At 55.8% G+C, this 69,019-nt stretch overlaps 2 protein-coding genes across 4 annotated transcripts in view; both read left to right on the top strand.

The window, feature by feature from the left end:
- Positions 1-3,666, top strand: part of UBL7 (ubiquitin like 7) — a 12,619-nt gene extending 8,953 nt beyond the window's left edge. For all 3 annotated transcript variants that reach the window (XM_064480705.1, XM_064480706.1, XM_064480704.1), the window contains exons 9-11: positions 1-157; positions 751-873; positions 3,416-3,666. The exon at positions 1-157 is cut by the window's left edge and continues 11 nt beyond it. In XM_064480705.1, the coding sequence (XP_064336775.1) occupies positions 1-157; positions 751-873; positions 3,416-3,553 (418 nt within the window). In that variant the 3' untranslated portion in view covers positions 3,554-3,666. The remainder of the gene's footprint in view (positions 158-750; positions 874-3,415) is intronic.
- Positions 3,667-14,512: 10,846 nt separating this feature from the next.
- On the top strand, positions 14,513-40,322 carry SEMA7A (semaphorin 7A (JohnMiltonHagen blood group)). The gene is made up of 14 exons (XM_031440840.2): positions 14,513-14,723; positions 30,432-30,583; positions 31,094-31,135; positions 31,492-31,584; positions 31,800-31,884; positions 32,013-32,123; positions 32,754-32,893; positions 33,458-33,642; positions 34,531-34,639; positions 34,724-34,922; positions 37,595-37,722; positions 37,895-38,049; positions 38,250-38,311; positions 38,644-40,322. The coding sequence occupies exons 1-14, from the start codon at positions 14,552-14,554 to the stop codon at positions 39,003-39,005; spliced, it is 1,995 nt and encodes a 664-aa protein (XP_031296700.1). The 5' UTR covers positions 14,513-14,551; the 3' UTR covers positions 39,006-40,322.
- Positions 40,323-69,019: the final 28,697 nt, after the last annotated feature.

Raw genomic sequence — 69,019 nt, forward strand, 5'->3', positions numbered from 1 at the left:
CACGCCCTCGAGCAGCACACCCAGCTCCCGCCCAGCTTCCCTGGGGTACAGTGGAGCTGCCGGACCCCGGCCCATCACCCAGAGTGAGCTGGCCACCGCCCTGGCCCTGGCCAGCACTCCGGAGAGCAGCTCTCACACACCAACTCCTGGCACCCAGGTATGGGAAGAGGGCTGGAGGGTGGCGGCTGGGCCCCAAGGGAGAAGGTCCCCGGGGTAGACTGGGTTCCCTTTGCTGACCCTGGTGCCGGGTCTGCTTTGGGCTGAACTCTGCCTGGAGCCCCGGTGGGGTTCCCAGTGCAGCTCAGGTGACCTCCCCCTCCCTGCCTTTAAGGCTCGGGAGTCTCTGGAGTTCAGCACAGCCCTAGTGGAGCCCTCCTCCCAGCAGCTGGGAAGAACCTCCCCTCACATAAGGTACCCTTACTTTTTCCTGAAAGCGGCCAAACGACACGGGCTTATGCATTCCTGGCGGCAGTCGCTCCAGCGTCCGAGGCCGTCTTCCAAGGCCTTCCCAGTGCTGGGTCCTGGACTGGGGCGGGGGCCCAGTTCCATCTCTCTGGACAGAAGAGGATGGAGCCTCTCCTGCCCACGTAGAGAACTTTTAGGCACCTCTGTGGGGCTGTCTCGTGCAGGCCCCTGCTGGGAGGCAGTTGCTGGGCCTTCGGGGCACTGACGGGTGATGCGACAGCAGTGGGTGTGTGCTGGAGACTGAGACGGCTGTGAGGATGGCACTGACCACTGGTTTGTGTCTAGGGCCATTCCTCTGGGACCTCCCCGATGTCCTCCAGCGTCCAGTCAGGGACGCCCATCACCAACGATCTCTTCAGCCAAGCCCTCCAGCACGCCCTGCAGGCCTCCGGGCAGCCCAGCCTGCAGGTCAGTCTTCCCCACTCCTGGTGCCCACGCGGCTTCTTAGTTACTTTCGACCCTGAGCTTTTTTCTGCCCTCCGGAGGGCCTTCCCACTTGGCCTGCTTTGCTCTAGGAGGAGCTGGGACGTGGCAGTGTGACAGGGGAGGCTGCTCCCAGCAAGGCCAGTGGTCCCTGTGGCTTCCACTGCTGCCCCCAGTGACCGTGGCCTGACTCCAGTGACCGCCTGGCTTGGGTACCTGTGGCAGTTTTGGTGAAGAAGTCACTCATTCATTCTGTGAGCGTTGACTGAGCGTTGAGCACACATGTATGAGGCCTGGGTCCAGCTGCGGGGGTGGAGACGAGCCAGTCCTCACCCCTGCCGTGGAGGTCACCAGGCAGTTCCTGAGCGGGAGCGACAGGGTGAGAAGCCCAGCCCAGGCTTGAGGTGAGGGCCCAGGTCAGGGAGCGCTTCTCTGAGGAAGCGGCGTTTGGGCTGACTGTCAGAGACTTGGTTAGGTTAGCCAGGCAGAGGAAGGGGTGTGTGTTTGTGGGAGGGGTGTTCAGGCAGAGGCAGCCACCTGTTTGAGGGGATGTGGAGGTACACGTGACAGCCTGAAGTCGGCAAGACCAGAAGGCAGCGTCCTGGTGGCAGATCCTCAGGTGGAGCTGGAGACAAGGAGGGCGGGAGCCTGAGAGTGAGCGCCCTGAGTGCCTGAGTGAGGTCAGACTTGTCCTGCAGTGACCAAGGAGCCACGGCAGGTTTTCAGCGGGGAGTGACAGCATCTCCCCGGCTCCCCATCATGGAAAGTGGAAGCTTAGCTAGCAGCTCAGTGGGTGGCCCAAGGGATTCGCGTTTACCACGTGCCTCGTGCACCAGCTGTTTGCTTCACTCCCTTTCCTTTGCTCCTCACGGTCAGCCTGGGGCGTGAATGTCATTTCTGGGACTCATTCATGGTCCTAAAGCCGTTAAGTGGTAGAGATGGGGTCAAGCCTGTGTGGTTTCCCTGCCCCACGTGGCCGTGGTGGACAGGGAGGGGAGCGGGGGCAGGACCCATGGACAGCTGGGCTCTTTGGTCCCTTCATCTTCCCAGCCTGATGCCTGTCCCCTCTGCTCTGCATCCCAGGAGCGTTCACAGCTCCACCTGGCCTGTGAAATGAATTTGAGTTGCTTTGTGTGGTTTTTAAAAGCCTTCCACATCCTCACCCGTCCTGCCTGCCTCTCCGAATTTACATGTCATCCCCACTACCTTCTTCCCGTAGTGTGAACACATCATTTCTCCTAAGCTGTGTACTTCCTCCTTCATGAGACAGAGATATCGATGAAGCTTTGAATATTCTAAATTATTTTAAACGCTTATAGTAGAGAAGACCTTTCATAGCTGAAAGTCAAAATCCAGGAACCATCATATAAATAATAATATATCTTGAGTTCATAAAATTGAAAATCTCTGCATAGCAAATCAAACCAATCCAACAAAGAAAAAAAAAAAACAAGCAAAATCTAAAACCTAATAATAAATTGAGAAAAAAAATCTGTAACCACGTATAAGACAAGGGTCAAAACCTTCCTGAATGGTAGAAATTCTAGTAATTTAGGACCAACAACTATATAGAAAAATGGGCAAAGGACATGAGTAGACTATGCATGAGAAAGGAAGTCCTGATGGCCCTTAAAGCTGCTTAGCTCCTTGCAGTCCCGTTTCTCGGAATTTCCCTGGAGCTGTATGTGCCTGTAGAAAATGACGTCTGTATAGAGCCGGTCACTGCAGTGCTGTTTGCACCGGCAAAGGTTGGAAACAGCTCAGCTGTAGTATGTTTCAGGGCATCCAAAAATTGGAATATTATATACTTATTAAAACGTTCTTCATGTGTTGGCATAGAGAGATCTCCAGGACACATTAATTATGTTAGGAAAAAAAGGAGAGGTCTAAGAAGATGGTAAATATAGGAATATATGTTCATATGTTCTTAAAGAAAATAAAATAGGTTATTGGGGGTGGAAATGGGAGTAGAGAAGAGTATGACTTTTTACGAGGTATCATGCTAAAAAACAGTGAATTTTATTTTATTTTTTGTTTTCTTTTATTTATTTAATGGAGGTGTTGGGGATTGAACCCTGGACCTTGTGCATCCTAAGCAGGCACTCTACCACTGAGCTGTCCCCTCCCTGCCAAAGTGAATTTTGAATTTACCCTCCCCTTGCCGTGTGTGTGTGTGTGTGTGTGTGTGTGTGTCTGTCTGTCTGTCTGTCTGTCTGTCTGTTTCTATACATAAAGCAGGAGAAAGAAAGTAATTTAATCTTTTGAAATTTCAACATTGAGTACTTTGTGCTTTCTCTTTTGACCCTTATGTTACGTTTTCCCCTTTTCTATTGGTAAACTTTTAATTTGTTCTCTAAACCCTCAGGCCTCTCTCGTAGTCTTCCTAGAAGCCCTGTGCTGTAGGGAACTTCACATCAGCAGCTTTGCTGGAGGAACCCACCTTCCTCTCTCCCCCCAAAAGGACAAAGATAAGCCGGTCTCTGTAGGATCCTAACTGACCCCTTCCCCCGGTCCTGTCTTTCTGCAGAGCCAGTGGCAGCCCCAGCTGCAGCAGCTGCGCGACATGGGCATCCAGGACGACGAGCTGAGCCTGCGGGCCCTGCAGGCCACCGGGGGGGACATCCAGGCGGCCCTGGAGCTCATTTTTGCTGGAGGAGCCCCATGAACTCCCTGTTCCTCCTGAGCCCCCAGCAAACTGCCAAAGCAGCTGCCCATGGGGAGCACCCCTGAAGGTGCCCCATCTCCCCTCTCCCCAATACACCTGATGGTTGACTTCTGCTTTGTCCAGTGCTTGGCTTTTCTGGCTGATCTGAGATGGTGGAGGCAGTGGGGCAAGCATGACGTGTGGGTCCTGGTGCCGTGGCATCCGGGAGCACGAATGGCCCTGCTTCTAGGCCCTGGGTGGAGCGTTTTAGACCCATGTCATAGGGTGCTGTGTGATGCCCATACTCTTGTTTGGGGGGATGTTTCCAGTGAGAGCCCCTAGAGCCTTTGGTGCACTGGGGTGTGGCATCCTCAGGATGTGCCCGAGGCTGGAGCAAGGCTGCTGCCCAGTCTCCTGGGTGGCTGCTGTGTTACCAGCTGTGGCCAGACGAGGCTTGTGCGTCTGAGATGACCAGTCTGAGGAGTGGCCATGCGGACTTCCAGGGGGAGCAGGTCGGGGCATTGCGTCATTCCCTCTCCCTAAAGCTTCCAAAAGATTCCTTGTCCCTCCCCTGGCCGAATCTCACCAGGCACTCTTTGGCACCTGTTTTGTAATAATGCCAGAATCCAGGCCTCAGAGCTGTGCCAGGAAGCAAGGCCCTCTTCTCTGTCCTGAAGGCGTAAATACAAGAGCAGTTAAATAACAATACTAAACAACAACACCAACACGAACAGGGCTCAGCTTTCATATTGAAGAGAGGGCACCAACCCCCAAGCTGCTACTCCATCTGTCCGAGCTCTCGTTCCCCTTGGCACGGCGTTCCCTGCTGCGTCACAGACATGTCCAAGTTGAGCGAGTGGGTTTCATGTGCTTTGAATACTTTGTCAGGAGAAAATCCTTCCCTTCAGCTGGTGTTTCAGGGGGAAGTTGCTCAGAGGTCTGCTCCTGCCCTGTGCCTTTGGCAAAGTTTCCATCCGCAGCATCCACCATCGTGGTCGTTTGGCTCCTGCTCATCACCTCCTGAGACAAGCTTTACCACTTATAAGAAGAACGGTCTACTCTTCTCTGTTCCCCAGAGCTTTTACCCCTCAGCCCCCTTTCTGCCTCGAGGGACCACACAGAGCAAGCCTGCTCCCTCTGCTCCACGAGCAGGGTTTCAGTTCAGGAGAATAGTCAGTGTTTCACTTTCTTTGTGATCTGTCGTCCTGGTTTCAGTCCCCAGCACATCCTGTTCCTCTCTCCCTGGGTGACCTCCAGTTTATCACTGATGCTCCCAAAGGGAGGTCCTTGGGAGGCCTTACTATTCCAGATGTGGCCTGGGCGGCTTGTTTCCTTCCAGAAGATGTGTGGTCTCCACATTTCCCTCTCAATCCTAGAGCTAATGCTGAGGGGTGTTTGCATTGGCTGAGAAGACTCAGAACTTACCAGGCTTCTTGGTGCCAGGTCTATTCGTGCCTCAGTGGTCTGCCTGGAACCCAGCTGCCTCTCTGTGGTCAGGAGCAAAGACCAGGCAGCTCTGTCTTTGAACCTGATGTCTCTGGCTTGTTTGTGATGGAAACAAAGGCCAGTTCCATCCTCACGGGCCTGCCTTGGTCAAATGGGGCTGACACAGCCCTTCCCGTCCCCCGATACAGCCCGCCTGGAGCTGGTTTCCATTCTGTGGCAACTTGCACTCCGCCCCCAGGGACGGTGCTGGGGCTTCTTAACTCCCCCGGCCCATTAGGCTACAGAACTTTCTGAACTGACTCCCAAATGCCAGTTACACTGCTTCCCAGAATTGAACCGTCTGCACGATTTCCCTTTCCCTTCTTTGTCAGCTCTTTCCTCCAGGGTCTTGGCAAGTTGGCTTTGCTTCCTGTAGCCATGTTTTAAATAATATATGTTGAGTCTGATAAGTGCCCTGACAGAGCCTGGGGCTTTCCATGGGCCGAGGACTCCTTCCTCGCCATTGTCCCCTTCACCCTTTCAGCATTCATTCAGTCTCTGCTCTGTGCCAGGTAAACATGACGAGGGCTTTGCTCTCACAGAGCCCTGCCCTTGGTAAGACAGACAAACACGTTTACACTAAAGCCAAGTTGCGGGCCTGGGGCTCATAGGAAGCGGAGCTCAGTTGGGTTGGGGGAGGTGAGGGAGAGCTTCTTGGAGAGGGTGGCATCTGACCTGAGACCTGCAGCAGGTGACGGGGAATTGGGCAGGGAGGTGTACGTGGGACCCAGGAGTGGGCTGGCAGCAGGAAAAACATGGCTCTTGGACCCCTCTGTGCCAGGGTGGACTTTGAGGCAGGCGGAAGCTAGATCACTTCCAGCCATGAAAGGAGTCTGGACTTACCCTGAGGGCAGTGGGAAGTCACAGGAGAATTTGAACCAGGGGAGAGAGTCAGGTAGACATTTCAGAAGGGCCACTGGCTGATATGTGTGAACAGATGGGGAGTGGGGTGAGCTCAATGGAGGGAGAACAGTGAGGAAGCGGTGATCCACTTAGAACTGATAGTGTGTGACCAGGCAGTGTGGCAGTTAGGGAGGGGAGGAGGGAGTGAGCGGAAAGAGACTTTAGGAATTAGTGTTGATAGCACATCTTGAGAAAGGCGTGTGTATTATGATTAGCTCCATTTATCAGATGGGGATGCTCAAGATTGAGAGGTGAACTCATCTGTCCACAACCTCATGGTGGGGCAGTGGGCAAGTCAGCCTTAGAAACTGAGGTCTGTCTTACTCCAAAGCTGGCACCCTTCCCGCTGCTGCCTGTGGCTTCTGAATGTGGGGGAGTCGTGTGGGGTCGCATCGGGCTGAGGAGCTCAGGCTTCATCCTGAAGGCAAAGAGCACTCTTTGGATAGCTTTAGGCAGGGCAGTGGGGGGCCAGACTCGTGTGTGTGAGAGAATTTGACAGCTGCGTGGAGGCTGGATTTGTGGGAAGTGAGACTCAGAGTGGGAGACCAGCTAGGAGGCTCGCTGCCTGCAGATGGGACACAGTGGGGGCCTCAACTAGAGCAGCAGCCCAGGAGCCGGGAGGAGGAGAGGGATGTGAGATGTGAAAGACGAGATCTGAGGGGCGAGGGAGAGAGGAGGCAGGCAGGATGTGAGTGGGTAGAGGGTGGTGCAGCAAGAATGAGGGATTGGAGTTGGGATTTGGAAGCAAGACCAGTTTTGGACATACTGAGTTGGAGATGCCACAGGCCAGCCAGGAGGGGATGTCTTACAGGCAGCAGGATGTTTCTAGGCTGAAGATAATGATCAGGAAGTTTTAAGTTGAAGACGGCCTGGGTCATATGGGAGGGGAATTCAACCTTTCTGGGAAAGGTAGAGGAAAAGGGACACCCACTAAGGAGTTAGACTTTATAGGAAATAGTGACTGATGGACATGAGACATGGAAAGGGGTGGGATGTGCTGCTTCTGGGAAGGTGAGAGCAGGAGTCATCAAAGCTGATGGAGTGGAAGGAACTGGACAAAGAGGGCATGGTCAGTGGAGTGAGATGCCACAGAGAAACGTGGTAACCCAAGGGCTGACCTTGGACTTGACAACTTGAGCTATGGTGACCTTGAGGAGATGTTGCAGAGCCCGGTTGAGAGGTTGAGGCTGAATAGGTAGGGGCAGTTGAGGCAGAGAGGGGCAGATAACTGGAGAACCTTGCGAGTGAGAGGGCAGTTGGAGGGGAGATGGGATTGAGAGACAGCTTTTGCAGTTCAGCAGAGGTGAAGTTGGAATTGATCACGAGAACTTTTCTAGGAAGCGAAGGGTAAAAAAGGAAGAGACCTGAAAATAGAACATGCAAATACGCAGAGATGGGTGAGTTTTTCTGAACAGATCCCTTCTCCTGATATAACTCAAATTTGGCTGGGCTGGCTGGGCTGGGCTGGCACAGCTTGCTGGGCACATGGGCCCCGGTTCTGCTCCTTGCCTCAGCCCCATCTGGCCTGGGCCCCAGACCAAGCTCCTGAGTCCTACCCTGAGGTGGCCTCTTGTTGCTTCTGCCACGGGCTTTGGCAGTGAATGCTTGGTGAGGATGTGGCTGGGGGGTGGGTGGGGTCGGGGGCGGTGTTTAGGCCTCCCTCTATCTGCTTATCCAGCCTCTCCAAATCCCCTCTGACCTTGGGCTGGGGTTAGATCAGCTTGGCTGTGTCCCTGCTTTCCCTGGGCCTGGCCATGTCTAGCTCCTGTTGACTGCAGTTGTTGGTAACAAAATTCAGCTTTCTCTCTGCTTGAAATGCCTTTTGCAGAGACCCAAGCAGTGCCCTACTGTACCTTGGCAAAAGCGGCCTGCAGCAATGCAGTACAATAGTGCTCAGTTATCAAGCTCCCTCTCTGTGCCAGTCACTGAGCCAGGCCCTCACATGTGCATCTCAACTGATCCTCATAACAACCCTGAAAAGTAGATGTTATTATCCCCATTTACAGATGAGTGCCTCCCATTAACTGGACGTGACTGTGCTGGGAAACTGGCCTTTCCAGGACTTGGTGGCATTATATCAGCACGATTTCATCAATGCACCCACCTGGGGCCTCGTGCCTGGCTGGCAGGCCCGGAAGCCACTCAGAGGGGCTGAAGGGTCTGCTCATCACTCATCTTCCTGGAAGTGGCAGCTTGAGTCTTGGAGGAATCAGGTTTCAAAGTCAGACTGACCGAGGTTTAGGTCCCTTTTACACAGAAAACCTAACCTCTTGGAGACTCAGTTGTGCCCTGTTTGATGTTTCCCCTCAATTTATATAAGTGGATGTTGACAACATGTGTATCAGAGATGCCAGGGCACAGAGCAGGACTGGTGAATGTTCTAGATGACTGAAGGAGTCGTTGTCTCCTGGCGAAGAGGCAACCCTAACAGAGGGACAGGAACAGGGACATCTGAGATCCTGTGGTGGGAGCTAGAAAACCAATGACTCTCCTGCAGGAGGGGGTCTCAATTCCTCCCCTCCTGGGCCCAGATTCAGACTTACAATCTTTCTCAACCAGTGTCCCAGAAAGCCACGGCTGATGGGTGGGAATTGGCGCAGGGATGACCCTAGGCTAGGGTCAACAGGATTTAACAGCCTGGTGTTTCTACCCAACAAGGCAGTGCCTTTGGAGGGGGCAGTAACAGAAGATGTCAGTCTTTCCATCCCTTTACTCCTCCACCTCTCCTTTAGATGCTGTCTTCTGACCTGACATCCAATCTTTGAAGGAGATGGACACGAACCAGACTGCCTAGCACTTAAGACAGTCTCAGTAGAAGTTTGTTAAATGACTGGCTGATGATGTCCTAAGAACCAACCAGGATTAGACCAAGAAAAGTCCCACGAGGGACCTCGTTGGAACTGGGGTTATTTACCCAGAAAAAAGTAGATTCAGAAGGGCATGACTTGTGTGTTAAAATCCCTGAAGGGCTCTGTTCTGGGAAGAGGGATTAGACGAGGTCTGTGTGGCCTCATAGGACAGGTTTAGGACCACTGGGTGGGACTCTCCCACTGGGGAAGAAGGGTTTGTGTCCTAGCCAAACAAGATGAGTGAGGCTGCCTTGGGGGTGAACTCGTCCTCCTGGAGCTGTGTAAGCAGAAGCCACATGACTGCCAAAAGGGCTGTTGTGAGGGGCTCCCAGGTTGGTTGAATGACCTTTGAGAGTTACCTCTAATTCCACGAATTTGGATTCTTGGATCACTGTGTCCATGAAAGAAAGTGAACTGCGTGTGGGAAACCACACATCTGCAGAGTTTCTTTTCCTCACTCAGGAGGCCTCAGCAGGCCCAAGGATCACATCAGAGCTGGGAGGGTCCTGGGATGTCTCCTATCCTATGAAGATTTAAAAGCATGTTTATTTCAGCCTACAAACAAGAAGGAAATGCAGACATAGAATGAGAGGGGCTTTGTTTATCTCTGGTCCAGAAGAACTGCTGGTTTAGTAAGCAAAAAAATGGAGGCCTGACCTGGAGCAGGGTCTTGCTTAACTTGGGTCAGTGGCGGAGCTGGGACTTGAGCTTTGCCTCCCCACCACGTCAGTCAGGAGACTTTGTTAGTGTAGAAGGCTGCCACATGACTTCCACAAGATCCTGCCTTGCCGCAGGCCATGTGCACTGAGAATGGAGGCTCAGAGATGGATTTTAGAGGGACTGGGAGGAGTTTATCTCCAGAAAGCCTTGGGAGTGTATACAGTTGACCCTTGAACAAACTTGGGGTTACTGGTGCAGACTTTCCGTGCAAAAATCCACGTATAATGTCCAGTCAGCCCTCTGTATATGCTGTTCCACATCCGGATTTGACTAACTGGGGATCGGACTAGGTAGTACTGTAACATTTACTATCGTAAAAAGTCCATGTGTAAGTGGGCCCATGCAGATCAAACCCAACTGTGTATCTAGTCTCTGCTAAGACTCTGTTCCGGAGTGGCCACCAGGTGGCACTCCTGCCACAAACCCAAGGCCATATGGGCAGAATTGTGGGACTAAGGCGGCTGGGTTGCCCCTGGACCATGTTTTTAGGTGAGCTGAGTGCCCTGATAGAAGGAGAAAAGTTCTCTCTTCTCTGCCAATGTCCTGTCCATCACTGAATATCCCCCTGTGGATTTTTACTTTTTGTTTCTCCATGTGCCTGACCAGACTCCCATCTTAGCAATTTAGGGTAGGGCCAGTCAAATAAAAATGCATCTGTCAGTGGTGAAGCTCATGCTTAGCATACACAAGGTCCTGGGTTCAATCCCAGTACCTCCATTAATAAACAAACAAACACCACCCCCCACAATAAAATTAGTATATTAAAAAAAAAATCTGGACTTTCTGTGCTAGCACTGTTGTGATGCCACCAGGCCCACGCTTAACAAGCAGAATGATGCTGGCGAGTTTATGGACCTGTAACATGCCCTGGAAATGCTCCACCAACAACTGCATCAGGACCATGCATCCATCCAGATGAATGTGGGCAAGGTTGACAAGATGATAGGCAGGTTCAATGGCCAGTTTAAAACCAATGCTATCTGCGGGGTCATTCGCAGGATGGGCGAGTCAGATGACTCCATTCTCAGCTGGCCAAGGCAACAGCAAAGATCTTCTGAGACTGGAGAGGATCATGGATGTGGAATATCTTTCATAAATAAATAGTGACACCCCCCCCCCCCCCAGTGCATCTGGAATGACTAAGGCAGAGAACAGAGATGAAAGAACTGGATGCTGCTGGGAAGTGTTGACCCTCTGTGCTGAGGAGAGTGGTGGCTCCGAGCTGGCCCAGAAGGGAGAGGCTGGCTTAGGTAGGAGGGGAGGGGGGAGGGGCAGGGGAGGGGAACATCCTGGCAGAGGTTTAGGGATGAGCACCGAGGGGAGGGCGAGGTACGGTGTCAGGGTCTGCATGGGCCAAGGAGGATTTCCTCTGCACACCTCACCTGCTCCAGGCCTGCGTCCTGGTGTGGTCTTCCAAGAGCTGCGCCAAGCACTGGTGCTAGCTGAGGCTGTTGTGTGCACGCCTGTGCCTGTGAGATTGCCACGGGCCCGTACACCATGAGCACACGGTAAGTTGGAATCCCCAGATGTGGCCTACATGACCGCAAACATCTTACTTTTGAATTATTTGCTAATGTTTTTAAGTTGGGAGTTTCAACAAAAACACTTTTCAGCTGCTCTTGCAAAATCAGCTGTCTGTCACACCGAGTGTGCTTTCCCGTGGCCCCCGGGGGCTGGAGCTGAGTAGCAACTGCCCTTTAGACAGATCCCCCTGGTCTCCCTGCCCCTGCAATGGGCAGTGATGGTGATGGGGGAACAGGAGGAGCTGCTCTTATTAGTAGCCAGAGGTCCTGGGTGGGCACCAAGCTCGGAGGCCCCAGCAGGCGCGGGTCTAGCATGAAGAGGCTGTAGTCGGCTTGGGCTCCTCAGACCTCCATCCTTATACCTTCCACGGGCCTCTGTTAGGGGCGGGTCTCTCCTTTGAAGACAAGGTGTAGTCATGGAATCAAGGCTGAGGAGGGGTCAGAGGAAGCTTGGAGAGTGAGGAATGCTCTGAGAAAAAGACCTGGAAGACCTTGCTTGGAAGGCTGGGCAGGGCTCCCAGGGCCTCTTGCGGCTTCGGGGCTATGAACCTCAGGTCTGTGTGTGCCCATTTCTGACTCCCCAAGGGGCCTTCTTGGATTTGGCTTTGCCTCTGCTGCCCACAGGGAAGACCTCTTCAAGGTATCTTTCTCCTGGATGGAAGCTGCCCCATCACCTCTTTCTCTCAGCCTCCTCACCCGACTCCCCCACAGGTGGAGTCGTGGGGAAGGGAAGGGCAGGACTGTGCTCTCAGACCTGTCAGCATCTGCATCTCTGGTTCCTCTGCTGGTTTCTTTCCCATCACTGACCGTGAGTGGGGATTGTGCCCCTGTCTTTGGTCCAGTGTTCCAAGCCCAAAAACCAGCCTCGGCCTCCAGTGAGGTAGGCTGACTCCTGTCACCATCCACACCATTCTCATTTGACTTCCCTGTGCTACCTGAGGCAGGAAGGTCTACACCCAAACACTGGCCCTCCCCACCCTGAGGGCCTGTTCCTCTCCATGCTTGTAGTCTAGCTGCTCTCTCCCTCTGTAGAGCTACTGCCCCAAGTTGTGGGCTCACTTCTCATCTCCCCTAGGCTGCCTGTAGCCAACCAGGAGTGGGCTGCCATCTGGTGCTGGCCCTTTGCCCCTAGATTGGCTGGTTCGGGGCATCCATTGGTGGCGAAGCAGGTGCTGAGCTGAGCATGGAGGAGCCCAGCCAGAGGCCCACCCTATGACATGAGGTGGGACAGTCTTCAGGACCACCCCTCACCCCCACCCCAGCCTGGAAAAAAAATGTTCCTGGCGTCTGCCCCAGTTTCCATCTGCTGCCCTGTTGCTTGGGAGGCCGAGCCCAGCCCTGGCCTGCTCCACCTGGTAACCTGGGCCCTGTCTGGTTGTTTCTGAGAATCACTTGGATCCAGCCACACACAAGAGGGTGCATTGCATTGAGAGCATTATGATATAGAAGATAAAGATGTGGGCCCCAGAGAGCCTGCCTGGGCTTCGAGTCCAGCCCTACTTTAAAGAGCTGTGTGACCTTGGGCACATCTCATTCCCCCTCTGTACTTTGGTTTCCTTGTTTGCAAAAGGAGCCAAGTAATAGCACCTACCTCTTAAGATTGTGAAGATGAATGAATTAAAGTGAGGCTATGAAATGAGCACAGCAGATAGTAACCTCAGCATTAGCTCTTGCTACTGGAATCAGAAAACCCGGGTTCCATCAGCTAATCTTGGGCGGATCCCTCCCCCTCCCCGTGCCTTGGTTTCCTTCCCTATATAGGGTTGTGCTCTCCCCCTCACTAAGGAGAGAATGTAGGACTGGAAGGGAGAATGTAGGTGGAAGTGGGTTATGTTGTGAATTGCTGTGCACATGGGCAGCGTTATCCTTAATTCTAAATTCTCAGTTCTTAAAGGCGGGGCAGGTGATTGCTTAATTTGCTTCCCCTTGCAGAGAGGGCAGGCCCTGGGGGCCATACGGCTTAGCACATGAGGCCCTGGGCTGGAAACGGAGTGTCAGTCTTGGAGGTTAGGCTAGGCCAGGACATGCTGCTGGCTTCAGGGTCACAGACTTGGGTACAGGCCTGGGGAGGGGTTCTTCCACGATCCACAGGCTCTTCCTCTTTGGGGCAGTGTATCTCTGGACATCATGAAGCTGTTGGCCCCATCCAGGAGGCCAAGAACATAGTCCTGCATGATATCTAGAGGCATCCTGACTTACCTTTTGGCCTGCTGGGGTATCTTGGGGGCACTTGGGGAGAGAGGAAGGGAGAGCTGGGAACAATATGGAACTGTAAAGCAGAACTTCCTGGTGATAACTTTTTCATGGCCATGCAGCAGGGTAGAGGTTGGAGCCAGGGCTGGGGCCAGGGCAGCCTGCTCCCTGTTTTTGCTGGTGTCTGCAGTATGTGAATCAAGTCTAGCTAGGTATGTGGGTCTTGGAGGCCCCAGTGCACCTCTGCTACTTCCTCCTAACCCTGTCTCCTCTCAGTGCAGCCCACCTGAGGATGGGCATCGAGTAAGCACTGGATAAGTGGATTTCCCATTCATGGTTACCTCAGGCAGAGGCAGAGGGTCTGGGCCTTTTCTGGCTTGGGAAGCTACTCCTTTAGAAAGAGCAGGTATGCAGCTCTGAAAAGACAAGTTGGTGGTAGAGCTGCCTGGGCTGCTCAGGTGACTGCAGAGGGACTAGGGGACCCTGCAAGGGGTCACCACAAGGTCGTCAGGTTGCCTGCGTAGCTGAACCCTAATCATCTTATGGGCAGAGATCCCCTAAAGCTGGCGTGACTCTGCCTTCCCAGCAGTGAGTCCTGGGCATGCGGAATGCTCCCCTCTCTTCCCACTTGGGGAAGGGGCCTTCTTAATTATATCCCCCTCAACTCACATGGAAATGAGTTTGGATTTTCTGAGCATACACCAGCTGGCTGGGGGGAGGCAGCCCAGAAGGCTGCTGGCTGGGGAAGGGAGGAGAAGGGAGGGGAGGGAGCCAGGCCAAGATGAAAATTCCATGTTCTCACAGCAGAGCCTGGATGGGGCTCTGAATGCTCCCCACAGATCATCGACCCTATGCTTGAAACCACCCCTCCTTGGAAGAAAGCATCGTGCTCCTGCTTATAGGCTCAGGGGAGCCTAACCACTCAGGCCAGCCTGCCGTCTGACAACCACAGCCTCCAGGGTCCAAATATTTAGCTGGCCATTAGTGAGGCTGTCTGTGCCCTCGGAGAGGTCCTCCCCGACTTTTAGGCCGATCTTCTCATGAAGTGGTGGGGAGTGAATCTAAGGCCCTGAGAGGGGACGCGGCCTGGCGTCTAGCACAGAAGACCATTAAGTCTGTCTTGCCCCCGCCCACCCGGGTTGTCCCCGTGGAGTTGCCGGGGAAGGGGTAGTGAAGGGATCCCTGGCGAAGGTCCCTTCTGCCGGGAGGGGAAGAAGGCTGCGGTGGACGGGGGAGGGGCGGGGTGGGGTCAGGCGTTTGACTCCGCCTCCTAGTGCTGGGATCAGCCTGCGGTCGGGCGCTGGCTCAGTCTCGGCTGCTCTCCGCCGTCGCTCCGGGGCCGCGGGATGACACCGCCTCCGCCCGGATGCGCCGCCCTCGGCGCCCCGCGCACTTGCGTTCCCGGTCCGCTGGCTTGGTCCCGGCTCTCGCTGCGGCGGCTGCTGCTGCTGCTCTGGACGGCCGCCGCCTCCCAAGGCCACCCGAGGAGCGCACCCCGCATCTCCACTGTCTGGAGAGGTAGGAGGCGCCACGCGAGCGGCGGGGCGCGGGATCCGATGCCGCGCGGGGCGGGCGCGGAGTGTGCCGCACCAGAGGGAGTGCGTGCGCGCGGCTCTGCGGGTCCCGGGCTGTCCCCGCGGCTAGCGTGTGGGTCTGGGTGAGTGTGTGAACGTGCGCGCTGCCACACCGGAGCGGGCTCTAACGCTCTAACGCTGCTGCGAGCGAGCGGCGGGGGCCGGAGCCCGGGCTAAGTCGCTCCAAGTCCGCCCGCTGCCGGGAGCCGGAGCGCCGGAGCGCAGAGGGAGAGAGAGGGCCCCTCTCTCGGCCCCAAGGCGCTCTCTGTCCTCCAGTGCCTGGCCCTCTGTACAGGATCCTTTCTCCCGCCGAGACCCCCACCCAGGTCCTCTCTTCCTGAGCTGCTGGCTCCGTTGTCGCGCGGGGCGCAGGCTGGGCCGGCAAGGGGGGCGCGGACCCTTTGCCGCCGCCGCCGCCGCTGCGCTTCGGCTGCGGGAACAAAGACCCCGCTGCCTGCCCCCGCCCTCGCCCCGGTCCAGAGCGCGGGCCAGGTAGAGGGGTGGGCACCCTGTGGTGAACCTGGACATGGTGCGGTGCGGAGGCTTGGGGCACCCGGGCGCTGCCTCTGCAATGCCGGGACCGACCGCTCCCCCCTTGTCCGCACGTGGCAGTTGTCACCAGTAATCGGCGCCAGCGTGGGGGGCAGTGCCCGTTGGGTAGGGCGCGGCCATTGGGACCCCCAGGCAGCGGATCTGGGGAGCGGGTGCAGTTTTGGGGCCCTGGTGGATTTGTGAACCTGGGGAACCGGAGTCTCCCCCGGGGGCGCCTCAGTTTAGACCCCTGTACAATGGGTCAGAAAGCAGACTAGGTGGGGTTTGAGGTTTTCTGCTGCGAGGAACTGAGCTCCCTTCCCCTGCATTGCACACAAATGCTTCCCCGCCCCCAGGCCGACTGGGCTCTGTCCCCAAATTTGGCGGCGCAGCGGCCCCCCTTTGCTGGTGGTGGACTGGCGGTGGGGGTTGGGGGGACTGGTAGATCTGGCCCCTCCTGGAGCCCTTTGATGCCTGAGGCGGTTTGCAGGGATTGCCAGAGCCTGAGCATTATCTGGGGCAGGTATTCTTAGCAGAGAGAGGGAAAAAAACCCACAGGCAAAATGAGTGGCTTGAACTGCGGCTGCAGCAGAAGGAATGTGACTCGCCCAAGGTCACTCCGCATTGTGTGCCCTCACAATGCAGGCAGGGGGCTCTGATCTGGCATAGGACCAGTGCTTGTTCTGGGTTAGGAAGGGGAGAAGGATTTAGGCCATTTTTTGGCCATGAAGTGGGCACTCTAGGGGTGAGCTCTGCTACCCAGCCAGAGATATTCCTGGTGGAAGTGGAACAGAGCAGTAGACCTCTGGTCATCTACTCATAGTGGACACCTGCATACCCCTCAGTCATGCCCGCTCCAGCCTGGGCTTCCTCTGCCTTCACAGCATCTTTGCCTTGCCCCAGTCCCCTTGGCTGTCTTGGACAACACAGCATTTGTATACTCTGCAGAGAATGAATGGTCGCATCTGAGAGTTCTGGAATCTCCCCCTGCACCAAAGCCCTTGCATTTGGCTCTGCTTGCCACCCCGCTCCCCCCTCAAGTCTTCCCAAGACACCCCCCCCCCCATACTTAATGCACACCCACCTCTTAGTACTTAACGCTGCCTCCCCATCTCAGGCACTTAGTCCCCACCCTGAAGCTATTTAAAGCTGCTTTCTGTCCTCTTACCCACTTTCAAAGTGCTCTTTCCCCTGCACACAGTTCACTATTGTAGCTACACTTGGCTGTGCCCTCTGCTTGGTAATGCACTATTGACCCCTTCTCGGGTCTGCCAACACCTCACCCATTGTGTTCAAGGGTAGTCTGTGGTCTTCTTCACCAGTGCCAGGTGCCCCGCTGGCCAGACCCTGACATCTTCCTGTCCCCCAGGACCACCAGCTGGTGATGGTATGCCTGCCTGACAGCTGCCTCCTATTTCCTATGGGGTGACACATGGCAGTCGGACAGGAATGGGCTTGGGCAGGGCACACCCAGAAGTGGGGTGAGAGGTGGACTCTCCCAGCCTTGCTGTAGGCGTAGGTCCCTGTTTGCCCATGAATGGGGGGATGGGGGTGCCAGCCTCCAGAAAGGACTAGATCAAGGACAATGGTGGTTCTGGAGCATCTCCATGAGGCCTAGGTTGGGGTTTTAGTTTTGAGCCAGGACAGGTGTGGGGACTGGAATAGGTATGGTGGGCTCCTTTCTGTCATTTATTTTCTGCAGCTTGAACCCCTAAACCCTAGGGAAACATTAAGTAAGGGTGTTCTGGGAGGGTCCCAACCTGAGCTTGTCAGAGAGATTGATGCTTCTCTGCTGCTGAAACCTGACCCGAGTGGCTCCGGGCAGAGAGAAGGATGTGCTGGTACTGACGTGCTGGGTGCCCTTGAGCTCTGTACCTGTCTCTGACCCTCAGAGCTCCCCAGAGCTCTGGAGGTTGTCCCCCGAGGGCTGTTGCTGACACATGGGGCAGTCAAGGATATGAATGTGTGGTCCTGACCTTCCTGCAACAGGGGCTAGAGGGGAGTGGGTTACAGGTGACAGCAGGAGGTTAGCATGCTTGTATAAGCTGTGTACCCCTCTCCCATTCTCTCCCTGGTTGGAGGAGGTGGAAAAGCTCCGGAAGGTTCTGACCTCTGAGGTCAGAGGTGAGCCAGCCTATCCACAGTGAGAAACAGAGCCCAGTCACCACCTGTCCAGCTGAGCCAGTTCTATGCTCTCCCTTGTCCAATTAAACAACAGGATGTTATTGTTGACTTGGTGGATGCTGGGGGAGCCATTATGCGGCCGCTCCCCAGGGCAGGGGGTTGTTGTCACCTCCTCTAGGGGATGAGGTCACAGCTGGGGCTCCCCAAGCATCACCATTTCCAGTGGAAATCCTTGCCCCCTTGGGAACTGAGATGTATTCATCACCCTCAAGGTGAACTCCCCCTGCAGAACAGAGTAGGGGGGCAATTCCCAGGAGGAGAGGGGGTTTCTAAGTCGAGAGAGATGGGAGAGATGCTTGGTGATGTCACCAGGAGTTTCCTGCCAAGCTCTGTAGCCCCTCTGTCCTGAATAGTGAGGATTCTAAGAGCAGGTAAGGGTAGGGGTGGATGCTGGCACATGCCCAAGATGACCATGGTGTGGGGGAAAGAGATGGGAGATTGGAAGCCTAGTTCTAGACCCAGCTCCAGCCTGATTTTCTGTGGGATTCCAGGCAAGTGCTTGTCTTTTTCTGTGCCTCAATTTCCTCAAATTTCCAAAGCAGGTATAGGGAGGAGCTTATCAGAGCACGAATCCCCTTGTCTCCTGGGGTGGGCAGAGGCTGTGGTGGCTCAAACCTTAGCAGTGCTGAGAAATCGGAACCTGGGAAGTTAGGGGAAATCTTGAGTTTTGTGTTCTTTCCTATCTTTCTCTTGTAAGCGGAAGGCCGAAGGCTGAATGAAGATCAGCTGGAAGAAATGGCTCATTTGGTTTGTAGCAAGGGTAGACATAATTATTCAGCATTTTTGACATCTGACATTTGCTGGGGCCAACCTTATGCTGGTCCTGGGCTTGGGGAACCAGGGATAAGAAATTAGATGAGTCTGTAGGCTTCTCATTGTAGATGGTGGGACAGTCGAACAGGTCGAACTGCAGTTACAGAGAAACGTGGAAGGGCCTGTAACAGAGGACAGCTATGGGACTTGAAGAGATACATAACCCAGTCTGCACAATCAGAGAAGGCTTCCTGGAAGAGGTGGTAAGCCAGGAGGGCAGGAAAAGTAGGAGTCAGCTGGGGCAGGGGAAGGACAGAAGGAAGTACCCTGGTGTGACAGGATTTCAGACCCAACTACTTATGACTAAGACTGAGGAGCGAAGCCATGTAGGGGCCCCCAAAGGGGAGACGTTGAGTCAGCCTGGGCCTGGGGGCTCCAGGAAGGTTTCCTGCTGGAGAAGGCATCTGAGCTAGGCCACCTGACCCTTCACAGCCAACACAGCAGTAAGAAGGCAGGACCATGGCAGGCAGGGAAGACCTCACCAGTGTCACAGCTCCCTGATGGGAGGCTGGAGCTGGGTCCAGGGAGGGGCACCAGGGCTTTCCACTTGACTCCTGACTGACCACGGGAGCTCTCTGAGCAAGGAGGCCAGGGCCTCAGCACAGACTCTCCATGGGGGGAGGAGCTCCCCCAGCATCAACCAGGCCCCGCCAGCATGGGAGGGGCAGATGCCCTTTCTCTGCCCAGCTTCCCCTTCCAGGAACCTTCAGTCCCTTAGCAGGGGTGGATCACTACCCAGGCTGGGCACTTGGGAGAAGCAGGGACAGCTGAGCACCGTCTGTTGAGGTGGGAAGGTGGGAAGCTGAGGCTCAGCCCAGGAGGTGGGGGCCAGCGGCCTGCAGGGGCAGTGGCAGGAGTGGGTGGCCCTTGAGTTGACAGCTTGGGCCCCAGCTGATGTCCTGTCCTCCACCCCCGGCCCCATGTCCTCTATTTCAGCCACTGTGGGACCGTCTAGCTATGTCACAAGAGACTGACCACGCTTCCCCTGCTCTGGTTGGGAGCTCTGGGGCCAGAAAGCTTCCCCTTTTCTTGGTCTCCTTTTTTGGTCAGGCTTGGATGCCCCAGAAGCCTCCTCTCTCCCAGGGCTGGGGGAGGAAAGGGTCCTCCTAGAGCACAGAGGACTGTGGCCTCTTGTTGGGCGCCCCCATCAGGGAACATGGCTTCTCCCTTCCCTAGCCTGCCCAGGCCATGAGGAACCATTTGATTTGTCCCTCTCTTGCCCCTTGTGGTACAGGGGTGTTTCTCCCCCTCCAGTCTGCCTCCAAGCCCTTTATTCCATCCCCATCCTCTGGCTTGGCCTGGGCCCTACTGTGTCTTCAGGACTGTGCCCTGGCCTCCTCCAGGCCCTTCCATCCCTCTGGGACACTGTGCTGGAGCACACAGCCCACCCACCTCATCCCCTACAGTTCTTCCCTGGAACCATCCCCCAGCTCCCCACGCTTTTCTGCCTCAGGGCTATTGCCCTGCTCACTGTTGCCTTGCTGGTCACTGCTCTGCTGGTCATCCCTCCCAGCACCCAACTCACCCTCCTCCTTTCTGCCAGTTCTATTTCACTTCCTCCAAAGAGCCTTCTTGGATGACTCCAACCCACACAGCTAGACGTCAGAAAACAAATGTCAAGAGATCAGCTGGGCCAACCACACGTTCCACAGATGGGGAAACTGAGGCCAGGGATGACAAGGACTGGCGCAGCATTACCCAGTGGGACAGGCAGAGCTGAGACCAGGGCCGCGTCCTCTGCCTGCGCCTGCCCCTGGCCTCAGCGTTTGGCCTCCCTTCACTTGTCTGTCCGTTTTCATGCTCTGTCCCCAGGCTGATGGCTGCCTGAGCCCATTCTCTCCTCGACCAGTTCTGCTGAGTCCACACTCTCCCTGACCCAGCACTGTCTGCTCATAGGGGCCCCGCGGGCCATGACTATCCTCCCTTCAGGACCTTACATTTGGGCTTGCTCCACGCACCTCTTCTGGTCTTTCCTCAGGGCAGTGGGCCTTGGCCTTAGGTCTCACGGGCAGGCTGATCTGCGCCCACGGCGTGGGCTGATCTGGGTTTAACTGTCACGGCAGCCTGGGATTAGGCTCCCCTGCCTCCTGCACCCCCTTCCTCCAATCAGGAGCCCAGGCTCTATGCCAGCACCCCTGGGGGTAGCCCTTAAGGTAGAGGGCAGCCAGTCCCTGCCCTGTGCCTAAGTCCGTGTTCAGCTTCTCTGGGGGAGAGAAGAGGAGACGCCCTGGGTTTGCCCTTGGAGGACAGTGGCCTGGAGAGATGGGCCTGCTGCCTGTGACTAGGGGGGCACCTGGCAAGGTCAGGAGCTTTGCGCAGCCAAGGACTGTGACAGGAAGTGAGAACAAGAAAGGTCAGTTTGGGGTGGTGCAACCAGGGAAGACTTCCTAGGGAAGGAGGAAGAGCCAGGCTAGAGTGAGGGGCAGGGGCATGGGATGGGGGCAGAGTGTGGCACAGATAGCTGCTCATGTTCTTTGAATTCTGGGCCCCGGGCTCTGGGCCAGGCTAGTGAGGAAGGAAGGTCACCGTGATAAGCTTGGCACCCTGTCAGTGGCCCAGGAGCCTCCTTGTCTGACATCTGGGTTTGCTGTCCTCCCCACTATCTGAGCTGCCCCCACCTGCCCAGTCCTGGCCCTGGCTTGGCCTGGGGACCATGGGGTAAGAGGAGGTCTGGCCTTCACCTTCAGGACCCCACAGTCCAGATGAAATTCCACCAAACAGCGTGCTCTGAGAGAAGATGGTGTGTGCCAGATGGTGTGTGGTGCAAGGTCAGGGGGGCGCGGGGCTCAGGGCTGGAGCAGTCTGGAATGCTTCCTGAAGCCAGGGGGACTGAGGCTAGATCTTCAAGGACAGGTAAGACCACGTGCAGAGAGAAGGGGAAAGAGCAGTTAGGGGAAGGAAAAGCACAAGCAAAGGTGTGGAGAGGTGGGAAGCAGCCATGGCAGAGATGAGCAGAGATCAGTGGGCCTTGACTGCCGGGTAGGAGAGTTGGGCTCTGCTGAGACAAGCACTTGGGAGCCACAGTGGGTTCTTGAGCTGAGGAGCTGGGGGCGGGGTGGAGGCCAGTGTCTTTGCAAGTGCAGGCTGGGTGGGAACTTGGCTGACTGGGTCATAAAGAAGGGTCTCTGAGCACATCCTCCCTTGACTGTGGTCTGCCGAAGACAGCACAGTGCTTCTATTCTGGGCACAGATCACGGGAGGCTTATGTGCTGGTCAGCACTCAGTGCCGGGCTACACCCCTACGCCTTCAGTTCCCCCTCCCCACAACCTCGGACCTGCGCACCCACGCTCATTTACACATACCTTCTTTTTAGGGCATCATGGATGGATGTCAGGCCTCCATTGGCCAAGTGGCCTCTGACCAGGCTCCACCCACTCTGGGCCTCAGTCTCCTCATTTATATGAGGGAGGCTGGCCTGGAAGCCTCCAAGGGCTCATCTATGGAGCACGGTGTTCCAGAGTCAGACTGCCTGAATGTCAGCCTCCACTCTACCACTTAGCCGTGTGATCCTGGGCAAGTTACTCAACTGTGTCTGGCTGCCCTCATCTATAAGTTAATACATCTGACACGCAGAGTAGTGTGCCTGGCACATCGTAAATGCTATAAACAGTTAGGTGGGGGTGGGTGGGTAGGTAGCATCTTTGTCATCCTCCTCCTCCTCCTCCTTTGGCATCTCTGATTTCTGATGAAATGCAGCCCTGGCAGCCTGGCCCCTGCCAGCTCTCCCTAACTGGCTGTGCTGGCTGACTGCCTTTGCTCTCTGTCCCCTCCCACCCTCCCCCACTGATCCTGGCTAAGGCTAAGCCGAGGAACCTTCTGGTTCTCAACAGTCTTCCCGTCCCACCTGCCTCCCTGCACTTGGGGTGGTCTAGCCATCCTCTGCCTTCTCCTCCACCCCTGCCCTGGCTCTGGGCCCAGGGGCAGGCCCTGCACCTCTGTTCATCCTTTCCCTTGAAGGAGCCACCAGCTGACTTGGGCCTCACTCTGGGGCTTTTTGAACCTGCTGGGCTGAAGAACGGGTGGAAGATGGACAGGACGTGGAGTTCATTATGGGCTTCCTGCCTTCTCTGGGCTTGGAGCCTCCTCCCCACTCCAGTTGGACCTCATTGCTAGTCTTACCCTCCCAAGCCCCCAAATCTGTCTTGACTCAGCCCTCCCCTCCCTCCCCCACACACACTTAGCTTGCTCTCTCCAAATGCCTATGAACTTCACCCTGATTGGTTTTTTGTGTTTTTTTTTGTATTTTTTTAATAGACTTTATTCTTTTAGAGTAGTTTCAGGTTCACAACAGAATTGAGCAGAAAATACAGAGAGTTTGCACATATATATTCCCCTACCCTCAACGTCCCTCATCAGTGTGGCATATTTGGTACAATCGATGAACCAACATGGGCACCAAAGTCCATGTTATCAACCAGAGTCCACAGTTTACACTAGGGTTCACTCTTGGTGTTGTACATTCTATGGGTTTTGTCAAATGCATAAAGACATGTAGCCACCACTATAGTATCATACAGAATAATTTCATTGCCCTAAAAATCCCTTGTGCTCCATCTATTCATCCCTCCCTCCCTCCCTCTCCCCAGCCCCCTGGAAACCACGATCTTTTTATTGTTTCTGTAGCTGTGCCTTTTCCAGAAGGTCATTTGGTTGGAATCGTACAGTTTGTAGCCTTTTCAGACTGGCTTCTTTCATTTAGTAATATGTCTTTTACGTTTCTTCCATGTCTTTCATGGCTTGATAGATCATTTTTTTTTAACTGGACATATATTTTTTAATATACATATATGTACTGTTCATTGTTTCTAAGAATGTTTAGAGCTTTAGCTTTTTAAACATAGTTATCAAAGGAATAAAGCCAACCACAAAATAAGAATTAATTCAAAAAGAAACATATACCCTGCTATTAACAGCAACATTATTTATAATTGCCAAGATATGGAAGCATCCTAAGTGCACATCAATAGTTGAATAGATAGTGAAGATATATATGTAATGGAATACAACTCACCCATAAAAAAGAAGGATAGTTTGCCATTTGTGGCCCTTCATTCACTTTTTTTTTCCGCTTCAGAAACCAGAATTTGCAACCGGCAGAGACATTTCTGTTCCATCAAAAACAACAAAATACCTAGAAATAAACTTAACCAAGGAGGTTACCTATACTCTGAAAACCAAAATGACACAAGAAATGGAAAATTTTCTTGTGCTCTTGGATTGGAAGAATCAACACTATCAAAATGGCCACACTACCCAAAGCAATCCACAGATCCAACACAACTCCCATCAAAATACCAGAGACATTCCTCACAGAACTAGAACAAACAATTCCAAAATTTATAAGGAACTGCAAAAGACCTTGAACAGCCAAAGCAATCCTTCGTAGGTCTCTCTTTCTCTCTTTTTTTTTCTCTTTCTTCTTTTTGTTCTCTTTTCTTATGGTTTGATGACTAGAGAAGGTCTTTTAACATTTGTTGTAAAGCTGGTTTGGTGGTGCTGAAATCTTTTAGCTTTTGTTTATCTGTGAAGCTTTTGATTTCTCCATCAAGTCTGAATAAGAGCCTTGTGGATAGACTGTTCTTGGTTGTAAGTTTCCCCTTTTCATCACTTTAAATATATCGTGCTGCTCCCTTCTGGCCTGTAGAGTTTCTGCTGGAAGATCAGCTGATAACCTTATGGGAGTTCCCTTATATGATATTTGTTGCTTTTCTTTTGCTAATTTTAATATTTTCTCCTTATCCTTAATTTTTGTCAATTTGATGATTGTGTGCCTTGGTGTGCTCCTCTTTGGGTTGATTATGTGTGGTACTCTCTGTGCTTCCTGGACCTGGGTGACTGTTTCCTTTCCCAAGATGGGAAAGTTTTCAGTGATATCTCTCCAAAAATTTTCTGAGGTCCTCTCTCTCTCTCCTCTTTCTGGGACCCCTGTAATGAGAATATTAGAGTGTTGCATGTTGTCCCAGAGTTCTCTTAAACTATCCTCATTTCTTTTCATTCTTTTTTCTGTTCTGCAGTAGTGATTTCCACTAATCTGTCTTCTAGCTCACTGATCTGTTCTTCTGTCTCATTTAGTCTATTCTTGATTCCTTCTAGTGTAGTGTTCATTTCAGTGATTTTATTCAACTCTGGGTATTCTTTATATTTTCCAAATCTTTGCTAAAAACTTCACTTTGTGCATCTGTATTCGTCTTGAATTCTCTGAACATCTTGGCCATCATTACTTTAAACTCTTCTCAGATAAATTACGTATCTCCTCATCAATTATTTCTTCTTCTGGGATTTTATCTTGTGCCTTGGCCTGGGAAATATTCCTTTGCTGCCTCATATTGTCTATCTTTCTATGTGTTCGTGGATTCCTTCCACAGGCTTTGGAATTGTTGTTTTCTTATTTCTAGTATCTTCCCCTGGTGGATGAGGCTGGACTAGAGGCTTATGTAGGTTTCCTGGCAGGAGGAGCCAGTGCCTGCTCACTGCTGGGGGAAGCTTGGTCCTGGACCTCTGGTGGGTAAGGCTGTGTCTAGAGGCCTCTGTTGCTTAGGAAGCCTGCTGATGGGTGGGGCTGTGCTCCCACCCTGTATGTTGTTTGGCCTGAGGCTTCCCCACAGGCTGTTGGGTGGCGCTAGGTCTTGGTGCTAATGATCCAATCAAGGTGTCAGCCTCCAGGAAAGCTCAAGTAGATGAACAGTCCTGGAATGTCCGCCGCCAGCTTTTATGTCCCCTGAGTGAGCCGCAGCCGTCCCCCACGTCCTCAGGAGACCCTCCAAATCCAACAGGCAGGTCTGGCCCAGGTTCCTATGAAATCACTGCCTCTGCCCTTGGACCTGGTGCACGTGGGTTTCCGTGTACGCTTCCCAAGCGAATGGAGTCTCTGTTTCCCCTAGTCCCGTGAGGCTCCCAGAGCCAAGCCCTGCTGACCTTCAGAATCGGATGTCCTGGGGTCACTTTCTCTTCGCAATGCTGGAACCCAAGCTGGGGGAACTGACGTGGGGCTTAGAGCTCTCACTCCTGTGGGAGGGCCTCTGCGACTTAACAAATCTTCAGCTTGTGGGTCGCCCACCCGGGAGGTACGGGGCCAAATTATATCATGAGCACGCCCCTCCTACCGTCCTGCTGTGATTCCCTCTTTATGTTTCCAGTTGCAGAAGATCTTTTTTGCTAGGTTCCAGTCTTTTTTTGATGGTTGTTTAGCATTCAGTTGTGGTTTCGCTGTAGTTGCGTGGAGAGGCAAGCTCGTGGTCCTACCACTCTGCCATCTTGCTCGGAAATCTGCCACCCTGATTGTTTTGTTCCAAAAATCATGGTGGGTCATAAAACCTAGACCTTAGCAAGTACCAGCTCCTCCAATCCAAAGAGGAGGAAACCAAACTCAGGAAGGCCCAGCTCCTGGTCACGGTCGCGGCTAACTAGCCACCTGGCTGCCAAAGGGAGCACAAGGCTCTTTGGAACCAGGGCTGAGCCCACACCTGAGGTATGTTCCCCTCCCGTGCATGGCTGACCTTGGTGGGTGGGAAGATGCTCCTCCCTGGCCCAGCACACTGTTCCCACAGCTGATAAGGAGAGGCACACCCCCAGCCCCCGGGAGCTAAGCACTGCCTCAAGGGCCCGCCCTGTCCTGCGCCACCTGCCCTGCACACTGGCTGTACCCCTGCCAGGCAGCTGTCGGGAACCTTGTCCTGCCAGGCTCAGAGAGCCTGAACTACAGCCTGGCCCTGCCTCTGCTGCCCCTGCTCTGTGCCTTGGGCCAGTGGCACAGGCTCTGTGGCCTCCATGACCCCTCAATTCAGTGACTTTTCTCTTTCCTTCCACCTTGACCTGTGGGGTGTGGGTTCCAGAAGGTGGAAAGGCCTAATTCTTAGGCCCCTCATAGGCCTTCCCTCTTCTTCTGGTGAAGGTGTGAGGTGGGCCCGGGGATTCAGGGTGGGGTACCACTTTGGGAGGAGGCTCCTGCCAGATGTGATTGAGCCCCCAGTCGGAGGTTGGCCTGGTTCCTGCCCCATGCCTGGGCCTCCCTGGCTGCAACGACTCAGGCATTCCCTGCTGGGCACTGCATTCCTGCCATTCTCAGGGCCCGCCTCATTGCTGCTCTCAAAGGGCTCCTTGAGGTTAGCATTCAAGGCCTGTCAGGTCAGTGGGTCAGCTTGGAATGCTGTCCCTGCCCAGACCAGACTGTGGGGCCCATCCCTTGTTGCACCCTTGACAGATAACAACACCGCCCCCCTGCGTTCTAGCCACCACTCCACCCTCCCCCGAGCAGCCCTCTCTCACAAGCAATGAGGGTATGGGGATGGCGGAGACCAGATGGTGGCAGCACCCAGAGTGAATGAGGAGGAATGATGCTCCACCAGGCAGCCTGCTTTAGGAAAACCCACCCCACACAGATTCACACTTGTTCCAGCCAGTCGGCCACTGGGATTGTGGTGGGAGGGTGGGGGCTATGAGCAGCATCAGGTCTGATTCCTTCCAGCAGGATCAGAGCCTCATGGATGGCCTGGCTGGGGGTCTGTGACTCAGGGAGGGGAACTGCCCCTCACACCCGCCATCTTTTTGACCCTCATCTCTGGCTGGGGCGGGGCTGGGCTGGGCCTTGTGCGTCCTGCCACTGGAAGGAAGGTGGGGGCACAGGGGGCCACGGAGTCTAGCTGGGTAAAGGGCAGCCTGAGTGTGCCATTTCTTGGTCCAGAAGGAGCCAGAATTGGCTCAGAATCACATGGGGGTGGGGGGGAGGGTCTTGTGCCTTGTCCGCCTCTAGGGTCATGCCCACCCTAGCCCCCTCCCCTGTCTGAACCCCTGGTTATTCTGGGAGCTTTTAGCTACCACTTAGTCAGCCACTAATGCGTCAGGCCGGGGAGTGAGGGGGGAGACACAGTGCCAGACGGTGCTCCTTTTAGACATGCAGAATAGGAAGCAGAGGGGGCTGGTCAGGCAGGGGGAGCTGGGGGGGGAGTGGGGGGTGCTGGAGGAGGGAGGGAGGCTTTCCTGACCCTGGCCGCGCTCACAGGTAGGAGACGGCGGCTCTGGAGACTGATGGGCAGTGGGTTGGTGTATCCATGAGCCTCCGCATCTCCCTTCCCGCATCACGCTTGGGGCTTCAGCCCACCTTTCCGATTCTTCTCTCATTAGGTCTCTGTCCCTACCGTACAGTCAGCTTCCACATGTTCTCTCAGGCTGTTTCTGCTGCCTGGAGTCTTCTTGCCTGTTCCTGACCCATCTAGCTTTGGTTTGCCTCCCCCATCCCTTGAGATTCCTAAGGAAACAAAAAGACACATTTAAAGATGTGACACTTGCTCCCTTGGCTGGGCCTCTTTAGGGGCAGCCCTGGCCTTGCTCAGCCCCTGCTTGGGTGGACCCTTGACCGCCAACCTTCCCTGGCCCAGCCCTCTCAGTGTTGGTGCCATGGGGCCACGGATCCTGGCCGGGAAGGCTGGTTGCTGCCTTCACTTCCAGGCAGCCCTCCTGCCCCTGAGCCCCCAGCCCCCGCTTCTGTGACCTGAACAAAGCTTCCTTTCATGTATTCATCGAGCTGCTGCCGCTCAGACACTTCCCCGACACAATCAGGCCCTTTGAGGGCCTCGGGCAGTGCGGGAGCCGGGCTGGGGCTGGGGTGGAGAATGGGCCAAGGCCTTGTCCTGGGGCCGAGCTGGTGCCATCTCCCCATACACATCCCAGGCGCACAGCCGGGAGTAGGGGGCGGGTGCCTCGGGGTCAAGGGAGGCAATGCTCCAGGGCTCCTGTTTGTTCTTCTGCAGAGTGAGGTGAGCAGCCCCTGCCTCCTGCCATCCCTTGACCCTGGCAGCCACAGCCAGGATTTGAAGGGAACGGGTCTCACGCTCGCAGACCTGTGCAGGACCATCCTGGCGCAGCAGCTCCCTGTGCAGCATCCGGCAGCAGGCAGCCCTCACCCTCCTCTGTGCTCTCAGAAATACTTTGTGAGCAGCCTTGGGGTCTACGCCAACAGTTTTGCTGGAGCGGTGTGGAGGCTTGCTTTGGTGTGGTTGTTTCTGCCCTCCAGCTGGATTCTAGGGTAGGGCCAGGCCTTCCACACAAATCTTACTTTCCAGGGCTGGGCCGTGTCTCTCCCATTAGGCTAGACTCCCCAAGGCAAGGCTCTGTCTCCCTCATCAGATTAGACTCCCCAGGGCAGGACTGATCTCGTCCTTACAGGATGGCCCTGTGACCCCAGACAAGGGCTTCTTCAGGGCCCCGTCACAAGCCTCTTTCCCCACACTGGAGCTGTGCGTTGGCTGTGCAGGCCCCTCCTCTGAGCCTGGGGGCTGTGGCCTTGGTGTGAGCTGAGGTGACTGGTGGAGGTGGCCAGCATGATTTGAGCCATCGGGCTCCCCCCCTTTGGCCTCCGGTGGGGCTTCAGTGCTCGGCCTCCAGCCCAAGGTCTTCAGACACAGACACATAGTTTCTCCCGGCCGCCGGGCTGGCTGGGGGAGTAGGTCTGGAGCGGGGTCTACAGACTGTCTAGACTGTGGGCTAGGCTGCAGGGATGGAGGCTGCTGCTCGGGCTGTGGGCGAAAGGAGAGCAAGGGAGCTGAGTCAGGAAGGCCTTGTCCGATGATCCCAGAGCTCTAATTTTATCCCAGCTTGGGGGGAGGGGAGCCTGGGTCTGAGACCCGCCAGCCCTGCCCGGGCCTGCCAGACCCTCATTGCCCAGCAGGGAGTGGGCTCTCAGCCCCTGCCTGCCCAGCCTCGGAGTGCAGGGAGGCCTGAATTCTGAGCTGTCAGGCTGTTTGCAAAGCACCCGGGGAGAGTCAGGTGAGTCCGAAGACAGAGAGCTCAGCGCTTCTCTGTGGCCCACGGTGATGGCATCTTCCTGAGTGCGTCTCAGAACCCATAGTCTGGGCAAGCCAGTCTGTCCTGCCTCCTAGTACGACCTTGGGCTGCACCTCTGTACAGTGAGCCGGGCCGCAGCTGAGGTGCAGGGTGAAAACAGCCCACTTCCAGGGACGACTTGGCCGTGGAGGGAAAGGGAATGCAGGTGGGGGTCGCGTGGAGGGCCGTGCTCGTTGTTCCTGTTGAATGCAGAATCAGCAGGAATGGCTCAAGTGGCACCAAGGGGGATTTGGGGCAAACTCGAGGACATGGCAGTTGTTTCCTGTCTGGGCTGGAGGGTGTCCTGCTCGGGTGTCACTGCTGAGCTGGCTGCAGCTGGGTTAATAGCCGTCAGGCCGAGTTCCTGGATAAGGTGGGAGGATGCTGGCTGTGCCTGATTGCTGGGGGCACAGCCGCGGGCTGTCCCATCCCTATAATTTAGTCCTGCAACCAGGACAACCTCAGCAATGTCACCGGAGATGAGACATCTCCCTGGAGGCAGTGGCTGCAGATAGTTTCTTTTTGGGGCAAAATTGTCCGGGTCAGCCCTTCTGCTTAAAGGCCCAGGCTGTGCTCTGTGAAGAACCCACTGTCCCGGAGGTGCTGTGGAGGGAGGGCTGATCTTTCCCCCTGGGGGAGCTGGTATCTCTGTGAAACTAGCCAGCGTGGGGGCAGGAGCTCTGGTTCATGGCCTGCCACTGACCGTGTGGGCTTGGGCTGTTTCTCTCTGGACCTCTCTTTTTCCATCTGTAAAATGGGACGGAGTAGATATTAAGATTCCTTTCCAGCTCTAATCTTTCCATACTGACCTGCTCATTAAGGGGATGGGGTGGGCCAGAACGGGTCAGAGAGGGCTTCCTGAAGGAGGGGGTGGGGTTGTGAGCAAAGGGATTCCTGGGAACTTGAAATATAAGTGGGCTTCTTGCAGGGGGTGGAGGTGGCTGCTTGCTCTGTGCTGGGCAGCAGAGAGTCTCATGGAGCAGAGCTGGGGGGCTCTGGTCCCTCCTGCCTGAGCCCAGCCACTTTAGAACAGCAGAGTGTGTGTGTGAGGAGTGTGTTCTCCCCAGAGGTCCATAAATCCTGCCTCTGCTCTGAAGTCACACGTGTTATAGGGGCCATGGCTTATGGGTGAGGATAGCTAGCCGGACCCCACCAGAGGACCCCTCATTTTTCTGAATGCTGGAGCCGCCCTTGCCAGATTTAACTACTAGTTGCTTGGTGGATGCTGGTGTGCCTAGGGGGTGGTCCAGGGTCTTCTAGCCCAGGGCTCAGCCTCAACATTTCTGCCAATTGTCTCCTTCTTAGGCCATGCGCGTCAGGACCACATAGACTTCGGCCCAGCTGAGCCGCACACAGTGCTTTTCCATGAGCCTGGCAGCTCCTCCGTGTGGGTTGGGGGACGCAGCAAGCTCTATCTCTTTGATTTCCCCAAGGGCAAGAACGCCTCTGTACACATGGTGAGCCTGGACCCATCTCCCGGTCCCCTTCTCTCTTCTCCCTTCCCCATCCCTCCTATCTCCCCTCTGGCCTTGGTGAGGGGCCTCAGGGAACCCATGAGAGCTGGCATCTCTTCTGAAACTGATCCACCACCTACCATATCCCATAAATGATCCCTGGGGGAGGCTCCCTGAAGGTGGTCTGATTGGTGTGGGTATTGGGATGGTGTGGAGAAAAGCTGGAGCTCATGCACCTGGCCGGGTGGTTGGCACTGACTGGGGAGGCCCAGGCAGGAAGCTCCCAGGCTACAGAACCCCCTGGCCCTTGCCTCTGGTCTGGCCCATGAGCTCTGGGCTTTTGGCCCTGTTATTAGGCTGAGCAGCCTGTGTGATCTTGGGTAACTCACTCCCCCTCTCAGAGCCCTAGTTGCTTATCTGCCAAATGAGCTTGTCCTGAAGATGCTTGGAAAGCACTTACAGGGGCATCTTGCCCCTGGCAGAGTGGACTAATGTTCCCCTCATTCTCCCCAGGTGAACATTAACTCCACGAAGGGGTCCTGCCGAGACAAGCGGGTGAGTGGGGGAGAGGGGTGCAGAGGGGAGGCTAAGCCCCTTGGAAAAGGGATGAGATTCTCTGAGAGTCTGAGGAAGGAGGCGTGGCCCTGCCTTGGGAGCCCAAGTCTGGGAGGAGAGAGGTAGCCCTGCCGTAGGGTTCCCAGGCTGCGGGGAGACGCTCCTTCCCCGAGGCCTCTGTGCCCTTCCCCTGTTCTTGGCGGGGCTTAGAATCAGCCTCGCCCTCTCTGGGCTCTCCTTGGAGGCTGCTTCTGTACTCAGACTTTTGACGCCTTCTTCCCCAGTACTGAAGGACCTAGTGGTAGGCCTTCCAGGGCCTTCCAACCACCCTCTCTCCTTCCCCTTCTCTTGGGCAGGATTGCGAGAACTACATCACGCTCCTGGAGAAGCAGGGTGAGGGGCTGTTGGTCTGCGGCACCAATGCCCGGCGACCTAGCTGCTGGATCCTGGTGAGAAGGCCCCTCCCCATGTACCTGGTCAGCTCACCCTTGTCTGGGTGGGCTTCTGCCCTGCCTTGGTGGGAAGGGGGTTGGGGGACTCTGAAGCTGGCCTCACCTTGTATAGAATTCCTGGGAGTTTGGGCACCCTGAGGGGGAAGCTGGTGCCCATGGGAGGCAGTGGCCATGGGATCACGTGGTGCTCTGACCCCCTTGGTCTCCCCCAGGTAAATGACACTGTGATGTTGCTTGGTGAGAGGAAAGGCTATGCGCCCTTCAGCCCAGATGAGAACTCCTTGGTTCTGTTTGACGGTAGGGCTGTGGCTGGAGTGGGAGGGCCCCTAGAGGGCTGCTGCCCTGGGCTGGGGGAGGGTGGTCAGCTCCACGCCCAGGGGCCCAGGCCCGGAGGAGGACTTACCATGCCCCTCCCACTTGCCCAGGGGACGAAGTGTACTCTACCATCCGAAAGCAGGAATACAATGGGAAGATCCCTCGGTTCCGCCGAATCAAGGGCGAGATCGAGCTGTACACCAGCGATACTGTCATGCAAAGTGAGTCAGCCTCTGGCTGGGCTGGGCTGGGCTGGGTGAAGGGGTGCGAACGCCCAGGGAGGCGGCTGGGCTCCTCAGGTTCCGGGGAAGGCTTCCTATGGGCCGCTGGGGCCACAGGCCAGTTGGCAAAGTGGGAGCTTGGTACAGTCCTGTGTAGGCAGGGCTGAGGAGGTTGGCCTGGCAGGGAGCAGGGGAACAGCAGAGACAAAGATGTGGATGCAGGATGGCCCAGCACCCTCTGGGAACAAAACAGAGGAAGCCCCAGGCCCAGTGTGGGGTCCCCAGGAGCCCTAGTGTGTCCCTCTGCTGAGCTCATGTGGGGGCAACACCCCCTCCCTCCTCATTAAGGCTCCGCCAATTAGGCAGAAGTGACGTAGGGGCCCCCAGGGACCTCCCTTGAGTCCCCAGGCATGAAGTCATTGCTCCTGGGCCAATGACATCTTTGTAGGAGAGGGCAAAACAGGTGTGGGGTTGTTCAACGCCTTGGGGAGTTGGGCCCGATGTTCTGAGTTTTTTTCCAGTTCTGATTTGGCCCGGGTTTGTTTGTGCAGACTCAGGGGGTGTACAGGGTTGGAGTGCGTCCTCTGAGAGGCTCCCAGCCTCGCACCCATTCACCTCTGTCCCTGGCAGACCCGCAGTTCATCAAGGCCACCATCGTGCACCAAGACCACGCCTACGATGACAAGATCTACTACTTTTTCCGAGAGGACAATCCTGACAAGAATCCCGAGGCCCCTCTCAACGTGTCCCGCGTGGCCCAGCTGTGCAAGGTGAGTGGGCGCTGAGTGGGCAAGGGTATGTGTCTGTGCCTGAGTAGGAGCGCGTGAGTGGATGAGTGCCTGTGTGCAAACTGTGAGTGAGACTGTGGAACTGTGGGAGGAAATGTGTGCACGGGAGGGTCCGTGCATCTGTGAGTGAGTAAAGATGGTTGGGCTCATGTGTCTGTGTGAGGGTGCAAATGCGTGTTTTCCTGTGAGAGTGTGTGTGGGCATGTGCCTGAGTATGAGAGTGTGTTGACGTGTGTGTCTTTCACGTGTGAAGGTGCTGGGATGTTCAGGTCTGTGTCGTGTGTGTGAACGTGAATATGTGAGAATGGACAGATGTGTCTGAGCCAGTGCACCCTGTGGGGACCTGACATCCGCACCCTGCAGGTCCCCACGGAGCCAGGCCCAAGAACCTGGCCTGAGTCATGGGGCACCTCAGCCTCATCCCCTGGCAGGTCCCGGCCCCTTTCAGAGCCTCCCTTCCCCCTTAGAAGCCTGGGAGCAGGAGCCCTGGGTGTGGGACGGCCCAAGTGGGTACTAAGGGGGCTCCTCCCCCCACCACCCTTCTAGGGGGACCAGGGTGGCGAGAGTTCGCTGTCTGTCTCCAAGTGGAACACCTTCCTGAAAGCCATGCTGGTGTGCAGCGACGCCGCTACCAACAAGAACTTCAACAGACTGCAGGACGTCTTCCTGCTCCCTGACCCTAACGGCCAGTGGAGGGACACGAGGGTCTATGGCGTTTTCTCCAACCCCTGGTGAGTGACGCTCGTCCTGGGGCTGGTACTGGCATTAGTTACGTGTCCAGTGGGGATTAGAGGGTTTGGGCCCTGCTGAGGGACAATGCAGTGGCGAGAGCACGGACTCCAGGCTCAAGGGACTCCTCTCTGGGCCTGGGGTGGGAGGACAAACAGTGCTCAGGGAGATGCGTGTGCTGCTGTGTGAGTCTATCCAGGCGGGCGTGTGAGCACGTGCTGGATGTGTGCTCACGGCTGTGCCTGTATGTCCGCCAGCGGTGTGCTCAGAGCGGGTGCTGGGCCCTGGGAAGAGGCTGCTGAGGCCTCTCGGGGTGCTGGGCGCTATCACACCCACTCAGACATTGCCTGCGCCTGATAATTCACACCTCTTAATCACTCTCATTGATTCAAAACAAGGCAGGCAAGTGTTGGGTGTGTGTAGGGAGAGGTAGGGGACAGGGTGGGGGCAGAGTGGGGATCCAAGACTCTGCTCTGGGGCTTCTGTGTGGGTGGACCCAGAGGGCTGGGAAAAGAACAGGGGGCTGGCTTCCTTGGACATAGTATCCCAAGGATGCACACGGAATTTCTCCTGCCCCGAGGCTGACTTCTGCATTCAGTGATTCTGTGGCAGAATACAGGTTATGGTTTTAGATTGCAGCAGAAAGAAATTATGTTGAACTTCCCTCCCTGCCTCCTCCTGTTCCTCCCTCCCTCCTTCCTTCAGTGGTATTTGATATTCTCAGGCACTGGCCTTGGCCTCCAGGATAGTCCCGGCCCCCATGGACCTTGAAGGCCAGGGAGCTTGGTTGGAAGGCTGCAGCTGTGCCCTGTCTGGTGCTAGGCTGGCCTGGGCGAGTGGAGGTGGGCAGGTCCTGGGCTGCCACTGAAGTGGTCTCTGTTTCCCTCCAGGAACTACTCAGCCGTCTGTGTGTACTCCCTCGGCGACATTGACAAGGTCTTCCGCACTTCCTCACTCAAGGGCTACCATGCAGGCCTTCCCAATCCTCGGCCTGGCAAGGTGAGCAGTGACACCCGCCATGGCCCAGGCCCCGGCCCCACCTCCCAGCCACCCCACTGATCTGGACCCATTCTCCTTGACCAGTGCCTCCCAGACCGGCAGCCGATACCCACAGAGACCTTCCAGGTGGCTGACAGTCACCCTGAGGTGGTACAGAGGGTGGAGCCCATGGGGCCTCTGAAGACACCACTGTTCCACTCTAAGTACCACTACCAGAAAGTGGTCGTCCACCGCATGCACGCCAGCAATGGGGAGACCTTCCACGTGCTTTACCTAACCACAGGTGAGGGGCCGCCCCGGGAACCCCCAGTCTGCTTTGTAAAAATGGGTATGAAAATTATAAAAAATAAGATAATTAACATCTGGTTGGATCTTTATATCTGGAAGGAAGAATTGAGTGACTCAGAGCTGTCAGAAGTTAGTGTGTGTGGCTGTGGAAGAGTCATGCAGGGAGAACTTCCTGGAGGAGGTGGGGCAGAGGGACAAGGGAAAGGCATCATAGGCTGGGAGAAGAGCAGGTACCGAGATTCAGAGGCAGAAATGTGGGTGCAGCTTTGATCCAGCTGTCTGGCTCCTAAAGATGGTAGGAAGAGATGTGGAAAGTCAGGAGGAAGGAGCTGGTCCTGGGGTGTCTCATGGGCCTCCACCAGGCAAAGTGAGGAAATTGGATCCTCTCCTTGTCTTTGAGATTCTGTAGGTGAGAGAGAACCTTTGATGTGGGATACAGAGTATAGTGAGATGTGATGAAGGACTGCCAGATAGCAGAGCCATTGCAGGGTCTTGCAGAGGACTGCAGGGGCTGCTCCTCTTCCTTTCCCTCTTCCTCTAGGAGAGCAGGGTCTTGCTGACTCTGAAAGCTGGGTGGGATGCCCTGCGAGATGTCCCTGCACTCCGGGAACTCACTGACCCTGAATGAGCTAGCCCTGAGCTGGCTTTATAGCAGCTTCCTGGTCCCAGGCTGTGGGCAGAGGGCGCTGGGAGCCAGCATGGAGATCAGTGTTGGGGGAACTGCAGGCCCTCCTTAGACTGGTGGTGGTGCCATCAGAAAGGCAGTGTCTCCCCCAGATGCCTGGCCCCCCTGGCACTACCCTCCTCAGTTGTTCACACCTTCCTCACGTGGCTTCCTGCTGCTGCTTCACCTTGAGGATTTCTCCTGGTGGCCTCATAGGTTGTTTGGCTCCTGGGAGTCTTGGGGAGAGTAATTTCCCATTAACAGTCCTGGTTTCTAAGTCCTGAGACCCACCTCTTTACTCTTCCATTCATCCTGGCCGCACCCTTTATTTTTTGTTTGTTTGTTTGTTAATTGATCTTTGGTGGTTGTTGTTTTTGTGGGATGGAGGTAGGTAATTGGGTTTACGTATTTATTTATTTAATGGAGGTACTAGGGATTGAACCCAGGACCTTGTGCATGCTAGGCATGCGCTCTACCACTGAGCTCTACCCTTCTGTGGCCGCACCCTTTGGCTCCTGTCTTTGTTCTGCTCCAGCAGCAGCTGGCCTAGCTGTTGTAGCCAGCCAGGGGGACAGCAGAGCATTGAGGTGCAGGAGACAAGGGATCACATGATGTGGGACTGGGAGCAGGAGCCAGGACAAGGAAGGCTGGGCTTGGGCTGAGGGAACTGTGGGCCCCTTTCCTGCAGAACTGGGAGCCAAGTGCATTTGTCTCCATTCCCCCTGAGGGCCATCAGAGAGATACCATCTTGGAGCCTGCAGCAGGGAAGGATTGAGGTCAGACAAGAAAGAGAACTTTCTGAGTCCTCTGCAGAGAATGGGAGGCTCTCATAGCTGGGAGAAGCTGTGGCAGGCTGCTGCTGGGCTGAGGTGGAGGAGGTGAAGTGCAGTGTGTGTGTGTGTGTGTGAAGGTAGTGACTGGGCCGGGAGCTTGTCAGGCCAAAGGAGCATGGGGCCACATCCCAGAGCCTGCTGAAGGGGGTCACAGACACATAGACAAAATGTCCTAGGCGGACAATCATCCGATCATCTGACTGCTTTTTTGGGGGCAAGTGATGCCCTGGGAAATTGGGACAGTGGGAGAGAGAGGTAGGCTATTCTAGAAATTGGGACAGCTGGTGAGGTGGGATTGGGAGGACCCAGAGGTCAGGTTGCCCGTAAATCCCTGACAGGTGAGAATGCAGAGCACTGGGCTCCGAGGCAGGCAGCCCAGTGTGTGGCCTTGGGAATCCCTATGTGGAACCTAAGGTCCTTTTCAGATCTGAGATTTTATAAAAATTTAAAAATTCCCTAGACTGCTTGCAGTCAGAATCCTGGATTGGATCCTGGAACAAAGGACATTAGTGGAAAAACCTGTGAAATCCCAGTAAAGTCTGTAGTTGAGTTAATAATGATGTATTGGCGTCAACTGCTCAGCCGTGACAAATGCTGCAGTTACATAAAACGGTAACGTTGAGGGAAACTGGGCGAAGGGTGTACGGGAACTCTCTGTACTATCTTTGTAACTTTTTTGTAAGTCTGAAATTATTCCAAAATAAAAAATTTATTCAAAGAAGACAAATCCCAAAGAGTCCAGGAAGCAGAGTTTATAGAAGAAGTTGAAGAGTGGGATTCTGACCCCTCTGGATTCCAGTCACTAGCTGTGTGACCCTGAGCAAGTTTCCTTATCTGTGAAGTGGGGAAGATAATACCCACCTCCCAGGGCTGTGGAGGGTTAAAGGACGTAATGCTAATGCGTGTAGCTAAATGTAGCAGCTTGACACAGTGCTTGGGGGTGTGTGGGACTGCTGGTTTTGTTCTTCATGCTCCGGTTTTGCCTGCGGCCTTGGGAAGCCCTGAGCCTCCTGGGCTGGCCTCCCTGGCCCAGTCCTATGACCCTCACCTGAGCCATAGCTTCCCAGCCCTCCCTGAAGTGGGTCTTTCCTGATTAGCTTAGTCCAGAGGGAGGCTGCCTGGATCCGTGGTGGGACTCCCGCCCGCTGACCCTGTGACCCTCACCCACAGACAAGGGCACCATCCACAAGGTGGTGGAGTCAGGGGACCAGGAACACAGCCTTGTCTTCAACATCTTGGAGATCCAGCCCTTCCACCGAGCGGCCGCCATCCAGGCCATGTCGCTGGACGCTGACCGGGTGAGCCTTCTTACCGTGCCCTGTGGGGCTGCCCAGTGAAGGCCAGCTGAGGACAGAGCTCCTCTGCATGTGAAGTGCATGTCCTTTTTGGAGCCTCTGGGCCCTAGGGCCTAGGGCTTAGAACTCAGTTGGACTGGGGGCCCTGACCTGACCCAGTCTTCTCTCCTTCCAGCGGAAACTGTATGTGAGCTCCCAGTGGGAGGTGAGCCAGGTGCCCTTGGACCTGTGTGAGGTCTACAACGGGGGCTGCCACGGCTGCCTCATGGCTCGAGATCCCTACTGCGGCTGGTACCAGGACCGCTGCGTCTCCATCTACAGCTCCCAAGGGTATGTTGTCTGGGATCCCTTGTCCCTCAGAGAAGGGGGACACAGCAGTGGGGGTCGATGGGCTACGGGAGGCATCCCTTCTGGCCGGACCCTCCTCTGGGTGGGCATCACAGCTGACACTGGGTGAGGGCTGAGGACAGGGAAGGGGCCCGGCCGGTGGCCTCCTGTCTGCTTAGCCTCTTTCTTTCTTCCAACTCCAGGCCAGTGCTGCAGTCCATCAATCCAACCGAGCCACACAGGGAGTGCCCCAACCCAAAGCCAGGTACCTGCGCTGGCCCCGCCCGGAGGCCGCAGTCCAGTGAGGGTGGTACAGCCATGCCCCAACTGCCCTGTCTGAGGGAGGCATAGTCTGGTCCTGGGGGCCCAGACAGATGGGGCAGGACAGTGCTGTGGAAGGATCCCCCTTGGTGTGGGGGTGACCGTGAGGGGTGGGGTGAGGGAGGCAGTGGAGAGGAAGGAGGAGACTGGGTGCTAGTTTCCCCGTGTTCACTTAGAAACCTTGGGCTTGGAGGCCCATCCATGGGAGCCCTGCCTGGGAGCCTGCCCTGGGAGCCCTCAGCCCTTCCTTACAGCTACCTCCCCATCCCTCCCCAGAAGAGGCCCCACTGCAGAAGGTTTCCCTGGCCCAGAACTCTCGCTACTATCTGAGCTGCCCCATGGAGTCCCGCCACGCCACCTACTCATGGCGCCATGAGAAGAATGTGGAGCAGAGCTGTGAGCCCGGCCACCAGAGCCCCAACTGCATCTTGTTCATTGAGAACCTCACGGACCTCCAGTACGGCCACTACTACTGCGAGGCCCAGGAGGGCTCCTACCTCCACGAGGCTCAGCACTGGGAGCTACTGCGCGAGGACGGTGCCATGGCCTCGCACCTGCTGGGCCACGCCCGCGCCCTGGCTGCCTCCCTCTGGCTGGGCATCCTGCCCACACTTGCTCTTGGCCTGCTGGTCCATTAGGGCCTCCTAGGGTTGGCATGCTGCAGGCTTCGGCAGCCCCAAGGCCCTAGAAAAATCCCACACTCAGAACTGGCTGGGCCCAGAGCTCCTTGCCCGTCACTTCTTCCAGGGGGACTGCATAACCCAGTGGAGGACGCCAGGCCTGGAGATGGCCAGCCGCAGGCGGCTGCTGGGCCCCGGTGGGGTTGGGGGTGGTTTGGGCCAGAGAAAGCAGGCTCTGACTGTGAAGCTGGGGCATTGATGACCCACGATTTTATCTTCTGGCGACTATTTTTCAAAAACTCCTCCTCAAACTTGACTAAATGCAGAGGTGGCTCTTGGCCCAAGAGCCTTTGGGCCAGAGAGTAGGGTTTAGAAAGGGGAGTTGGGCCCCATCTCTGGACCTTTGGGCTGAGGCCTGAGTCCTTCTGGACTTTGATACCCAAATTGCCCCCTCATCCTCCCTCCTGCCATGGCTGGGGGTGGCTAGTGTTCCTGCAGGCCCAGGGCTGCCCTCTGTGGCCACCTCGCCAGCCCTGGATCCCACTAGGCAGCTGCCTTGCATGTTTATTGAAGGATGTTTGCTTTCCGGACAGAAGGACGGAAAAAGCTCTATTTTTATGTTAGGCTTATTTCATGTATAGCTACTTCTGACTGCATCTGTATGAAATACCAAAACTACATGCTGGGGGTGGGGTGGGGAAGGGAGGGGCTGGGGAAGGGATGGGTCATGGGGGGTCCCAGTCTGTGGCTCCTGGGGACGGGATGAGTCCAGGGATGGGCATGGGTTCGACGAGAGTGGCATGAGCTGGCTCTGCCCTGGGAGCCCAGTCTGAGGGGGACGTCGTCCAAGCCCCCGCCATGGGGTGGTTATGGGAGGGGTGGGGTGAGGGAGACAGGGGAGAATGGAGAAAACTGAGCCCTAGGTTCACCGTGTTCATTTAGAAGGAGGAGCCGGGTCCTCAGGGGGAGGTTCCAGGACTCTGCCCTTGGCATTGGGGGTTGGGGGGCGGGGGGGCCCCCTCCCCTCCCCTCAGCCCCCTTCCCCAGGGGCTGTGCTTCCATGCTCCTAGCCTCCCACCTTCAGCTCAGGACATGTTATAACTTAGGCTAAACTGTGAATTCCTGTAGGGACAGCCTGGGCCATGCTCTCCAGGTGGACGGCTCTGCCCCAGCCCTGTCCATGGATTTCAGCAGAGAGCTGGGCCCTTCTCTGGCTGTGTCTGGCCAGCCTGGGGCAGGGCCTGGGGCTGGTGGCCTTCCAGCTTTGGCCCCTGCATCTCTTCTCAATGCACTTTAATAATGTAACATATTACTAATAAACAAGCTATTTATTTATCTGGGCCTGCTCCTTGCCTTCAAAGCCATTCTGGTCAGGGGGTGAGGGTGCGGGGCTCCTGTTCACGATCTGGCACCTCCTGCCGGTAGGAGCATCACACACTGTCCCTGGTCCTCTCAAACTTCCAGCCTTGGAGCTGAAGAAGCGCTCAGCAGAGCTCCCGGAGCGTGAGGCAGGAGTGGGAGCTGAACCCACAGCTCCTGAGCAGTGCGCTGCCTGCCGAGCCGTGGCCCTGGGCTCAGCCCCTGCACCCCACCTCTCCCCACACCTCAAGAGCAGGCCTTTCCCCCTTCCCAGCCTCCACTACCTGCCCCCACCCACCCACTTCCCCTGAGAGGCCTGACTTGGAACAGCCTCCAGCCTCTCTGCCTTCAGGGGGTCCATTCTGGGCGGGAAATCTGATCAAGTAAGACCCCGGGGGGGATAAGCCTGTGGTGATGGATGTGTGTGGCCAGGAGGCTGGAGGGCGGGGGAGGTGGTGCCTCAGTGAAGACAGGTACTTGCTCCTGCCAGGACCAGCAGGCCTGGCCGGGCCGGGCTGCGTGCCCAGGGGACGGCTGGAGAGCAAGGAGGGACTGGTGGGCGAGCTTTGTCTGCTAGCCCCAGAGCTTGGCTTTTCAAATCCCAGGGCAGTGACAGGGCTGGGGTGGAATTTGTGCCTTACAAACTCTTGAGCTCCCTCCAAGGTTTTAGAATCCCAAAGGATGTGTGAAAAGAGGCCCCAGAGACAGGGGTGAGAGGCAGGGAGGGGAGTTGGAGGCCATTCAGGGGGATGGTGAGCAGGGCTAAGGACCAGGGATGGAGGGTGGGGCCTATGGGGGGTATGGAGAGGAACCCAGATGTCCCCCAGAGGACTCCCCATCTTCTCCCCTCCCCTCCCCTTTGTCCCCCTCTCTCCCGCCCCTCGCCTAGGGACCCAGGCCTTTTGAAGTTTTCCCAGGCCTGTTGGGAGATTTTCCTGAGTAGTAACTACTGGGGAGGGAAATGTGGCAGGCTTGGGACGATGGTTCCCCTCTTTGAATCTGAGCCCAGCTTGTGGGTGGCTCACAGACCCCACAGGGCTGGAATTACCCCCAGACCCAGAGTCACTCCCTCCCCTTCAGTCTGCCCTGTGCTCTCCTGGGCCAGCCCCAGGCTGAAGGTTTTGCCTGGTTCTTTCTTCCCCAACACCCTGCCTTCCTAGGGTGACCAAGGTGGCAGCAGGTGCTCAGGCCAGGAGTCTGGGAGTTGGGGATCCCAGTGAGTTCTGGGCTGGGGCAGAGACCTGGGGCCGCCATCACCCTTCATGATCCCAGGCAGACTTGGCCTTTCCTGAGCCTCATTCTCTGCATGAGGAAGAAGAGGGGGCTGCACGGGCTTCTGAGGGACCCCTTCTTGTGCACTGTTCTGGGTTCTAAGGCCAGTTTGGTCTTTGGAAGGAGCTCAGAGTCAATGACTCGGTCTGTTTTTCCAGTTCACAGCCAGGCAGCAGCAGCAGCACAGGGGCTTCACAGATGCCCCCTCTGCAAGCCCCTCGATGGTAGGGAAAGAGTAGTTTCCAGGAGCAGCTAGTGGAGAAAGTGGGGCTCAAGCCCTGGTCCTGCCTGGATTGCTGGGCAACCTCCGGTGAGGTCCCTGCCCTCTCTGGACCCGAACAAGCTCCCTCTTTCCTGTGGGGATTCTCTTGGTGCCCCTATGGGCCTACAGCAGGGGACTTGAGGGACAGAGCACACTCCTTTGTCTCTATGGAGGCACCGGGAAAGGCCAGGCGGGCAGTAGCGCGGGAAGCCGAGTGCATCGAGGCACGAAATGAGCCCGTGTAAATCCCATGTAAATGAGCCTGCAGAGAGGGGGCTGGCCAGGCACAAGGCTCCTCCTCTATCTTTCACTGATGGACAAGCAGCATGGTGGGCCTTGGGGATAATGGGTGGCTGGACCATTAGGTTGGGCCCTGGGGGCAATGGAGATCCACATAATATGAGGGCACCAACACCAGCCTCTTGGGGGCCAGGGACAGAAGCCAGGCCTGTCCTTCTGCTTTCTGTCTTGTGCATCCTGCCCCAGGGGAGGCGAGGCACAAAAAGAGAGAGCAGGACTGTGAGAAACCAACGTTCAGCTCTCCTGGAGAAGCCGGCAGGGAACGGGAGCCTCCTTTATGCCTCCCTCTGCTTCATTCATCTAAAGGGCCATGAAGGCTTACCCTCAGTGGGTCAGCACCCAGCCATCCTATCTCTCTTGGGGGAAAACACTGCCTTCTCATCTCTCTGCTGCTTGAAACCCTTTAACAGCTCCCTCTACCTGCAGACTAGGTGGGCCCCGATGTCCTGACCCAGTGTTCACAGCCCTGAGCACTCTGGTCTTCTCTATCCCCGTCTCCCCTCAGTCCTCCACGTATCTTTGCCGGAAACACTCTGTACCTTAGCCTCTCTCTCTCCCCTGGAATAACAGGAGTAGGATGATCTCAGGAGGAAATTTCAGAATGACCTTGAATTCTTCAGAGGAGTCCTGATAACCCCCACCCGCATGCCTCTCCTGCTCAGTCCTGAGCTGGGGGGAAGACGGAGCATTAGGGTGGGTGCACCTGGAACCAGGCCTTAGGCTCCTGGTGGGGAAAGGCACAGGCCCTGCCCTCAAGCCCTCACAGCCTGCAGGGGAGGCAGATGTGGGGCTGGGTGGGTACCCAACCCATTTTGGAGGAGTGGTCAGGGAAAGCACTGAGTAAGCTTTAGAGGATGCATAAATGTTCCCCCCACCCCATCCCCGGGGTAGAGAAGTCACTGAAGAATGGAAGAGGGGACAGCATTTGCACAGGCCTAGGTTGGGGGCTGCGGGTGAGGGCCCTCGAGTGTTATGGATTTGGCAGGAGTCGTGGGAGCTCCAGGAAGGCAGAGAGACCCTTGTCAGTTTTGGTCACCGCTGCATGCCAGCACCTAGAACAGTGCCTGCAAAGTATTCTTGTTGAATGAATAAGATGAAAAAGGGGTGAACATCCAGAAATGAGATCGAATGACCCTGTCAGTGCCAGCTCCTGGGGTCTAAGGCCCTAGATCTTTATCCTGTAGGTTCCAGGGATCCATCGAAGCATTCTGAGCAGGGGTGGGGTGAATGATGACTATAAGGATGATGGGGGCCTAATGACAGCTTTTCTCATACCTCATCCCTGCCTCCCTCACTCCAAGCTTACCACCCCACCACCCACCTCCCAACCCTCAGGCATTTCCAGCTGCCTCCATGGCCCAGTTTTAGCTTCTCATTGTCTAGAAAAGCAAGTGGAGAGTCTGGGCTAGACCATCCCAGCCAGGGTTGCAGGAGTCTGCGGGCGTGGGCTGTTGGAGTGGGGCTGAAATGGCTAATTCAGGCTCAGGAAATACTTTTATGTTGATATTATTCAACTCTGGGAGGAAGAGGCCTTGGGAAGAAAACAAAAACAAAACCAACATTCCCAGGGTCACCAGTGGCCACAAGCCAGCCCACAGGAGAGGAAGGAGCACAGGACCACACCCAGGGGGCACTTAAACTGTTAGGTGCTGGTGCCTTTGGTCGGGTGGTCCCCCTGTCAGAACTGCTGGACCCACACCTGAGTAAAGCCCCAGAAGTCAGATTGGCAGTTTTCTCAGGTGGGGCAAAATGAGCGGGCTCAAAATGGCTTGGCAGGGGGCAATGAACATGGGAACACATGCTTGGGGTTGTGCCTATAAGACAGAGGCAAAGACATTATCCAGCTCAGGGGTCCTGCCTAGGTCCACAGCAGACGTCACTAATCAACTGTGGCATTCCTTTCTCCTGAGCGCAGATGAGCAGTTTCGTCCAGAACTGCATTCTCCAAGGATTCCTGAGCACTTAAAATGTGACACGGCTGAAATGAGATGTGCTGTAAGAAACGGACATACTGGATTTCGAAGATGTAGTGTGAAAAAAGAATTTATCTTATTAATAAATTGTTATATTAATTACACACGGAAATGAAAACATTTTGGACATACCAGGTTAAATAAAATACATTATAAAAGTTCACCTCGCCTGTCTCGTTTAACTTCTATTTAACGTGGCTATTAGAAAATTCAGCATCATCTTTGTGGCTCACATGTGTTTCTACTGGGCAGCACTGCTGTAGAATAGCCACTCCTTGGGGGCGTTTTGTAATTTTTGCTCAGGGTTAAATCTTCAGCACCTAGAACAGTGCCTGGCACATAGCAGGTACTCAGTGGTTATTTGTGAAGTGAATGAATGGGTCCTCGTCCACATTGCTCTTCAGGGAGTCCTGCCAAGTGATCAGATGGAACGTATTTGCTTCCCTGCTAAAACTGCATTTGTGCTTTCTGATTTTAGAGCTTTACCACCTTCTCTGGACGTTCCTGATACCCAAGAGGGGCAGCTGGAGGTGGACTCGGGTGAATGCACTGCTCTGCCAAAGGTTTTCTGAAAGAAAACTTTCTGTTCCTTCTGATGCGGAAACAGATGAAGGCAGAGCACAAATGATATGAAAATCCCTTATGGGCATTTGCATGTCTGGGGGTACTGAGCATGCTTCCTGTCTACATCCTGGCCTCAGCCCCTAGTCTCTAGGGACAAAAGAGAAAGCTTTGGAGACCCTGAGCTCCAGGGGGAGCCTGGGCCACTTCAGTCTTTCCCCAGAGAGCAAGGGCTGTAGCCTCCAGCATCCAATCCATCAGGAGCCTAAAAATAGTCTACAGTTCCAGCCTCCCCCACAGCCATCCACGTGAAGCTGGGCCCTGTGCCCGCCAGCTCCTTTGCGCAGCCCAGACTGTCTGCAAGTTCTGCCCCAGCCACCGACCCCTGTGTCCCTGGCCTCGGTCCTATCCTGGTCCCGAGGGGCCCTGAGCTAAGTGCTCCCCCATCAGTCCTGACGAAGATTTGCCTCCCTGCCCTCCCAAGCATACCGGGCCCTGGACTCCTGGACCTCCAAAACTGCGTGCTCTGTCCACTCTTCCGTTCTTGAAAGGCTCTTAGCCAGACACAGAGGCAGGGGAGGGTTTCAGGCAGTGGAAACAACACATGCGAAACCAAGTGGTGTAGGATACTGCGGCACGTGGGAAAGGATGAGCCATTTGGAAGGGCTGGTCGAACAAGATGGAGCGATGGGGCCAGGCACAGGCTGGAAGCAGTAGGGCAGGTTTGCTGGCGCACTCCCTGCCATGTATGCGTCCTTCAGGTGTCTCTGCCCTGCCCCTCGGGGAAGGGGCTGCCTCTCTTAGATCTGGCAGCCCACAGTAGAGTTGTTGCTATTCTGTCCCTACTGTGTGTAGAGTCCAGAGGGAGCCCTCAGTGCCAGGGTCCTGCCCCCTCAGTACGGGCCTTCCATATCTATGATTTGCGGGAAGCCCTGGTTCCTTCCAGATCTGAGCTTCTGGGGTCCCTGCCTGTTCATCAGGGCTGCAGGGGAGCAGCTGGGGCTTCCCACTGAGGCCCAGAGGGAGGAGGTCCTCGAGGCAATCTGGAGCATCTGGCAGAGTTGGGACTAGAACCTCTGTACCCTGGTGCCCAGCTGGGACCCCTCCTCCAACTCAGAGCTTGAGTAATCACTGTTGGGGCCACATCCTGGTCTGAGTCAGAAGAATGGGGTTTGGGGTCCCACTCTGTGGAAGGCCTTCCTGGGGCAAGAGTGAGTGTGCAGGTGACACTGTTGGCCCGTGACGGTTTCTCCACTTGGGCTGAGCAGGGTCCCAGCTGCAGGAAGTGGAGGCAGCAGATGTCACACTTTCCTTTTCTGGGGGGAAGACTTTGGGGGAAATGCTCAGCTCATGGGGCAGTTCTCACAGCTGGTGCCAGGAGTCCTATTACTGAAGCCACTTCCTGCCCCAACATCTCCTGGTAGCCTGGCCACAGCCCTCAGAGACAGAGAGCCAGTGTGGGTGTCACCTTCCCCCAGTGGAAGAATGGGACGATGAGGCCACGGGGGAGGGAGCCAGAACCACCCAGCCCCTCAGAACCTGGCCTAGAACTCTTGCCTCTTCCTGCCCCAACACAGCACCCTCCCACAAGGAAGCAGAGGTGGGTGTGATCTAGATGCTTCTTGGCCAAGGTGAGGTTGTTGGGGGAAGTTTTGAGGTTTTCTCACCCTTACTACTCCCCTCATTTCCCAGCAGGTGGGCGCCCTCCTCAGCGAGCACACAGGCCACTGTGAGGTGTCAGTTTCAGGTTCCGGGGCCTGTGAGAAGTGCTCCTCTTCCCGAGACAGTGCAAGAGCCCAGAGCCACCTGGAGCTCTCTGCACCCTGGATAGCAGCCTTGGGACCTTAGGCCCATTTCTCAGTTTGAGGAAACCACAGCCTTTGAAGAAGGCCCAGGAAGAAACAGGCAGAGTGTCTGTGTAGTGAGAGGAGAGTCGTGTGCCCTGGCAGCCCGCACCAGGGAAGAGCCTTTCACACATACACTTAACAGGCATGTGGGGCCACACATACTACCTTCTCACCTGCACACACATGCAGGCATGCGCATCTGTGCATGTGTGATTCCACCAGCAGAACCCTCCCTCCTGGGGTCCCACCCACATACTCAGAGAAGAGGGTGTTGTGAAGTTCTCTTTTCATGCGTCGGCAGGCTCAGGGCAGACTCACGCCTAATTTCCCAGTTGTCTCTGCCTCCCTAGCATTGGCAATTGGGAGGTTGAAGATCTAGGCTGGGACCCCCATTGACATCTGGGAAATTTAGTGGGGATTCCTGGGCTAACATGACCCACAGAGAGAAAGAGGGCTCCAAGGAGGTGAGCAAAGGAGGGTGAAACAGAAGATGTCATGTAGGTTTGATGCCCTGGCCCAGAGGGTGTTCCAGGCCCTACCTCTTTTGATGCCCCTTTCCTGTGGTCCTGCTGAGATGCTTTAGGATCCAGCTGGGAGCTGGGTACAGAGGACAACTGGACCACAGGAGGCCCCAGTGTGAAGTAGTTACAGGCAGGAAGCCCGACTGGGTGTGTACCCGCCCTTGGACAGCTGGGACTGGATGCCCCTGCGGGGCAGGAGGGGGGTCATGTTGATGGAGGGACTCTGTTCCCATTCTTTTAGGACAATGGGCCAGACAGGGCCACATCAGGTACTCGGGTTTCCTGGGTGGGTCGGGGCTTTCCTGGAATACCTAAACTTCCTGGTCTCCTAGGGTTGGACTAATCCCACAGGAAGGGGGGGGCTGTGCAGGCAGGAAGCCCCTGGAGACACTGAGGGCCTGCCCTTCCCTGGCATCCGGACTCAGATGGACCCCAGATCCACCTTTGCCCACCATCCTCAGCACACGACCGGCCCTGTTCAAAGTAGCCCACTTACTATACACCTAAGTGCAGTCTCTGCATGCAGGAGGCTTGTGAGGGGCAGGGGGAGCCAGGGCTGGGCACCTGGGAGGGGCACCTCTCACCACTGGGGCAGGAGGTCCTCCAGGGACTGGGGCTGACACAGCAGGAGCCCAGAGGTCTCCTGAAAGGTCTCACTGACCTCTACCCTCTTTGCCAGAAAGGGACATTTGTCATTCAGTCAGCTGGCTGGTCTTCAAAGGACAAGATTCCGAGGGCAATATTACGAATAATGATAGTGGTGACTGTACACCATGTATCACACATATGCCTGGGACTGTTCTGGAAGTTTCATGTGAATCATCTTAGTTAATTTTCGCACCAGCACTATGAGGTTCAATCTATTATTGTCTCCATTTTATTAGTTAAATCAGCTCGGGCACAGAGAGGGTAAGCAATTTACCAAAACTTCACAGCAAAAAGATACATCTAATCCTTGTCCTCAAGAAACGAGTTTTGGATGGTTTTATCGGCTCTCAGGCACTCATCGTATAGTTACTACTAAGCTCCTCTTCTTCGCTGGGCTCGTGGTTGACACAGGGGGTATACATCGCAGACGTGAGCAGATAGGTGGGGGTCACTCTGGCAAAATGAAACAGTTCAGGCCTGGGGCAGAGCCAGTCCCAGGGAACCAGGGCTCCTCACAAACCACCCACTCGGGCCTGACACTTGGACAACAGAGGAAGATGATGGAGCCACTCATTCCAAGAGGCTCAGAGAGGGGAGGGAGGGCCACCTGCTAACCTATCCTCCGAGGGACCAGAGGCAGGCTGGGTGGGGTCCCAGCCCCTCTGCTCTGGCTGGGGGGCTGCAGATGTGGAGGTGGGGAGGGATCAGCCTTCTCCTTTTGATAATTTCTTCCAGAACCGTTGTAGGGAGCAGCTGCTTTGGGGGCTGGAAGGAGCCCACATCCTGTTTCATTACCAGGAAGTGAGCATTCGGGTGCAAGGACCTCCATGGGAGGTCAAACCTGAGTAAGGCTGAATCAGTCTGACTCAGTGGAAACCTCTGCCCACTGATGTCTCCAACCTGGATACCACAGTCAGACTGAAGGAAGAAGCTCCCAGCTGCTGGTCCATGTACTGCGGAAACGCAAGCCAGAGGAGAGGCTTCTGGGAGAATGTCAGTCTCAGGCTCTGTTACACCTCATCCTGTTCTGTGAGGTAGATTCCTGATGGGGAAACTGAAGGAGGAGACAGGACCAGTGCCAGAGTCCAGACTGCAGCCAGACCCCGAGTCCCCTTGCCATGTGGACAACTGCCCTGAAGCTGGGGACACCAGGAGAGGGCTTCATTCTACTACAAGGCCCACGGGGTCTCCCCACCTCCCACTTGCCACTTGCAAACTGAGTCTGGGGGCAGGGGTGGGGTGTGTGGGTGTGGCTTTCCCAGGACAAGGAATGGATCCTGTGGGATGATGTTTTCAGAGAGGCCCAAATAGATGAGCAAACCGGCCAGCCAGACAGATTTGGCCTTCTAGCTCGTCCTTAGGGAGGTTGTTTACTTTTGTTTACTTATATCGAGATAAAAATCACCCTTTTAAAGTATATCACCCAGTGGTTTTCAGTATATTTACAGCGTTGTGTGACCATCACCGCTGTCTAACATGCCATCACTCCAAAAGAAATTCCATAGCTGTTAGCAGTCACTCCCCCTTCCCCCGCCCCCCATTAATTTGCTTTCTGTCCCTATGGATTTGCCAGTTCTGGACATTTCTGGATGAAACCATATGTGTGGCCTTTGGGTCTGGTGTTCTTTCACTTCGCAGAATGCTTTCGAGGTTCATCCACGGTGTTGTAGGCATGAGTTTTTCACATCTTTCTATTGCCGAAGACTAACCCATGGTGTGGATAGGCCATATTTTGTTTATCTATTCATTAGATCATGGACATTTGGGTTGTTTCCACTTTTGGGCTATTACGAATAATGCTGTATGAACACTGGTGTACAAGTTTTTGTGCGGACATATGTTTTCAATTCTTTTGGGTATCTACCTGGGAGTGGAATTGTGGAACCACATGGTGATTCTATGTTTAACTTTTGGGGAACTGCCAAACTGTTTTCCACAGAAGTTACACCACTTTACATTCCCACCAGCAGTGTGGGGTTCCAATGTCGCCACCTCCTCACCAACACTTGTTGTTTTCTGTGCCTTTGTTCTTTCAACACGTGTTTTGTTGAGCGCCTACTTGGTGTGAAGCCTCTGCTTGTGGTAGGGGAGACGGGGCCTTGAGCCCCAGGCTGTTCTGGCAGAGCCAAGGGGACAGAGACATAGAGCAATGGCAGCTGGGTGAGCAGAGTGAAGGAAGAGGAACCGGGGGTCTGACCTGCGAGAGACAAGCGGGGCAGGCTTCACAGGAGGTGACATTTATGCCCTGGGTCCCTTCCCAGGACTCCTGACCCTGGGAAGGGTTGTGTTCAGGTGCCAAGTGCCCTCAGTGTTGCTTATCTGAGAAGTTTTATCCTTGCTTGAAATTCAGGGCCTGTTCCTTTGTATTGAGTCCCTTGTCTTTAGGTCACATATCAGCAGCTCCTGCCAGATGAGGAAACTGAGGCTCACAGAGGGAAATGATTTGCCAAGGGTCACCCTAGAAGGCAGTGGCAGAGGGAAGACCAAAGCCCTGATCTCCAGACCTTCAGACTGGAGTCCTTCCAGCTCTGCTGTGGTGAGGCCTGGGGTAGCATGAGTCTGGGGGGAGGGACGGGGACTTGGCAGAGGCTGAAAGGGTGGCCCAGGAGGAGGAAGCCAAGCTTCAAAGATTTTCTCAGGCTGAGGGGAGAGGGCTCTAGTCAGGGTTTGTGTGAGTGAGGGGTGAGCAGTAGAGGTCCCCGGGGTTCCTCCTGTCCTCAGTTTCAGTTCTGCCTCACTTGCCCCCTGAGACCCTGGGATTGGGGGTGTGTTGGGTGGGGGTGGGGCGACTCTTCATCAAGCCTGTCTTGTCCCTTGGGGGTGGGGGTGGGCGTGGGGGACGGGCCCAATACCAGTCGGTGGGCCACCTTCTTCAGCCTGCCTTCCTGTCCCCACCAGGGCCTGGCGGGGCCCGTCCTCAGCGGGTGAGAATGAGCCAGGGCAGGGCCTGGCTTGCCGACAGTGTGACCATGTCAATGGCCTCTTCACTTTCACATCTTGAAGCCTGGAGCCTCCAGGGGCTAGTGATTGGTCCCAAAACAGGGCCTGGGGAATGTTTGCTCAATGAACTCAGACTTTGTATGACTAAGTCAAAATGTTCTCACCCCCTTATTCTATACTCAGTGACTCACAGGGCCCCAAGGTAAGTCCCTTGGCCATCCAGGCGTTGTGCGCATGTGGGGACAGGGTGGGAGGCAGCCCCAGTCCTCCCAGACAGCAGGAGAGGCCCTGACCTCCCACCAGCACGCTCAGGGCACTGGAAAAGGGAGTGGTGTGGCAGCCTCAGGCCCTGCCTGAGCCTGGAGGAACTTTCCATCCCACCATGGTGACAGAAGCTCAGAGACCACACCCCTGGTTTACCAGACATGATCCCCATTCGAGGCCTTGGACCACCCTTGGTTTGTCAGGGAAATTTGCAGCACTGTAAGGGAGGTGCCTGGGGCTACGTCCATGCCTTTGGTTCTCTGGTGTTTCTCCAGGTTTGGGGTGCATTCTTCAGGGGTCAGCACTGGCCGAGAGACTCAGGCCTACCTTGACTTTCCCTCCTGTGCCCCTTGACCCAGAGGCTCCTTCCAGAGTCCTCAGCCTACTGGTTCTGGGGGCCCAGAACTCTGGGAACCAGGAGGAAACATGTGTCTCTCGAGCCCCCCACCTGCTGGTCCCCACCCCCCCAACTCCTCCTCTCAGGGCTCAGCTTACTCAGGCTGATGCTGCCTTGTCATCTTGTTCCCTAGCAGCCCCCAGGCCTGGCCCAGTGGCTGCTGCGAAGAAACATGAGTTGTCGGGGGAAGTCCAGGGGACGCTGTCCTTGAAGTGCCTCCTGCCACCTTGGCCTCCAGAAAGCCTCACTTCCCCATCACAGAGCTCCCGTGGGGCTTTGGGGGCAATCATTTGATCTTTAGCAAAGGCCTCTGAGGGACTGGCTTTTCCTGGGGGCTGCCCTGCTGCTGTGGCACTGTGGGGTGGGGGATTTTGACAACACCAGGGGCTCGGCATGGCTGAAACTCCCCTGGGCTGGCTTAGCTGCCCAAGCGTAAGCCCCCGGGCTGCCCCAGCCGGGCCTGTGCCCCTGTGAGGATGGGCGTCAGGATCCATCGTGCCTTTGGGATGAGCACTCGGGGCCAGAGCTCTGACAGCAGTGAGCCCAGGTGGGGGAGCGTTTAAAACGGATGCGCTCCCACCTTAGCACCGTAGGGACTACCTGGCCAAAGTGGCGCTTGCAGTTTGTCTTTGTGGGAAACTAGGAGTTACGTAGGCAAAGAGGAAACAGAGGGAAACCGCGAGGTCAGAGGCACAGAGGCAGGGAGCAGAGGGACCTATCTGGGGGAACTGCAAGTGTTTCCATATGACTGACTGGAGTGGAGTAGACGTGTGGGGACAAGAGGGCCGAGGGTGAGCCAAGCAGCTCAGAAAGGACCCTAGGGCTCAGGTGAGGAGCAGGAAGTGTCCCTGCAGCTGGCAGCGGGGTGGAGAGCTGGGGCCCTCCTGACCGCCTTACACACCTGTGCAGGGAGGCCTCCCGCGCGAAGCCGGCACGGGCAGCCCCCGCCCCATGGCCGACGGCAGCCGACTCAGCGCCGTCTCTGTCGGGGCCGCCTGCCCGCCCACATGGACCATCTGAGCCGCCGTCTGGCCAGGGCTGCCTCCGCTGGGCTGCCCTCCGTGCTTCCGTGAGCTTGGGCCCTACTTCTGAGGGGAGGCAGGTCGGTACAGAGGGGAGAACATCAATTTGGAGTCATCAAGCCCTGAATCCAGATCCAGGCTCTGCTGGGGCGCACACCGGGTTGGTGAGGCAGTGGAAAGCCACGTCCGACACCTTGCTGGTTGGCTTTGACTCAGCAGTCCTGAAGGAGGGGTCATAAAATGGCCACATTTAGGCTAACAGATGGCTTATTCTTATGCTCACCCTTAAAACAGTCAACTGACCTGACTGACTGGTTGCTACTCACAGCTCCAGGCCTGTTGTTAAAATAAAGCTATTAATTTTACTGTTTCTGCTTTATTCCAGTAATCAAAAATAATCATCATACTTGGTTTCTGAGTTGTTCTCCAGGAAGAAGGTCACGGAACTGTAACCTTACAAAATAGGCTAAATACCAGGAAGAACAAGCCTTGGGTGCTTGCAAGACAAAGAGACTGAAAAAGCGAACTGGTCACCTGGAGGCAACATGACGCCACTCTAAGTCTTCTGATGAGAGAATGATTCTGCTGATTGTTATCGATGCTACATTGTTTGAGCTCTGGCTGTATAACCACCCACCCGATCCCCAAGGCGGGCTCACACTTTTGAAGGCACCAGACTGCTGTGAGTCCCCTTTGCCTGGCAAAGTAATAAAGCTGCCTCTTTTCTTCTGAGCTCTAAGACCCTGTCTCTGAGTTTCATTTTGGCTTGTCAGTGACAGGGGCTGATCTATCGGCAACAATTGCACCTTTGGAAATTTGTCCCACAGAGACACCTGCACACATGTGACATATGTACAAGGCCCTACACAGCAGTACTGTCGTGACAGCGAGAGACTGGAAACACCCTTTGTATCCATCAATGTGGGACTCACTTAGACGCGGGTATGTCCCCATAATGGAATACTATGCAGATGTAAAAAAGAACGTGGAAGATTTCTATGTATGAATGTGCAAAAAAGCTCTTGGGGATTTTTTCAAGTCAAAAAAGAAATGCAAGTCACTGATGTGCAGAGAAAGCAGCTCGCGTCCAGGCCAGGGGCGGGAAGCGGCCTGACACGGGGAGTCCAGTGTGTCTGGAATGAAGGGAAAGTTTCTGGCAAGTGAGATGGGGACCAGCGTGGAGGGCCCCTGGGCTCGGGAAAGAAACTGAAAACCACCTGGAGCCAAGGGACAGTTTTTTTAACAGGTGGTGATCTGGTTTTTCTGGTAACTGCAAAGCAGTAACCCCCGTTTATAATCTGCTCTCTGCACATTGTCTCACTGAGACCTCGCAACAACTCCACACCCCATGAGGGAGGTGCTCTCATCATCTTTATTTTACAAATGAGGGAATGGCGCACAGAGAGGTTAGGGGTCTATCCCAAAGTCACACAGCTGGTAAATGGCCGAGCCAGAGAAAGAACCCAGCTAGTCTGGCTCCTGAGCTCAGGCCCGAATCACTTTGCTATCCTGCCTCCCAGGGTTGTGGCCTGGAGGTGGGTATTCTGGAGAGGGCCAGCTGGAGGCCAGGGAGTCAGGAGGCTGTTATAACAACCAAGACAAGAAGCAATGAGGACCTGGGGAAAGCAGTAGCTCTGGGGGTTGGGACTCAGGTAAATCTGAAAGCTTTATCAGAGCTGGAAAGAAGACCTATGGTGAGTGGGGTGTGGCTGCTGCAGAGGGGGAGGAGCCCAAGATCCATTCAAACACTCAAAGTAGCAAAATCATTGAGTGCCTCCTGAGAGCCAGGGACTGCTCCAAGAACTGGGCTTGCCTAAGTCACCGAAACGGACAAATATCTCTGCCCTTAAATAAGAGCTTTCTTTCTAGCTGGTGGAGACAGACAATCAGCAATACACATAATAGATATGTTAATTACACAGTCTGTTAGAAACGTGGAAAAAATAAAATACAAGTGAAGGTGACTGGCAGTCCTGGTCAGGAGGCTTCTGAAGTTTTAAATGGGGTGGTCAGGGTGAGCCTCATCAAGAAGGTGACGTTAAAAAAAAAAAGGAAGGGGACATTGAATGAAGACAAAAAGAGGGTGAGAGTGAGCCTTGCAGATGCCTGAGGGAGGGCCATTCCAGACAGAGGAACAGGAGTTGGAGCATCAGAGAGGTTTGTTAAACATCAAGTGGGCCACAGAGTGGGCAAATGGGGAGAGGTCTGGACAGAGGGATGGCGGGGTGCACATGTGGGCACTTGGGTGTCAATAGCATAGATCGCATGTAGTGCCTTGAGACGAGAGGAGGTGAGGAGGGAGAGAGTGAAAGGCAATGCTTGGTTTCAGCATCTGGGCCAACGAAGATGGAGAGAGAGGGAAAGTTTGGGGGAGATGACAAGCTGTGAGTGCCTGAGGGACATCCTGGAGGCAGTGTTAGGTAGGCATGCGGATTATCTGGTCTGGAGCTCAGGAGAGGAGCTGGAGGGAAATCCGAGAGTGGGAGAGGTCTGTCTCCTTGTAGGGGTGGGCAAAGAGAGGAGAAGGCCCAGGACAGAGCTCTGGGTGGGGGCTCATTTGAAGGTGGCATCGTGAGGAGAGGGGAGAACCAAGAAGGGGCCAGTAGGAGCAGCAGTCAGGGAGGTGGGAGGAGGTCTGGGTGTGCATCACAGGAGCCAAGAGGGCACATGTTTTGAGAGAGTGAGTGGTCAGCAGCATGGAACACTGGCGAGGAGCAGAGTGAGATGTGGGTGGAGGCGTGGCATGGAATAACAATAGGGACACTGCCAGCGACCTTGGCAGAGTGTGGGGTAGGAGTTAGATCTCAGAGGCTTGGAGGAGGTGGGAGGTGGGTCGTGATGGAGGTGATAGGTTCAGACTTGCTTTCAGAGCTGCAGAGCAGAGGCTGAAGGTCAGGGTGAGGGAGGCGGTGGAGAGAGGGTTCCTGCAGGGTGGGGGACTCAAGCATGGGTTTGATGCCAAGAGGCAGCGGCGGGAGGTGAGAGGAGGTTGGGATGCAGGTGAGACAAGGCAGATGCCAACAAGTTTCCTGGAGCCTCTCTGGGACACGTGGGGGTGCCAAGCTCCTGCTTCACTCTGGCTCCCGAGTCCTGAGCAGGGAGGAGGAGATGGGTAAGGAGGTTATGGGAGGGGCAACGTGGTCAGAGCCAAGCGAGGGACAAAGGCAGGAGCAGAGGGAAGTGTCACCATCTTTTATAGAAACATGATGGTTGTTTCCACTGTGGTAAGAAAACCATAAAGGAAATCTCATGAAAGCAGGGGTGACTTTTGAAAAAATTTCCCAAACATGCGGGTGTAGGTCCCTTCCCAACCTGGCCCCGCCCCCAGGCCTAAAACTGGCTGCCCTCTGAGGGCCCTCGATCAGACAGGCTTCCAGGTAGGGGAATCCTACAGTCACAGAGATGGGAGGGTGGGCAGGGCGGGAGGGCAGCCTCAGCAAGGACACGGAGGCAAGGAAGCCTGTGATATCTAGGAAGGAAGGCTGAAGGGACTGCCAGGGAGAGAGGCTGAGGCCTGACCCTGGAGACCAGCCTGCCAGGTAGGAGCATCTGGGCCCTGTTCAGCGGGCCTCAGGCGCCAGACATCTTAGCCGAATGTGACCTGACTGGAGATGCCCTGGTCCTGTGTCTGCCTTGCACCCCTGGCCTGGGAGGGCCTCCAGGCATTCATCACCCTCTTCAGGTCCTGGGCCAAAAGTCCCAGGAGGGAGTGGCTGTCTGGGGGCTCGCCGGGGCAGACGGCAGACAGCATTAAGTGGGGACGTGGTGGCTTTGTAACCTCTTCCCTTTCTGCGCTCACCTGGACCTCACCTACTGAATCATCACAGCCAGACATTTGCCTGGCGGTGAAGCTTCCCCCTCAGGTCTAAGGTTTCTCAGGAATCCACCTACTTCCTCTTTTCTAAAAGTAAGGAACCTTTTCTTTATAGGAAAAGGAAGTAGCCCTTGTTGATAGCCGTGCCCCTGTGCATACAGCCTCCCCAGCCGTGGTGCAAGCAGGTGCCAGGCCCCGAGCTGGTTCTTACCCACCTGTGTGATCCTCATGAAGACCTCAACACGTGGGGATGCTGAGGCAGTGGGAGACACAGTGACTTAACCAAGGCCACATTGTGTAGTGCTTTTGGTGAGGTCACTGACATGACATGGTGAGGCCTGGCCGTGGGGTTATCTGTCTCGTGTTATCTGCATGTGGCAGGCCTGACGCTCACTACAGCTGGGTAAATCCTTAATCTCCCCTTCCTATCTCGGGTGCTGTTTCCTGGATGTCTTGGGTTCCTGTGGCTCTCACGGACACATAAGAGAGCTCTTCCATCTCTGGCGAAAGGTGCTCAGGGCCTGAGAAAAGTCCAAGACGGTACTTGGCAAGCAGCCTGCTTCATAGACACACTTCATTTTCTAGGGCACCCCACTGGCAACTCAGGATTGGCCCCTGCAGGAGCTGGAGGCCAGAGCTGGGGGTCCACGCGTGACTCCGCAGCTGTGCCCCCCGGCAGCCTACTCTCTGGTTGTCCCCAGTGCCCCATGGTGCCCCAGCCAGAAACGCCCCACACTTCCCTCTGCCTGGCTGAGGACAAAGAGTGCAGGCTCTGGGCTCGGAGACGAGGCTTTGAGGCCACCTACGTGACCTTGGGCAAGGCCCATGAGCTCTCGGAACCTTCACCTCCTCACCTGCAAAACGGGTACTAACCATGACGCCATCCCCAGAGGGTTGTTGAGGATTAGGGGAGAGTATTCCTGAGCCTGGCTCGCAGGAGGTGCTCGGGAAGTACTTTTCCCCCAGGGCCCCAGCCTCCTGGGACAACCCCCACTGTCAGCCACTGGGTGCTGGGACTGAGTCGGCTCTGACTGGTTATGGGGAGAGGAAGTTTAGGGCTTGACCCTGCTCCAGGGAGCTGACAGTTCATCCTGGGGCTCTAGGGTTCATGTCCCCTTCAGGGCCTCCCATAGGAAGGAGGCCATGAGCTTCAGAGCAAGAATGGGGAAGCACTGTAGGAAGTGCCTCTGATAGGCCACCCCCCCTGACATTTGCAGGGCTCCAGGCAGAAGTACAAATGGAGGCCCACGTAACATATGTCTAGATATTTAAGTTATAATCAAGCTAACAAACTGCTAAACAGAATATGCTCCAGCCTCCTACGTGAACAAATATACCTTCATAACCACCTGGAAGGCCAGGTTGCGTTTGGAATTCTTGGACTCCTGGGGTCCAGTGCTCGGATGTGGCAGCGTGGGGAGAGCCGATCCCCAGCCCCAACCCTGGCCCCACCCCTGGGCTTTGTATGTGACCGCCCCAGGTCGTTGGTCCATGGTCCATCCACATACCTGGCAAGACCTGGGAAAAGGCCCATGCAGACTGTGGGGCAGGGAGTTCTGGGGTCCTGCATTTGTAGGAGGGGCATGGGCCTTGGGTGGGCATGTCCTCTTGGCTCACCAAATTTTTGCCCCTTTTTTGGGGGTAGTGGGGCCAGAGAAAGGCCAGAGTGTGCTCTTCTAGAGTGCGGGGTCCAGGGCAGGGGCCCCCTCTTGCCTGGGTCTGTGTGATGATGCTCTCGGGGGAACACTCAGGACCTGGCTCTGGAGTGAACGGCCCCGCCGTGCTTGCATTCCAACACTTGAGGCATCCCAGAGCCCCACTGGAGCAGGGCCACCCTGCCTTGCTGAGCTCACAGTCCGGGGTGCTGGCCCTCCCTCCCGCCAGACACCGGGGCTCCTCCCTTCCTACCCAGCACACCTCACTTTCCTCATGCGGTGGGTGGGGTAGGGGCAGGGGTGTTGTTTGCTGCTGCCTGCCCCCACCTCTCCGGGACCCCGACCCCACCCTGCCTCCTCTGGCTGTGTGGACCGCTCAGTGCCGGGCCCTGCGGGCAGTGGGCAGCCCTCCCTGGCTTGTGACAGGAAAGTGGGGCACCAACTGTACTTTAGCCAATGTTTCTTGCTCACTCAGCTGAAAAGCCACTGCTTCCCCGAGGCTCCTAACCCTCACTGGGCCTGGCAGCTCCTTCCCTGATGCTGTGTGACAGGCCTGACGTCAGGGCTCCCACACCTGTCCTGCCGCCCTGTGCCTGGGTGCCTCCCTCACAGCGGCACAACATCGGACACAAGGCTATCGTGTCTGAACCCCCTTCCTGCATCGGGGCCACCTGCCTTTGGCTGTACGTTCCCCCTCCTACCCTAGAAGGGGTGGTGAACAGACCCTGCCTTCAGGGTTGAGAGGCAGGTCAGAGACCTCCTCCACTGGGAGAGGAGGGCCCTGGGCCCTGCGCGGGGGGCCGTGACAGGGATTTCCCAGGAAGACTAACATGTGTGCTCCAGGCTGTGGCCAGAAGGGACCTGTACCAGCCCTGCTCCCGAGTATGTGATCAGGAACACTCTGGACTGGACACTCAGGGGACAGGTGATCATGCCTCCGCCCTCAGCCGTGTAGCTGTGGTGCCGGCTCAGGAATGACTCCTGCAGAGGCGGCCCCATCCACCCTCTTTGTTCGCTGATGGCCTAGTTCCTGCTGTGTCAGCAGCATCCGTGTCCCCGCTGTCCTGCAGCCAACACACCTCCCTTGGCGTGTGTGCTCCTTGTCGGTGGGGACTGGGTCTGGGGCAGGGTAGGAGGGGGTGCCCACCTCATCCTACCAGGTGATGGAGGAGGGAGAGGCACCCATCGTCCCCTGGGCAGCTGTGGGCCACCCTGGCAGGCCTCTCTTCCTTTTTCATTCGTCAAGATGGCCCTTGTCTCCCTCTTGGCAAGCCGCCCCTCCCTGCTGGTCCAACAGGGATCAGTTGCCTGATTCGTCAGTCAGTGAAGATACTCCAGGATGGGGGGCAGTGCCTGCGGGGGACCCCAGATTCTCCCCCTGCAGGCCAGCCTACCTGGCTCGGGGTTGGGGGGCACCCAGGCCAGCGGCATTAATCTGCATGGGGAATCACTGAGCCCACCCTCTTCTCCACACCTTGCATCTGCTGTGCCTGCCCCAGCGCCATCCCCCTCCTCGTGGCCCGGGAGCCCCCACAGTGCCCCCTTTCTGAGAAGCTCCCCTGGCTGCACAGCTCCCTAGATTGGGTGAAGGACACATGACTACGGGACCCTTGTTCTGTGAGTTGGGGCTCCTGGGAAGTGGCCTGGGTACCCTCTTGGTTTTACCCTGCCACCCACCTCAGCATGTGCTGAGCCCTGGGGACCTTACAAGAGGTGACAGGCTCTGGATGCTCCCAGCACTTGCCTGTGCCTCACCTGCTCATCTGAGAAACAGGCACATCCTGCCTCCACGTCATTTCCCAGACAGAACAACCTGGCAGCATCCTGGTGGGAAGTGCCTCCCTCCCCTGGGAGGGTTCAGGAAGAAATTGAGGATCTGACATCATGTTTGCATTTGTCTGTTCATCCGGCCCTGTGTGATGCCACCAGATGTTACAGGAGCTTCTGCGGGAGTGGGGGGAGTGGGCAGGAGATGAGTGTGCCAGACGAGGAGCTGGACCTGACCCCAGCCCCTCTTGGGACAAAGCTGTCCTGCTAACTGGGGTCCCAAGTTGCACAGGGAACTGCACAGGGAACTGTACCTGGTACGTGCTAGAGATTTGCAGGGGAAAGAATACAAGTGGATACCACCCTGAGGTCTGGGGCTGTAAAAAGGCAGGTTTGGGGCTGCAGGCCACATGGAGGCTGCCAGGGGCAGGGGACAGGAGCCTCTGGGACACTGCACCCTTCTGGGAGCATCACTGAGCAGCGCTTGTGGGACAGGCTGGTAGACCAGTCACTTTCTCTTTCTGGACCATACCTTTCTAATGAGATCATCTTCTGCTTCACTGCCCGACCCACCTGGCTGTTGTAGGAGCAAATAAGGTGATGCAGAGACTGAAAAGCATAAAGGTGGTATTATTATTAGCAGGAGTCATATCTGACTTGCTAATTAGCTTCCTAAAAATAGCCATGCTTATTCTAGCATGGGGAAAACCCAAAGCTGGAGCTGGCGCCCTGGATTCTTGGTGCATCTCTGTGGCAGCCTTGCTGTGTGACCTTGAGCTGGGCCCTGGCCTTCTCTGGGCACCTGGTTCTAGGTGGAGGCTAGACAGTCTCTGAGGGCCACAGGCCTTGAGTGTGAAATAGTAGTCAGATGCGAACTCAGGGAGGAGGGCTCCTCTGAGGTATTAGATCAGGGCAGTTGGTATCACTGAGATATTCCTGGCACCTGTTGAGGAATTTACAGAGGTCTTGAGTCTGGCCTTGATCTGGGGGCCTGGGGGCAGGCTACCTGCCCAGTCCCCATTACAGAGCCCAACCATTAGGAGGTTCTTGGGATTGCAGATGAGAAGGGTCAGAGAAAGAGGACCTGGGGCCTTGTGGGGCAGGATTGGAGGGGAGGGAGGAGAGGGGCTGCAGACTCACTGTGGGACGTCCCGCTGGCTGGGGATCCATTCATTCACTGCATGTTTACTGAGTGCCTGCTACATGCCTGGAGATGAGCCACATGCTGTGGAGGTGGTGAAGGCCAACCTAGACCCCCTTCTGATCCAGTGGGGGAAGCAGGCACTCACCACTAACTGCACAACTAAATCTCATAAAATATATATGCAATTCTGACAAGGGCTAGAGAGAAGGATGCAGAGAGCAGAGAGGAGGCACACATAATAGGGAATGTGACTTCGTTGGGAAGTCAGGGAGGGCTTCCTGGAGGAAGTGACATGGCTTGAAACCTGAAGAGTAGGCAATAACTGGGCAAAGCAGGGGGTGAGTGGGGAATTCCAGGCAGAGGGAACAGAGAAGCAAAGACTGGTGAGCAGGTGAGTAGAAGAGGCTGAAGAAGAGCTGGGGTGGCTGGAGTGGAGGCAGGTTCCCAGGAGGCCTGTCTTTACTGACAATGCCAACATGATGAAAGCCCCAGAAGCGGGAGGAGAGTTTTGATTTCAAGCTCTTACAGCTGTCCAGGTCAAGGTGATGGCAGTTGAACGAGGATGACGGTGGCAGTGGGGCAGGGCGGGGTATTCAGAATATAAAATCGAGAGCACGAGGACAAAGGCCAGACTCACGTCAGCGCAAGGCAGCGGGAGGGGTCCTGGTGACTCAGAAGGCTGACGGGAAAGGCACCTGCAGGATGGTGGTTCTTCCTCCCGTGCTTCCCTGTCTGGTTTCGGCTCCTGCCCACCCTGTCTGTCCATCCCTGAGTCACTGGCCCCTCCAGGGAGGGGACCTGCCAGGACTCTGCCCATTTGTCTCCATCTCAGTTTTCCCTGCCCCTCTGTCCCCAGGGTGCTTGCTGTGACTCCCCAGCTCCCGGCCCCACCTGCCTGCTCTATGGGCAGAGGAGCCAGTCAGCTTGTGAGAACTGAAGGGTGAACTGGGACAACAGGCCCTTAGAGGGGGCTTTCCTGGGGACACTGCCCAGACTTGGGTGTACGGGGGACACTGATGGGCACCCGAGGAGGGTGATGCTGAGAGCAGCCCCTGGGTTACCGTCTGGTCCGTCCCCCACACGGCACAGCCTTGCTGGGTGCTGAGGACCTGGGAGAGCATGACTTCAGCAAAGCACAGCCACTTGGATGAGAAACTCCAGCCTCCTGGGCGTTTTAAATCCCAGGGGAGGCTGGGCTGTGGGGTCTTTCTGGCCTACAGGTCCCCGGTATCCTCAGTGGCCTGGACCTTGCATCGCCTCCTGCTCTGGGGCTTTTGCCCCAGGGGGTGGGCCTCTGGGCCTTTGAACCCCTAGCAGGGGTTCTAGCTGCGACCAGACTGTAGAAGGCTGATTACAGGAGCCTGCTCCAGGAAGAAGGGTCTTAGGGCTGTTGAGGGAGACATAGAGCCCCTCACCTGGGGAAGCTGCTGCTCTGTGCTGGGATCTCTTCTGGGGCTTGAGGTGGCTCATCCCTGGACCCCCTCCCCTCCTTTGCTTTCCTGGGGAAAATGCTCTCCCCTTACCTAAGGGAGGTCTGAGACGGCAGCAGACATCCAGCCCCTCCCTCCCCATAGCAGTCTGACCATCCTCCTGGGCCCCCAGAGTAGGACAGGGACACTCCATCAGGGACACTCAGTGTGGAGACCTTGGGAAGGCCCTTCTTAAGTCTAGCCTCATTGCAAGGCAACTTTCTGCGAAGGGTGTGGCCGAGGATGTGTTCTCTTTTCTAGAGAGCAGAGGTCGGGTGGAGGTGGGCGCGCGGCCAAGATGTTCAGCTGGTAGCCATGGGGGGGTGGAGAAGGGCTTACTCTCTTCAGCGCTCAGGTGCAGAGGCTGGACATTGAGGGCAGAGGGGACTGGCATTAGGATGGGGTCCAGGAGTCCTGAGGTCCAGCCCTGTGTGCCCTTCCCACCCCTGAAACCCTGTTCCACCACTCCCCACACATCTTCCCTTCCCCCAGTCCCCGCATCTGCCCTGGGACCTCGGGATGGACCCTTGGGGGAAGTGGCTGGGAGCCTGGAAGCTTTCACTTCTGGGGCAGTACCACCCCCTGCTGGCCACTCAGAGAGGCCTGAGGGTCTGGAGGCTTCATCTGGTCCCTGCCCAGTGAGAACTGCTGGGTCCCCAGAGGGGCTGGTCCTTGTTTATCCCCCAGGCCAGGCTATATGCGCCCTGGGACCACCTGCAGCCTGGCCTCCCTGCCCACCAGGCTCCAGATCGGCTCAGGACACACTGAGAGTAGAAGCTGTGTCCCAGCCCGGGAGACAGGTCCCAGCGTGGCCTCTGGCAGGCTGAGTGGCCCAAGGCAAGTTTCTGTTCTTACCTGCCCCTCAGTTTCCCCATCTATACAATGAGCAGGGTGACTCCAGGAGGCTTCCCCCAGACCTCAGCTTCAGGGCCCTCAGTCAGCCCTCATTTTGTCCCCATGCCTGTTCTCCCGGCCCTTCCACACCTCTCTCCTTGGTGTCTGGCAGGCCCTAGCTCTGGGAGTCCTCGCTAAGGGCACACTCACACCTCCCCTCCACCTCTGTGCCCCTCTCCCACCTGCAGGCCCTCCACTCTTGGGCCTCCATCTGCCTTGGGCCTGGCTGGCCCTGCTGGCTTCAGGAGCAGCACCTCCTCCCTCTCGCCCAGGTGCTCTCTGTGCTGAGCAGGCTCCTAATTGGACCATAACATTATTCAGTTTGCCCCCAGGAAAATGGGATAATAACACCCAACTCCCAGAGCTGTTATGAGGATTAATCAAGCTAATAACAACGTTTGCGAAAGAGCTTTTGTAAGTGGTGGGTTGTGTCAGAGGAGGGGCGGTAAGAAACTCTGTGAGGCCCCGGTGACTTGTCCCTGAGGCCATGCTTCTCCAGACCCCTGCCTGCACAAGTGGCATTCGCTGGCCCCAAGCCCACTATCCTCAGGTCAGACCTCCGAAGAGTTGTCCAGTCCTGGTCCCTTGTGGTGAGAGAGGCCTGCAGTCTGACGAGAGGGGAGGGCTGTGCCCGGCAGAGCTCCGCCACTTCCTGGTATGAGAATAGGTGTGGGGGCTGGTGGGGGGCGGGGGGCAGGAACAAGACCCCCCAGCGCCCCCGGGCAGGGCAGGCCTCAGCTTCTGCAGGAGAGGAGGCATCCCCTGGCACCATCTAAGATACCAAACTAATCGGGGACTTTATCCTGAAGGCTTCCCACTCATCTCAGGAGTAAGTTCACAGGCGTTAGTTGAACACTGAAGGTCTCAGTGACCCTTTCTGCCACATCTTATCCCTCTTCCTTCCATCCCCTATCGGGCACTCTGAATTCATCCACAGGCGACCCTAGGAGACGACTACTAATATTAAAAGGAAGCAGAGATGTTAAGTGGCTTGCTGGAGGCCTGTGAACCCTGCTAGCAGTGGAGGAGCTGCTAATTGAATCCACCTGGAGCTGCGCACCTGCTCGCTATGCTCTGCTGCCCCTGGGGACTCAGGTGGGGGACCAGCTAGGGGCTTCACAGTTCTAGGTGACAGAGGATGGAGGCCTGAGTAGGACAGGGCCAGGGGGATGGATTTGGATACACCTAGGAGAAGGAGAAGGAGGTACTGGAGTTTGAAGACAGGACAAGGCGGGGTTAGGGGCAGGGCCAAGGGAGCTGGGGGGTTGAGTTTGGGGTGGTGTGGATATGGGTGGTGGGAAGAGCGAGGGTCTGGGACTCTGGAGCAGAGCCACTTGGGGATTACCCACCCAGTGCTGGGGGACTGGGTGCCAGCACCCAGGTGGGTGTGCATAGGGAGAAGCCCAGGGGAGCTGCAAATCAGGGTCCTCTGCAGGGAGGGGCTGAGGAACCAGGCAAGGTCCCAGGGCTGGCCACCTGCCCGGGAGCGGTCCAGAGGGCAGCAGTGCCCGTCGACACCCACGGCAGAGGGAGCAGCAGCTTTGGGGGCGGGGGGTGGAGGCGGGTCCTGGGGGCAGGAGTTTCACAGAGGGGGGTTTCTCTCGATTTGAGGAAGACTTTTCTCATCCAAGGAGCCCTCAAAGGTAACACAGGCTTCTTCTGGGGACCTGAGCTCCCTGTCACAGGAGATTTTTGAGGCAGGGCTGGATGGCCCCTCTGCAGGGTCGGGTTGTTTCTGGGGGGATTTTTGCACTGGGTGGTAAGAGATATAAGGCCAGAGAATCTGCATCTAGTCAGCAGCATTGCTTCCTAAACATTAAACACCCCTTCCTTGGCTGCAAGCTCTGACCTTGAGTGATGGGCTCCAGGCCTCCGGCATCATCAGAGAGCCCCCAGGCCTCCCCAGGTCTCAGACCCTCTTCTTGGGGCACGTCCCCTGCCTCCCTTCACTGCAGGGCAGGCTTCTGAGCCAGGGCTTCCTGCCCGGTGTGGCAGGAAGGGAGCCTCGGGGGGCAGTCCAGCAGCAGCCGCCAGCCCCCTACTCCATTCTGGTCAGCCTGTGGGCTGCAGTTGACAGGCTGGCCCTGGAGAGGGGGCTCCCGAGATGTTTCCTTAGACGTATAATTGAAATTGCGCTGCTCGGTAATTAGGAGAAGCAGCGCACGCTCTATAAGTGACTGTAATGATAGTTTCCGCAGCCAGACCAGGAGTTTTGGGGACCACCTGGAGGAGCCGAGTGAAAGGGGGAGGGGAAGAGAGGTGGAGACTTGGCTGCAGAGGGTCTGCCATGGGCCAGACCCCCACCGCGAGCTTTACTACACTCCAAGGCCCCTCCACGGGCCCCTGCGGCTCAAGACAGGCAATAGGCCTGGAGACCCTGTGGTTCTAGGCCCCAGTTTGGCAGAGTGGAGAAGCCCGGGGAAGGAGGAGACCTGCCCCAGGTGGCAGACGTGTCAGAGCGGAGCCGGCGCTGGAACCCAGCCCCTCCTTCAGCCAGACTGAGTCTCCTGTTTCGGGTTTTGGCCCATGACCAGCAGTTTCTCTTCTCCCCGTCTTTCCCTGCTGCTCCCTTCAGCCCGGCACTCTCCCCTCTCCCCTCCCTGGGATACCGATACTCTTCCCTCAGGTCACCGTGCGACACCGTCTCGACCGGGAAGACTTCCCTGACCTTCGGGGCAGGGCCATTGCCTCCTCAGATTCTCCATGGCCCCAGTGGTGTCCCTCTGGCCCCCAGCAACGACCCTACCCTGGGTGGACCTGTCTTCCTTAGCACCCATAGTCTTGAGGTCACGGACTACATTCAGTTCCCAGTAGGGAACTGGAGCTGGCTTGTACTGGCTTTCGAGAGCTGGTAGTTAAATTCTGGGGAATTTTGTGAACTGGTTGTTAAATGCACCCATTGTTAGTAATTAGATTACGTAAGCTTACAATTAAATATATTTTGTTAAAACGGAAAATACCCACTAAAATCTCATCACTTCCTATTTTACTGTTCCCTGTGCCCATAAGTTTATTTAAGTCTATCATTCCTGGTGGGGGAGACACAATACAACGGTGTGAACCAACTCAGCACCCAGCTGATCCCTGCCATGGTCAGAATGTTGACACCACAGAGATGGGCAAATGCCACGCAGCCGAGAGAGCTGGTTGTCAGCAATTTTTCAGCTCACCACTGAGTTCGTCTCCAACCTTCAGCCTTGGAACACAGCAGTACTCAGCAAAGGGTTGCCCAACAAGAGGAGAGAAAGAATGCAGACTTTGCCTCAAGATGCAGGATTATCTTCCTCCAACATCTGCCGCCATCGCTAGCTCTGGCCCCTGTCCCATTTTCCTCCAGGGGCTCTCATGGAGGCACAGGTCAGGCCTAGGGCAGGAGCCTGCATCTGTGGGCACTGGGCTGGAGAGGAGACGTATTTCCCAAGGAAGGGCTGAGGGGCCCCAGAGAGTCAGCAGGTGTGGGCGGCCTTGGCCTGGTGCTCAGAGAGCTGGGCCCAGAGGAGTTCCCGCCACTTCCTTTCCCAAATGGCCCATGGCAGTGTGCCACCAGCCTGGCCACAGCAAGAGGGGCGGGCAGAAAGGCTGAGCTGGCTCCAGAGAGGGTGTCTGAAGTCCCTCCTCCTGTAGAACCATTTCAGATTCTTTCCTAAAAGTGGCACCCCTCTCTTTGGGAAGCAGACCCTTAAGAACCCCAGAAGGTGGGGAGTGAGGAAGGAGGGCAGAGGCTCAGCACCTTCTAGCTATTGTCACACACCAGCTCTACCCTCACCCTACAGTGGGCCACAGCGATGAACTTGCAGTTCACCTCTCCCAGGGGTTTTCTCCAGCTCTTGTACAATGGTTCTCAGCCAGGGCAATTTAGCCCCCCAGGGCACATTTGGCAATGTCTGGAGACATTTTTTAATCATCACAGCTAAGAGAGGGGTGCTGCTGGCATGTAGTGGGCAAAGGTCACGGATGTTGTTAAACATCCTACCAGGCACAGGACAGGCCCTCATAAGAAAGAATGATCCAGGCCAAAAAGTCAACAGTGCCGAGGCTGAGAAACCCTGACCTAGAAAGATGTACTCAGACACTCACATACATGTACACACACACTGTCAGAGGACCCTTCAGTCCCGAGTTAAGAACCCCTGGTCTCCAACCTCTTAATTTACAAAGAGAGGAACTAACCAAGGGCAGGGAGGAAGGTAAACAGCTTGTTCAAGGTCACCCAGCGAGTTCCCCTTGTAACCTGCGCAATCAGCATAGTACCTGCACACAGCAGCAGCAGCTGGGAAGAAACCCAGGAAAGGATTGGGCTCTGGTCTGAGACTGCTCTCGAGGTGGACCTGGACAGGACCCCCAGCAACGTGCTCTCGATCCTCATTGGACTGCAACCTGTTGGCAGCCATCACCCCCTCTAAACAGCCCCTCTTGACTGCAGTAAGGAGGCTGAGCCAGGCTGATGGAGGCTGCCTGAAGGATGAGGGATGGGTCGAAGCCAGCATCACACATCTGAGCCAGAGAGGCCACAGTGGTTGGAAGGGTACACCATGGAGATGGGCACCAGGGGCACTGGGGTTGGGGGGTCCAGTTGCAGGTGGTGATAAGGGCTGGTGCTGCCTCCCCATGGGAGGCACGTGGGGTGTATGTGGAGGGCAGCTCAGATTTCCTGACCTGACCTGACAGATGACCCAAGATCCTTGATTAGCTGGAAGTTCTGGAAGCTCTGGTGCATGCTTCCAGAACTGGTCTTGGAGAGCCCACTGGTGTTCTGTCTGTAGGGACTTTAGCTGCCTCCTCCATTCTCCCTCCTCTTTACAGGAAGCAGAATTGCATAGTGTGGGGCATGTAGGCTCTACAGCTCTACTCCAGGGAGTTACTATCTGGGATTTACTCCTTACTGGCTGTGTGACCTCAGGCAAGTTACTCAACCTCTCGGTTCTCATCTGTAGAACAGGGTTAACACCACTGTATCTGCCTCATTGAGTTGGTGGGCTGATCAAATGAAATATTTTTTATAAAGCACTTAGAAGGATGCCCGGCCTAGAGTAAGCCCTCAAGGAATGTGGACTATTACTGGTATTGTTTTTATTAAGCTCCTCGTGGGCTCTAGGGCAGGTGGGAACTAACTCATGGCTCTTGTCTCTTGACTCTATCTCTCTGCTGCCCTCTAGTGGACACTGACTGCTCTGTCCTGAGGCAAGGCAGTTAACTTAGTGTGTCCAGAAAGGTAATTTCTTCCTTCAGATTTCCAACAAAATTTGCTGTTTAAGGAAACCTTGTGGTTGATTTTTGATAGAGTCAAACAACTAATTTATTCCCCTTCCTCTCAAACAAAACTCATCTGTGGACTTGCATTTGCATATTGGTTTGCTTGAAGCAGCACCCTGGTACAGTGGAAAGGCAAAAAGGGGGCAATTTATCTTCTTGATATTGATAACTGACCATTTTCTGTTTTTATAGGTGTGATGAGCTTTGACCCCAACACATTTCTGCAAATCTCCTTACCCCACTGGTTAAGGCAAACATTGCCCATCCACGCCCCCTGCGGTGGGGATAACCTGTCAGTTTCCTCAAATTCTCTCTCTCTCCATTTTGCAGTTTGGTGTGAAAGCTGTGTAACAGCAGAGACGGTGTCTGTTTTGCTCACGACTCAATCTCTGGTGCCCATCACGGGGTCTGGCACATAGTAGGTGCTCAGTACAGGTGTGTGGAATGAGTAATGCAACCAGGTGGCCATAATGCCCGCCTACTCCACCCTCCCCCTGTCCAGGCGCTGTGAGAAGAGAAAGGGCGACCACAGAGGGGTGGGGAGGAGGGTCTACTGCGGCATTGCTGGGTGAGGGGCTGTGCTGAGCGCTGGCTCTGGAAAGCTAAGTGTGATGTAACCGTGAACCCTGGAGAGAGATTTTTTAAAGGGAGAGATGAAGGTAAAGGGAGG

Source organism: Camelus dromedarius, chromosome 29 (assembly GCF_036321535.1).
Source record: "Camelus dromedarius isolate mCamDro1 chromosome 29, mCamDro1.pat, whole genome shotgun sequence".
NCBI classification, from domain to species: domain Eukaryota; kingdom Metazoa; phylum Chordata; class Mammalia; order Artiodactyla; family Camelidae; genus Camelus; species Camelus dromedarius.

Bases quoted from the DNA above. Each gene is read 5' to 3' on its own strand.
- SEMA7A (XM_031440840.2), top strand. From the start codon at position 14,552: ATGACACCGCCTCCGCCCGGATGCGCCGCCCTCGGCGCCCCGCGCACT. The intron at 31,136-31,491 runs GTGAGTGGGGGA...TCTCTTGGGCAG, and splicing joins GGTCCTGCCGAGACAAGCGG to GATTGCGAGAACTACATCAC. The intron at 38,050-38,249 runs GTATGTTGTCTG...TTCCAACTCCAG, and splicing joins TCCATCTACAGCTCCCAAGG to GCCAGTGCTGCAGTCCATCA.